This window comes from Populus alba, chromosome 13 (assembly GCF_005239225.2).
Source record: "Populus alba chromosome 13, ASM523922v2, whole genome shotgun sequence".
Lineage (NCBI taxonomy): Eukaryota > Viridiplantae > Streptophyta > Magnoliopsida > Malpighiales > Salicaceae > Populus > Populus alba.
Window position 1 is genome coordinate 12,344,475 of NC_133296.1, and position 54,729 is coordinate 12,399,203.

The 54,729-nt window shown below is 30.8% G+C and overlaps 6 protein-coding genes across 8 annotated transcripts; 2 read left to right on the forward strand and 4 right to left on the reverse strand.

Moving 5' to 3' along the window:
- The first annotated feature begins 4,541 nt into the window (after window positions 1-4,541).
- On the forward strand, window positions 4,542-5,777 carry LOC118035552 (E3 ubiquitin ligase PQT3-like). The gene has a single exon (XM_035041151.1). The coding sequence runs from the start codon at window positions 4,542-4,544 to the stop codon at window positions 5,775-5,777; it is 1,236 nt and encodes a 411-aa protein (XP_034897042.1).
- A 6,021-nt stretch (window positions 5,778-11,798) lies between these two features.
- LOC118035536 (uncharacterized) lies at window positions 11,799-13,155 on the reverse strand. The gene is made up of 4 exons (XM_035041131.2): window positions 12,986-13,155; window positions 12,747-12,838; window positions 12,404-12,525; window positions 11,799-12,041 (listed from the first exon to the last, which is right to left on the reverse strand). The coding sequence occupies exons 1-4, from the start codon at window positions 13,065-13,067 to the stop codon at window positions 11,963-11,965; spliced, it is 375 nt and encodes a 124-aa protein (XP_034897022.2). The 5' UTR covers window positions 13,068-13,155; the 3' UTR covers window positions 11,799-11,962.
- A 6,775-nt stretch (window positions 13,156-19,930) lies between these two features.
- On the reverse strand, window positions 19,931-25,650 carry LOC118035535 (calcium-dependent protein kinase 11). Of its 3 annotated transcripts, XM_073404096.1 has the most exons (8): window positions 24,795-25,650; window positions 23,600-23,743; window positions 23,325-23,477; window positions 23,077-23,192; window positions 21,357-21,524; window positions 20,991-21,215; window positions 20,601-20,693; window positions 20,169-20,307 (listed from the first exon to the last, which is right to left on the reverse strand). In XM_073404096.1, the coding sequence occupies exons 1-7, from the start codon at window positions 25,405-25,407 to the stop codon at window positions 20,625-20,627; spliced, it is 1,488 nt and encodes a 495-aa protein (XP_073260197.1). In that variant the 5' UTR covers window positions 25,408-25,650; the 3' UTR covers window positions 20,169-20,307; window positions 20,601-20,624. The 3 variants fall into 3 exon arrangements, with proteins under 3 accessions (XP_034897020.1, XP_034897021.1, XP_073260197.1); XM_035041129.2 differs by lacking the exon at window positions 20,601-20,693 and having other exon boundaries at window positions 19,931-20,307; window positions 24,795-25,633; XM_035041130.2 differs by lacking the exon at window positions 20,601-20,693 and having other exon boundaries at window positions 20,149-20,324; window positions 24,795-25,647.
- A 9,272-nt stretch (window positions 25,651-34,922) lies between these two features.
- LOC118035533 (subtilisin-like protease SBT3.6) lies at window positions 34,923-36,429 on the reverse strand. The gene is made up of 3 exons (XM_035041127.2): window positions 36,180-36,429; window positions 35,990-36,087; window positions 34,923-35,162 (listed from the first exon to the last, which is right to left on the reverse strand). The coding sequence occupies exons 1-3, from the start codon at window positions 36,383-36,385 to the stop codon at window positions 35,083-35,085; spliced, it is 384 nt and encodes a 127-aa protein (XP_034897018.1). The 5' UTR covers window positions 36,386-36,429; the 3' UTR covers window positions 34,923-35,082.
- A 1,386-nt stretch (window positions 36,430-37,815) lies between these two features.
- Window positions 37,816-41,430, forward strand: LOC118035532 (large ribosomal subunit protein bL21c). Its single transcript, XM_035041126.2, has 5 exons — window positions 37,816-38,239; window positions 38,602-38,682; window positions 39,991-40,092; window positions 40,211-40,285; window positions 41,212-41,430. Exons 1-5 carry the CDS (start codon window positions 37,886-37,888, stop codon window positions 41,281-41,283), a joined length of 684 nt encoding a protein of 227 aa, XP_034897017.1. The 5' UTR covers window positions 37,816-37,885; the 3' UTR covers window positions 41,284-41,430.
- A 4,743-nt stretch (window positions 41,431-46,173) lies between these two features.
- Window positions 46,174-49,152, reverse strand: LOC118035531 (uncharacterized membrane protein At4g09580). The gene is made up of 4 exons (XM_035041125.2): window positions 48,507-49,152; window positions 47,415-47,685; window positions 47,134-47,304; window positions 46,174-46,729 (listed from the first exon to the last, which is right to left on the reverse strand). Exons 1-4 carry the CDS (start codon window positions 48,785-48,787, stop codon window positions 46,598-46,600), a joined length of 855 nt encoding a protein of 284 aa, XP_034897016.1. The 5' UTR covers window positions 48,788-49,152; the 3' UTR covers window positions 46,174-46,597.
- Between the last annotated feature and the right edge of the window lie 5,577 nt (window positions 49,153-54,729).

A 54,729-nucleotide genomic window follows, 5' to 3' on the forward strand; every position in this document is an offset into this window, starting at 1 on the left:
GTCTATATTGATAGGGTCATATTTCATATCCACTTCAATCCTAGCTCCACTAAAGTTAAAGGATGAAGATGCACTTTCAGAAACAGACGAGCTCTCCTTTCTAGACCCTACTAAAGACTTTTATTTCCATTTAGTTGTTAACCCTACACAAAAACAAAGTCAAAATGAATATTTAGATGCATAAAAACAAAGATGAGAAGCTTTATACTTTACAATAGGGTCTAATATTGCCCTTTACCCATCTCATTGATTTTATACTCGGTTGAGGCCTAGGACAATATGACACGTGTCCTTTCCTCATCCAAGCTCAAATGGGTTTTGTTGTTCATGTTAGTATAGGTAATTTTTAGTAGTGGGCACAACCTCAAACCTCTATCAACCCATCTTTTAGGTTGACCATCCCGGTGTACCTGATTATCAAACATCTTCCCTCCACTTCTTAACTTGGGAAAACTTGCCTTGCAAAGTCCCCTTGGATCTATTGGGTCTATTAGAAAAGGTGAAGAACCAGCACGCATCATTATCGTTATTAACGCCACTAATCAAACTGTAGCAAGTCTTGAAGATATTCATAGTAGGCTCTAGGCCAACAAGCTTAAGAAAATTTTCAAAGATAGGTGAAATGATTCATCCGTTGGGATACAACTAGCTCGGACCCAACCTATATTAATGGAAAGCTTCCCTCACAAACATTTAAAGAAAGGATGAGTACCCTTACTCATAAATACACATGGGGACAGATATTTCAAAGCACCCCTAAGAAGTAGTCAAAGACACTTGATTAATCCTTTAAGCTCAAACAAACAATTTAGTCATGTATTCTCCTAGCTGCCAACTATTCATATAGGCCACCTATTTTATAGTTAAGGTGTTAAGCTTAGTGTCCTCGGTGGCTTGAGGCAACCTGTCTCTCCCCTAAGGTTCCCTAAAGGCAAGGGGAGGGACTTCTTTAGGGTTGGGAACTATCTTCCCTCATTTTAAAAGTGGATGCTCTTACTTATTTAAGGTTGGGAACTATCTTCCCTCATTTAAAAAGTGGATGCTCTTCCATGTCCTTTACTATTTCCTCTAGTTTCTAGTTGGAAATTAAATTCACTAAAAAAAAAAAGTAGCATCTTTACTCATAGGGTCAGACCTAACCTTTCTAGAGTCAATGTTTTCTGACCAAATGACCAAAAGGAAGAAGAACGTAGTTTAAGGGTAGGGATTACCTAAAATCGAGTAGTAGAGTTTCTTCTTATAACTGGGAACAAGTCTCGCTCAAAGCTTCTTCAAAAATTCATTGTTAGCAAAGAAGTTTTCAAAGTGAAAGAAAAGAATGGATGTGAGTGACTATGCTTCATAAAAGAAGTAATTTTTCATCATTACTATTGGATGAACAACCCTTAATTTCACCACAAATCTAAAAAAAACTAATCAATTATTGTATTGAATGCACACAACCATTTTTCTTTTCCTAAGAGAATCTCTTTTAATTAGGACGAGCCACTTAGCTATAAGAATCCTAATAATTATGTTTAGGATAATCTATCTCGTGGTGAAGGTAAAGAGTCTATCATTAAAAATTGGCAACCCTTTAAATTTTTATGTATTAAATACACAAAGAATGGATCAATATTTTTAGCACCTTACAAAAAATGAATTTTGAACTTACCTCTTTATTTAGAAGGTCCAAAGGCATGGTGTTAACCCATTGATAAGTAGGTGAGGCTTGCTTCTAAGACAACATCATTAAGCTTAGCACCTTGTCGAGCCTAACTAGGTATGAGTTTGCCAAGTTACAAGACCCAGCATCTTTGGGCATAATTGCATGTTTAGCCCAATAGAGCATGGGTTTAGCAAGTTGCCAGACACCCTTGGGTTCGGTTGTGTGCTGAGCCCAAGGGGACAAGGGTCTGGCAAGCTGCCAAACCTACAGCTCATAGGCATGGCACCATACTGAGTCCGAATGAGTTTGGCTTTAGTAAGTTGTTGGACCCAAGACTCTTAGGTATGGATACATGCCGAGCTTAATGGGGAATAGGTCTCGTGAGGTGCCAAACCTACCGCCCTTAGGTGTGGTATTATACCGAGTTTAGAGAAACATTGTAGCAATCCACAATGTTTTAAAGAAAAAAAAAACTAAAAGCTAAATTCTCAACCAGCTCAATATTAAAAAAAAATCGATAAAGATAATTTTGGAAAAAAAATCAAAATAAAAAAAATGAAAAAAAATAAACCATATAAGGAAGCACTGTAGCAATCTCCAGTGTTTTGTAAGGAAACTACAGTTGTAATTCTTAACTAGCTCAATATAAAAAAAAAATCAGCAAAGGCAATTTTAGAAAAAATCATAACAAAAAAAAAAACATGTAGGGAAACATTGTAGTAGAAATTCTCAACCAGCTAAACACTGTAGTAAAAACATCGTAGTAAAAATTCTTTCCACAATGTTTCAAAGCAAAAAAAACTACAAAGCTAAATTCTTAACCAGCTCAATATTAAAAAAATAAAATTGACAAAGATAATTTTGAAAAAAATCATAAAAAAAAAAACCAAAGAAAAAAACCATTTAGAAAAACACTATAACAACCTATAGTGTTTTGTAAGGAAAATTACAGTTGTAATTCTCTACCAACTTAATATCAAAAAAATAAAATTGACAAAGATAATTTTGAAAGAAATCATTAAAAAACACCATGTGGAGAAATACTGTAGCAATTCCCGGTGTTTTAAAGAAAAAAACTACAAGCTAAATTCTCAACTAACTCAATATTAAAAAGAAAATCGAAAAAATAATTTTGAAAACAAATATTAAGAAGACAAAAAAATCATAAAAAAAAAAGCAAAAAAAATATCATAAAAAAAAAAATGAAAAAAAAGAAATAATTTTGGGAAAAAAAATCATTAAAAAACCATGTGGAGAAACACTAAAGCAATCCACATTGTTTTAAAAAACAAAACTACAAACCTAAATTCTCAACCAGCTCATTATTAAAAAAATAAAATCGACAAAAAGCAATTTAAAAAAAATCATAGAAAAAAGACAAAAAAAAATAAGAGAGACAATTTTAGAAAAAAAAAATCATTAAAAAAACCATGTAGGGAAACATTATAGCAATCCATAATATTTTAAAGAAAAAAACTACAAAACTAAATTCTCAACTGGCTCAATATTACAAAAAGTAAAATCGACAAAGATAATTTTTAAAAAATAAAATACAAAAAAATCATAAAAAAAAAAAAAAACATGTAGAAAAATACATAACAATCTATGGTGGTGTTTTGTGAGGTGCTTTCCCACATGTTTTAAGACTCATATTCTTAAACACTTTCAGATTTTGAAATATCATCACATTTCATGCTCGGAATAACTTTCCTTGGTGAATCTTATATGGCGCTGGGACGAGGTTAGGAGGATAGACAGTTGCATCAAGCTTAGAAGGTAGTTGAATTAGCATGTGCCGTATACGGATCGATGCCAAAATACTTAGAAGACAACAGGTTTATTTCCTCAATGGTTAAATATGCATCCTCGACAAAATGCAATGATGAAAACTGAGAAGACAACATCGTGTATATATGAGCAACAGAAAAGAAGTGAAATCCAGCTCCGACGACAAGTTTTTTGCTTTTGAGTGGTTTTCTTCTACGTAACTCTTCTGGGCCAAGGCATGGGCACTGACTGGAGATGTTTGTGTTGAGTTTCGCTTCATGAAGGGTAATGAGTTCTGATATCAAATCTATCGGAGACAAAATCTTCTGCTATGTCGAGAATATCAGCAGAGGTCGTGAAGGAGGTCCAGAGGATAAAGAAGAAAACTGGGGCAGCCTAATCAGAGCTGCAGTTCATGTTCCTTGGTGAATTGTAGCAGAGCCAGAGTGGTAAGGCCAGTAGATGGAAGAACACGCGGTGGGCCTCCTCCTCACTCATGGGAGCTCCGATGATGGCTGGGCACGTCAAAAAGAGGAAAAGAGGAGGAATTCTGTTGAATATATTCAGCTTGACAGAGGCGATGAGCTTCTGGTATTGCAGCTGATAAGCATGGGGTCAATGCCTTGGGAGATGCTAATTGTAATGTATTAGAGGGTAATTTTGTCGAAGATGATTTTTTTATTTATTTCTTAAAAAATAAATTTTATTTTAAAACAATTTATACTAGTCTTGGTTTTCTTTATTTCTTCATATTTATGTCTTAGTTTTCAATTTTTTCCATTTCTTATATTTTATGAATTTTCTTAATATATACAGCATGTACTAGAGAAAATCCTGAAGTTAAGTAAAGAAACTAACAGGGTATGAAGAATAAGGGTTGGATTAATAATCTATTTAGATAAGGATTCGTTTGCATAAACAATAAAAGTATAAGGACCCCAAACTCAATAACCTTGTCCGTGTCAAATAAGGATAGAAATCCGGAAAGAATAGGGAATAATCAACCGACCTAAAACTCCTATATAAAGAATAAAATCTCTCCCAGTCTGAGAAATTTAGAGATCAAATATTGAAAGAAAGAGAGAGGGTTGGTTCTTTGATAGATAGTTTTTGTTTTTTCTTAACCATGGGTGTTATTGACGAGGAAGAGAATAGAAAGATACTAGAGTTGGTCAACACACCAGCCTTAGACTGGCTATGGCAAGGTTGTTATTTTGGTGGCAGCTATGTCAAGGGAGGAAAGTATGGAAGAACACGCGGTGGCCTTCCGAACAAAACACCCCCGGAAGGTTACTTGTGTCACAGATGTCATGTTGGGGGTCACTTCATCCAACATTGCCCTACTAATGGAGATCCCAACTATGATGTCAAACGAGTGAAAGCGGCTACTGGGATTCCAAAATCAATGTTGAAAGCTGACCCTGAAGGTCGGTATGTCTTACGCAATGGTGAGGTTGCGGTCATGAAGCCAAACGAAGATATTTTTGAGAAAGAGATGGAGGGGATACCTGCTAGAAGATCATCATGGTCTGTTAATGATGTCCCACCTGATCTTTTGTGTCCTCTCTGTAAGAAAACCATGAAAGATGCTGTCTTGACGAGCAAGTGCTGTTTTAAAAGTTTCTGTGATAGGTGCATTAGGGATCACCTGATCAATTCGAGGTTGAAGTGTGAATGTGGAGCCACTGATATGCTTACTGATTACCTCATTCCTAACATGACTGTTAGGCGTGCTATTAATAGGATCTTGGAGGGTGATACTTTTAGCAGTAGCGGCAGTGGTGATGGAAGTGGTTCCAGAAGCACTTATTTTCAAGTTCAAGATTTGGTTTCATTTGTTCACTGGCCATCACAAACGTCCAAGGTTTCATCTACTACATTGTCTGCTACATCATCATGTTCGTCATCTAAAGAACAGCAGAAGCCAACAGACAGAGTAAATCCCCTGCCCCCGATGGCTAAAAGAGCAAGAATTGCAGAATCTGCTGATGAATCTAAAGCCACAACTGCGCCAATCAATGTTAAGGAGATAGCATCAAAAGGGAATCTTCATGGGATCGATGAGGAAGTTGATCAGAGGAAACTTGTTAGTAGTGAAAACAGAAAGAAGAGGAAGAGGAATGCGTCTGATCAAAACTTTAAAGCTTGTGAGAACTACATGATGATGCCTACTGGCTCTGGTGCGTACAACCCAAACTGGACTGGCATGTGGGGAGGTATGGAAGGATCATATCCAGAACCATATTATAATGATCCAATGGGTAGTTATGGATATAGCCACTTAGGCATGCCATATGGTAATACTATGCCTCAAGACTTTTGGTACACGATGAACAGTGAGCAGGCAGGGGAAGAAGCATAATGATGCAGGATTTCCTCACTGATTTTCTACTCTAGACAATTCTGATTTTTGGATTTTTGGTTTAATATTTTTAGGCTATGATGTAAACACTACTTACATTGATAAATGCACATAGATTTTTGTGGTGTTTATCTATTGTTTTGGTCCTGTATTTTGTGACTTCCGTATTTTAACGAAATTTTTCTTAATTTCAAGCTCTTCCAGTGATTTCATCGGTTTATTTGCTTTCCCTTCTCTTTTTTGGCTGATTATGTTCTTCTAGCTCTTGCTTTTGAACAGAGGAAACATTTTTTTCCCTACATTTGCTTTGTTTATCTGGTTTGATATGCATCTGTTTGGTGAATAATGTTGGAATATACAGCATACTATAGATACGATGGAGTTAAAGTCTGTAGCTGCTAATTAGTAGTTCAAGTTAGTTAAGTTAGGTATAGCAGTTAAAGATTAATTAGAATAGTAAAGGCCAGTTGCAACTGATCGAAAGCCAAGTCTGTATATATATATATATATATATTCGCATCATCTTGAAGAATGACAAGCAAAACGCATATTTCTTCTCTCAGGCTTTACTTTTCTCTTCTCTGCACATATCATTTTTGTGCAGTTTTCACAAATAACATGCAGGATGTTCCTCAGCTAATTCATTACTTTCCCATTTTTATTCTTGAAGGTCATATAATGAAAGCTTTCCAGATTTATGATCGCAATCATATTTATGTGTGTTTACTCTAGCATATTTATAGTAATCTCTCCTAATAAGTAACAAATAAAAAAGGTAAAAACTGAAATCTGCTATATCAACGCAGCTACTGAGTATAGACTCTGACAATTTCTATTGCATCTAAAAGTATTACATACACAACAATGTTACGAACTCATGGACAGATAGTTAATTACTTCGGCATCTACACAGCATTTGCTTTCGGTAAGTAGCTGCTTCTGTCAGTCACTGTGTTCTGTGGACTGTGGTTGAACCATAATAATAGATGAGAAGCTTCTGTCGATCTTCAAAGTACGTGAATCAGATCAGGAAACCTCATTATCGAACTTAAGAGTAACAGGATCCTTCTAACACAGAAAAGGATAGCATCAGTTATATAATTCTAAGTTACTTCAAGGTTATCCAAGATCTTAGACATGCCAAATTATGTAGCAAAAGTATTTTTTGTTGAACTGTTTAAGAGTAAATCATCGTTGTCCAAGTTTTTCAGGATTTATATCCTTCTGTGATGCTCGTGTAGGAGGTTGAGCACCTACTTTGTGCCCCATTTTCAAACATTTCGAGTTCCTAACTGCACAAACTATTCCTTTCACTTACTTCCTTCGAATTGCTTTTCATTGCTCTGCTCCCCCAACTCCTCATCATCATCATCATCTATCTGCCCATCCTGCTATTTCTGTGATTCATACAATGAAGTTTGAAGCTCAAAAGACTCTAATTATGCTTCACAAAAGTAGTGTTTTTTCTTTGATTCATCAGAACACATAGCTAGTTCAAATCCTGCTATTTCCAGAAGACACGAATAATCCAAATACGCTGGCAGCCAACGGCCCATACCATTGTCTAATCTTAGATAACTATGGCACCTAACACCTACAAGATTTTGAATCTGAGAGAGCTGCCTTATGTTGCCTAGTGGCTCTTTTGAATACAATCCATGCTGGCTGCCAAGTGGGCATCGACTGAAGGATACAGTTTCCCATTATGATGCTGGTGCAATGGGTGGTAATCGATGTGGCCACTCTGACCTTCTCCATATATATATATATACACATATAGGAGGGGTTATAGTTTTGAAACCTGACCCAACCCGTCGAGTTCAGCCGGGACACGGCTGATTCAGGGCTAGAATCGGCCAGATTAAAGAAAAAATAAGGAATGGAAAAACTCGGCGTGACCCGACTGAGCCGGTGGGTTGACCCGGCGATTCTGCTAATCCAACAAAACCCGACTGCAAACCTCTTGACTTTTATTTTATTTTACTAAAATGATGTTATTTTAAATTTTTTAAAACAAAACTAACCCGGTCAACCTGGTGACAAGGTTAAAACTTGAAATCTGAATCTTGAACCGAGCCGGCCATAGGACCGGATCTTCAAACTATGGGAGGGGTGCTACAACTCAAAACTCTTTTATTTCATGTTGAAAGGCGAGAAAAGATGAGAAGGAGAAGAAGCTGGGACTGCAGGACTGCTTTGCTAATTTTGGACAGTAAATAATTCTGATATTTTCTTCTTTTCTTGTTTTTGTTAAATTTTTATGACTTTCACACCATGTTTTGAACCAACTCTCTATTAGAATTGAACTCAATTGATTGATAAATCAGAATCAAATATTCAGAACAAAATATTTCAGCCAAATTCAATTCATTTTGTTTCATGCATTACTCTCATCCCTATCATCTTCTTGCCTTTCTCCTTCAAAAATATACCATAAAAATAATGAGGGTGAAAATTAAAATAAGAGATAAATTAGAGGGCAACAAAAAGTTTTCGATTAGAGAGTTAAATTGAAAAGAAAAATAAATTTAATAAAACAAAAAAAAATAATGAGGATGAAATTAAAAAAATTAATCCATTATAAACTTTGATTGAAAGATGAAGTTGTAAACCTATAAAATTTTAACAAAATGGCCAAGGGAAAAAAATAAAAATCAAAATAATAAGAATTGATTTGAAAAAAACAATATAAGACAAATTATAATTTAAAGACTAAATCGAAAACAACAAAACTTTTATAAAAAGGCCAAGAACAAAAATTTAAAATAAAAAAAATAAGGATGAAACTGAAAAACCAAAAATAAAGAGGACCAATATGCACATTTTAGGTTAGGAGAGAGAAAAGAAAAGAAAAGAAAACAATCATCAGCTACAAACTACTCATCCTGCGCCATCATGCGCCCTACCGCAAGGAAAAGGACATCAACATGCTTCCAATGTCATAGCAAAAGGCGGGATTTGATTGTTGAAAACTACCACACATGCCGCTCAAAGGTGCAAGCTGCGTCCACTTTTTGGCGCATACTTGTCATGCGCCAACAAATTTTCTTTTTCTTAATATTTTATATTACTCAAAGATAGAAATTCCCATGAAACCATCCAAAAATAACAAAAACAAAAACTAGCTACAATGGCAAAAATGCCCCTACATGTTAGTTTTATAATTATTTGATATTGAGAGCATTCAAATCTTTTTATTATTCATTTAAAAAGAAAAGGATCACAACCGATAAAAATGTTTTTGTTCTAAAATGTTATTTTGGTAATTCTACTATTCAAATAAAATGCAAAAAAACTTTTGTGCCTCCAATGAGTTTTTAAAAGACGTGTTGCTATAAAAAATAGCATAATACCTCATTGCTGGCCTTTAGTTTTGTGTAACAAAAAAGAAAAAATATGAGAAAAACAATATAAATTCATCCAAAATGTTTTCCCATGCCTGGCACATTTTGTTAAGGGCTTCATGACTGGACTTTTTTTTTTTCTTTTATAGTGGGGCATGTCTTATGCCTCAATTTGTTTTTTTAAAAAAAAAAAAATAGATTCTAATGACATGTCGTTGTTGCCTAATTTTTAGCCATTACGGTCCCTAGAAAAACAAGGCTAATAGTTTTCCATCCCAAAAACTGAACTTTCAACCCATTGTTTTCTAAAAATACCTACCAAACATTATAGAAAACTTTATAAATCCATTCATGACTTCAAAAAACTAAAAAAATATTCAAAAACCTGAAATCAACCTGAAATCAAATTTCTTACCAAGATTAGATCTGTTTTTTTTTTTTTTTTGAATTTCAAGATAAAGAAAACCCTAATGTGAGCTCCCCTTATCAAAATAAACAATTTGATACTAATTTAAATTGTTTTGATGGCCACAATCAGTGTTAACGAAGATTTTTTTTTTCTAGTATTGAATTTCAACGACTTTTTCTCACCTTTATAATATAGGAACTATAATAAATATTTTACCTAAACTTTTTAAATTCAATCATTCCCTACATGTTTTTTAGTTTGTTCCCATCTTTTAATTATATCCTCTCCTTTAATTTGGCTTATATGAAAGGACCACAAAAAAAAAAAGGTCACTGGCATGAAAGAAAAGAGACGAAAAGAGGACGATACAAGTGATACAGCAAAGCGTTCCACTGGATATCCAGATAATGACCTGACAGAAAGGCGCATTTGTTGTGCAGTTCTGGGATTTGCTTTAATTACCTACCTATGATTGCTTGTGTTTGCTCTAATTAGTGTCTCAAGATATATTTTTTGGTTGAAGGAATGCTGCTATTTCTAGAACAATTTTGAAATAAATTTAAACATTACCTAATATCCTTAAGCAACTTTTGTATCCGGAATCGGCTAGCTCTTGCTTTTTGTTGCTGGATTTTGAGTGTTTTTAGTATTATAATAGTTCGTTTTAATTTGTTTGAGAGTGTAGTTGCAATTATTTTTTAAAATATTTTTTGTGCTAAAGTATATCAAAATGATTTTTTTTTTATTTTTAAAAAATTATTTTTGAGATCAGCGCATCAAAATGATCTAAAACATAAAAAGATTAATTTTTAGCAAAAAAACAAAATTTAAATTTTTGTGGAACGTGGTTTACACCGCGTTAACATTCCTAGATTAAGTTTAAAAAAATTATTTTTAGCTAAAAAATATAATCCAGCATTCCCATATTGATGGAACATTGATTTTTCAAAAAAATAAATAAATCTTCCTAAGAATTAACCTAATGCTTATAATATGAAAATGGCTATTAGTTACTTTTCTTTTCCCTTGAAGCTATTAATTACTTGATTTGTCCTCAATTAAACCTGTCGAATTAGAAACAAATTATGATGAAGAATTTAATTTTTTTTGGTCTGTCGAATTATCTTTAAAAAAAAAAATCGAGATATAAAAGAAGTGTAAGCAATTATATACATTGAAGCATAACTCTATTATCATTTAATGATAAAATAAAAACATTACTCATTTTTATTCAGGAACTTTTAAATTATTTAAAAATATGAAACTTATAAAAAAGGAAAATATAATTTATTAAAGTCTTCAAGGTTAACAAATTAAGAGGAGTAATAAATATCATTTAGAACACCATCATAAAATTAAAAAAGTATCAATGAAATATTCTGTCAGCGAGTAAACACTAATCCATTAGCAATTTATATCATCGTTTCCCTAAGAAAACACATTGTGGAACAAAGTTTTGTTGAAGATTTAATTTCAGCATTTTTGTTAGTAATTGGTAATGCCAATGGAAATGCAGAGGCATTAGAGCCAACAAAACTAAATACTTCAACTAGTTTTCATTGGCAATTCAATTGATAAATAAACTATTAATTAATATAATATTTTATTGTTTATTCTGTCAGTAAAAACTAGATATTACCGACATAATTGGTGAGAAATGTTTTTGAAAGATATATATATATATATATTACTTCATTTATTTATTTTGGAAATAATTATATGGATAAGAAGTAAAACTTTTAATATTTAATAATGAAATAAAAATATTATTCTAATTTACATAACTACAAAATGTGCCACTGAAAGCGCAGACCAGAGGACAGCCCAAGCGAAGAATTTTTCTCCTTCAAATGCTTTGCCATGCACATAATGCTGATAGCTACGCATTTATTTCCGTGATAAACAAGTACGCTAAGTAATTCATATTTTATTTGGTATTGTTACTGCTATTGTTTTTTATTAAAAATATTTTTAAGATTAACATGTAGAATAATATAAAAAATATTTTTAAAATACAAAAACAAATACCCTGTTATTTATAGAAATTCCGCATCAGGAATCTTACCTCGCATTATGAAACTCGTGCTATGTTCTTTAATTTGTTTTTATCTTCAATTATCTTTCGGCAACAACAGTAGCAACACCCTTCTCTGTCTTTACTGGGTTCCAAATTGTGCAGTAAAGACAATACTTAATTTGCTTGCTTAAATATTCAATCTTGTTCTTCGATGCAATTGTCAAGGAAAGATGTGGCGGTCGGTAGCTAACTTGAACTCATTTCTTGAACAACTGCAAACAATATTATTGCAGCTTTCTTGATTACCACATGATAACGTTTTACATGTAATGAAAGCAGGAAAACCATATCAAATGATGTCCAAACAACTTATTAATTACAAAGTAATTCCCTGTTGAAATGGACTCATGCTTGTTCATTCTGGTTTCTTCACAACAAGGACATGGCACTTGGCATTATTCAGGCAATAGTTGCTCAGTCTCCCCAGAAAATCCCTGTATCAAAACAAAATCTGATTTCAGTGCTTCTGGTGGAGCTTGTTGCAAGAGTTTTTAGGGTTGACAACCATGCCAGCATGTTCAAGTTCTTGAACTAACTCATTTTGAATAAGATTCATACAAGTTATGCGACTTTTGCGAGTTGTCAGAAAAAAAAGCTGGTTGTTTGCGTGGTTGCTGCTTCAACGTTTGAAGCAACCACAGCAAATATTATGTTTGGTTATGTAAAAAATGCAATTTAGTTTTGGTAGGACCCATAATAATTCATGTTCATGTGTACAGTGCAACTTTTTTCATACAACAACCATAAAGTTATTGTAATACCAAACACATTCAAAGTTGCAAAGAAATTTCCTAACCTTTTGAGAGTTCCATTAATGGATGTGTTACCAATCACGAGGAGATTGATATTGTTCTTCTGAACAGCATTGCATATGAGTTCATAAGGCTCCCCGGCTTCTAAAATTGTTTCTGCTTTCACCTATATATGGAGTCAAAAATAACATGAACACATATATCCTTCACTACTGTTGACTGTAAGATTGCTGGAGATAAACAAATACACAGAAAGCTTGAATTCAGCTTTACTTGATTTATTGCTTAATGAAATACTGAAATATGAACAACTAAACTAATATTTTCCAAAAATGAAACGCTAAGCTAATATTTTGGCTCATAAAGATAGTGATGCAGTGAGCATACCCCTCGACGAGCACAGATACTCACAGCTTTCTCCAAGATACCTAGTAAGATCTTCTTGTTTTTTTCTTGAATGGCACAGATCAAATCTAGGGCTTCCATGGAATAAATTGTGCACAAAACATTACATGTATCAAAAGAGAAGATATATTAATGTAGTAAAATCACCGCAAAGTTCAGAAACAGGAAAGTAAACCAGAAGAAGAAGAAGAAGAAGAAGAAAGAAGAGCAAGAAAACTAACTGGGAGAGACTGGACAACAGCCGGCAGCGGTGCCAAATTGTGTCCCATAAAGAAATTTAATTGTGCACAAAACACCACACATACCAAAAGAGAATATATATTAGTATAATAAAATCACCATAAAATTCAAAAACAGGAAAGTAAACCAGAGGTGGAAGAAAGAAGAGCAAGAAAACTAACTGGGAGAGACCGGACACCAGAGGGTAGCGGTGCCAAATTGTGCCCCGTAAAGAAATTTACAGTTAGGAGCAGGAAGCGCAGCGAGGATGACAAGCGGCGACTCAGTGATAAATTCTTTGAGATTATCAACTACCCACATGAAGGAATGAGAACTGTGCTCGCTCTCATCTATGATCACCATCACCCTCTTCTTAGACCCTTCTATTTGTTTCTCCATTTTTCACTCCTGATTTTCTTACCAGGCAAGACTTTCTTGCTGAAATATTGCAACTAGACTGCTACTATTTATAGGAAAAAAACACTTCAAAATCTTTCAAGGTGTGCTTGTTTAGTTGTAATTTTTGTGATTGTGGTTTAAAAAATATCGTTAGATATTTGGTAATGCATCAAACTATATTTTATACCATGAGATTCATTAAAAAATTAAATTTAAAATGCAGTTTTTGTAAAGCAGTTTTTACCTGTTTTTTTAACTGAGTTTTGTAAAATTTTATTTGTTTTTGTGTTTCAAAAATATTTTTTTTAAAATTTGAAAAAAAATTTATTTTTTTCTTTACTTTAAAATTTTTTTTTATATTTTAATATCATTTTGATGTATTAATATTTTTTAAAATATATATATGTATTTCTAAGTGAAAAACACTTTTAAAAAGCAATCACAACCAAATATTTTATACATATTTTTTTCTGCACATAAATTTCAACCATAATTTTTACTAAACATAAATTTAAATACAACTAATAATACTTTTTTTAAACCACAAGTCCACAACCATACCTAAAACATAAACATACTTTTAAATTTAACACTTTAACTAATTCTCACCCATTCCTCCCCAATTCGTTGATTATCAATGCTTTCTTTAATATTTTAATGAAAGGGGCATAAATTTCAATTTAATGATGTATGTGAGGTATTGTTTGTTTTTGTGTTTTAAAAATATTTTTAAAAAAATATATAAAAAATTTTATTTTTTTTTCAAATTAATATTTTTTATATATATTTTAAAATTATTTTGATATAATAATAATAATAAATAATTTAAAAAATAAATAAATAAAATGTTATTTTAATATAATTCTAACTAAAAAACTTTAAAAAACAATCTTCACCCTACCTACTTAAGCCGCTTTTCATTTTTTTTCAACTTTACATAATTTTATATTCAATCTGAATTATGTTTATGACCCTAAAAGTGTTAGCATGACTTGACAGCCATGATCATCTTCTAACGTCAAACTGAGTATCAATCGAGATGATGCTCTCTCACAAAAACACTAGCTAAAATGCTCTGTGTACAGAAAAGTTGTGCACCGCGCAATTCTTTGCGTTTACAACTAACAAAATCTCATATCAATCTCACAAAAACAGTAGCTAATTTTCTATGCATGTCTTATTTCGGTTTTTTTATTATTGTTTCTGACTAAGAGTTAAACACTCACTATCATGATATTGCATAGCACCAACAAATATTAGATCGATATTTAAATATTTATTTTGTCAGAAAAATATTTATGGATAGAAAATTATTGTCAAAAAAACATGTTCCAGGTGATTTATATGTTGTGGATTATTTTGTTAGAAATATTATCACTAATAGATTTACAAACAGAAATAGCATGCCAAACAAAAAACATTTACTAGCATCCATTCAGCCAATAAATCCATAGATGATTATGGTAATTACTGATAGAATTAATTGTTGGTAATTCCATCATTGATGATATACATATTATTTGATATAATTAATTAAATTATCGAAGAATTATATCTAACAGTGGCAAGTTTTATAATTTTTTTTCTACTCTCTAAAATTTCTTAATAGACTTAGTCCATTAGTAATTTTGTCTATAGTTGTTAGTAGTAAAGTCCAGTAATTTTTTTATGACTGTCTAGAACTTTTCAAGGGACTTGATATGTCGGTAATTTTGTCAATATTGTATTAGTATTTTTAAAAAATAAACAATACAAAAAAAATAACTAAAATAAAATAAAATAAACCAAATTTATTTGTTAATTTTAAAAAATATTATCAAAAACAATTTATCTAATGAATAAAAACTAGAGGAGGAGGAGGAGCAAACAAATCTTTGTTAGAACCATGAAGGCAACGAGGTTGACCACATGTATCATTAAGGCCATCCCCGCATCTTTATTGAAATTAGATGTTATATGTTTCCTTCAAAAAAATTCAGCAAGTTTTAAAAAATAATAATAACTTAGAAAAAAATTGTTGAAATCAAACTTACCATGAAATTTTGAGTTCGGCTATTCACAAGTTATTACTCCATTTTCTGATGATCCTCATTTTGCATATGAGTTTCAATAAAAAGCTTCATCGGTCTTGAGTCATGTCCAAGTACCATATCCTACAAAAGAAAGCTACTATTAGTTAAGTATTTTCATATAATACAACAATTTAAAAAAAAAATTATCTTATAAAACAGAATATTACAATTTGTTTTGCATGTGAAATGAACGGAATGCATTTGTCAATGCATGTGGTAATGTAACCTTTAGTCCAATTATTTGTACCAAACTACGACCTTCACACAAAATTCTCAGACATCACATGTTGGATATAATCATCCTAGGTAGCCTTTGATTGCAGTGCAAAAAAACATCATTTATTAGTTGTAGCTTGTCAAGGGTGTGTTTTGTTAGTTGTAGCTTTTGTGATTGCAGTGCAAAAAAACATCATTTATTTGATAATATATTAAATTATATTTTATATTATAGGATTTATTAAAAAATTGAATTTGAAACATAATTTGTATGAAGTAGTTTTTATATAATTTTTTAACTGAGTTTTGTAAAATTTCGTTTGTTTTTACGTTTCAAAAATATTTTTTTTAATTTGAAAAATTTTTATTTTTTTTCTTTACTTTAAATTAATTTTATTTTATTTTTTTGTATTTTTATATCATTTTGATGTATTAATAATTTTTTAAAAATAAAAAAAATATTTTAATGCATTTTCAAGTAAAAAACACTTTTGAAAAACAACTACAACCAAATATTTTATAAATGTTTTTTTCTGCATATAAATTTCAACCATAATTTTTACTAAACACATTTTTAAATCCAACTAACAATACTTTTTAAAAACTTATTTTTTTTAAATCACAATCATAAAAATTACCTAAAAATTAAACACATTTTTATATTTAACACGTAAACTAATTCTCACGTATTCCTCGCCAATATGTTGATTATCAATATTTTCTTTAATATTTTAATGAAAGGGGCACAAATTTCTATTTAATAATGTTTACGAGGTATTGTTTATTTTTGTTATTTTAAAAATATTTTAAAAACATGAATAAAAAATTATTTTAATATAATTCTAAATAAAAAACTTTAAAAAATAATCATCACCATATATACTTGCTTAAGCCGCCTTCTCATTTTTTCAACTTTATATAATTTTATATTCAATCTGAATTATGTTTATGACCCTAAAAGTGTTAGCATGACTTGACAGCCATGATCATCTTCTAACGTCAAACTGAGTGTCAATCGAGCTGATGCATAACGAGACAGAACACGTTACCTAGTGGTGCTTTATCACAAAAACACTAGCTAAATGCTCTGTGTACAAAAAAGTTGTGCACCGCGCAATTCTTTGCGTTTCCAACTAACAAAATCTCAGATCAATCTCACAAAAACAGTAGCTAATTTTCTATGCAAGTCTTATTTCGGTTTTTTTTATTATTGTTTCTGACTAAGAGTTAAACACTCACTATCATGATATTGCATAGCACCAACAAATATTAGTTCGTGTTTAAATATTTATTTTGTCAGAAAAATATTTATGGCTAGAGAATTATTGTCAAAAAAACATGTTGCCGGTGATTTATATGTTGTGGATCATTTTATATGAAATATTATCACTAATAGGTCTACAAATAGAAATAATATGCCAAATAAAAAAAAAACATTTATTAGCATCCATTATATCAATAAATCCTTAGATGATTATGGTAATTACCGATAGAATTAATCATTGGTAATTTCATTAGTGATGATATACATATTACTGATATAATTAATTAAATTATCGAAGAATTATATCTAACAGTGGCAAGTTCTATAATTTTTTTTCTACTCTCTAAAATTTCTTAATGGACTTAGTCCATTAGTAATTCCGTCTGTAGTTGTTAGTAGTAAAGTCGAGTAATTTTTTTCTGAATGTTTAGAACTTTTCAAGGGACTTGGTATGTTGGTAATTTTGTCAATATTATATTAGTATTTTAAAAAAATAAACAATACAAAAAACTAAAATAAAAATAACTCAAATAAAATAAAATAAAAACCAAATTTATTTGTTAATTTTAAAATATATTATCAAAAACAATTTATCTAATGAATAAAAACTAGAGGATGAGGAGGAGCAGGCAAATCTTTGTCAAAACCATAAGGGCAACAAGGTTAATCACATATACCATTAAGGGTTGCTAATAAATGCTCAAGGACATTCATTTTATCCCTCATGTCATCCATCCTAAACCTAAGTTGGGTTATCTTAATATTAAACCGGGTCGTCTTAACTTGAACTTGTTCTCATACAATCGTTTAAATGGCTAGAGATTGTTAGCCTAATCTCGATAACGAGGGACCAATGATCAATACACTATAACCCTTATGTATTTCTTTAGTTGTAGTGTTGGAAATTATATAAACTCAATTTTTATCAGCTCTACCAAATGATCCAGCCTCCAACCATAAATCTGAATCAAGTTTTGGATAGGTCGAAAGGTCGTCCCCACATTTTTTTTTGAAATTAGATGTTATATGTTTCCTTTAAAAAAAATCATCAAGTTTTAAAAAATAATAATAACTTGGAAAAAAATTGTTGAAATCAAACTTATTATGAAATTTTGAGCTCGACTATTCATAAGTTATTGCCCCATTTTTTGACGGTCCTCATTTTGCATATGGGTTTCAATAAAAAGCTTCATCAATCTTGAGTCATGTCCAAGTACATATTCTAAAAAAAAAAAAAAAAAAGCTACTATTAATTAAGTACTTTCTTATAATACAACAATTTAAAAAAATTATCTTATAAAACAGAATATTACAATTTGATTTGCATGTGAAATGAACGGAATGCATTTGTCAATGTATGTGGTAATGTAACCTTTAGTCTGATTCTTTGCACCAAACTACAACTTTCACACAAAATTCTCAGACATCTAGTGCTGGATATAATCATTCCAGGTAGCCTCTAAGACGTGCAAAGGTCTGAAATCCCGATCCACATGACCACGTCTTCCTGGCTTGAAAAACCTCTTTCTTTTACATATTTCTTTGATTCTTTTTCCACCTCATACTAGAAATCACACAAGTTGGTTCATAGAAAAACATTATCAGTCAAGATTATAAAAAAATAAAATTTGAACACTTTAAAAAAATATCATATTTTGGATTTAATCTTACTTAATGGCATTATAAGTGTATCACGCTCTCCTAGCACCAGCATTGTCAACCTCCTAGAAAAAAAATTTCTTATGCATCAATTTCATAAAAGTATATTAAAATTAAAAACCTAATTGCATTAAATAATAAAAAAAATATTTATATATTACTAATTTTGAACTTTCTGAATCAAGAATCAATCATAAGCTTTCATTCAGTATTTTAAAAAACCTGACTCCATTGAAACAAAGGCACTTCTATTATGATTTTATCGTTGATGTTATCCTGTGAACAGTTTTCACATTTGTAAACCTGAAAATCCATTTATTCATTGAAATTAATTATTCAAAAATTACCTATTGTTTTTTTATATATAGTGAATGTGTCCTCTATTCAGGAAACAAGATGCCTTTTTCATGTCATCATGTGCATGGATTAAAGTTTTGGATAGACTAGACAAAGATTTATCTATTTCTTTTCTGTAGTTTGGTATTTTTGTTTTCTCATATTTGGAATTGATTGTGCATGGATAGAATTCATGTGTTACACTATGCAAAACTAGACTAGTAAATGAATAGAGAATGATCACATGTTTAAGTAAAGTAATTTGCTCATCATTGTGGCTACCCTTAACTTTTGATTTGTTATTTAACAGACTTTAAAAAAAAAATAGTATGTGACGTGTCATTGCTTCTGATGACCTCCAATCACTAGAAAATCAAGCTAGTTTATTTCAAACCAAAAAAAGTTTATTGTCAACTATATTTCAACCCGAAAAAAACTATATATAAACAAACACGCTAAATAAATTCTAAAATATATTTATAGCCTTTAACAACCTAAAAATTAGTTTCAAAACCCACAATTAATCCAAAAACAATTCTTTTCAATTCAAATCTATCTTTTCAAACAAGTTTAAGAGATGAAAAAAACACTTCCTATAAAATTTCTCCATTAACAAAAACTTATTGACACCAAAACCACATATTTTTGCGGTCTGGATCAGTCTTAACCAGATTTTTTTTTTCTAACATCAGAATTCAACCACTTTTTCCTTCTTTTCACAAATCAAAAAACAAGGAAAAATATATCTGGGATCAAAATTGAATCTCATGGATTGTTATGGATTATTGATTTGAGAAATTCTTTTTTCCATGATTGCCAGATCTTTCATTAATTTCGGTAACCTGCTTTTGAGCAGAGAAACTACCATCATTGTCTAGCAACATTTACGTTAAACTCGCAGACTTCACTTCCTTTTCTCTATCAACTATCAAGTCCAGCATGCATCTCTCTGACAGACAATACGCAAGCATGTTCATCAATGTATTCATTAGAGCATTCCGTTTTCATAATCAAAATTTATTATCAAATTAGCAAGCAATTTTGCACACATTTTCTGCAGTATGCAAAAGAAGCATTACAACTACAACGATGACGCATAATTGTGGTCACTCTGTTTCTGTGGTCACTCTTTAATTTAGCATCTTTGCTATGATCCATCAACATGGTCACTCTGTTTCTGCAGTTGCTTTTTCTACCGTTGCACAATGTCTTGCCTTCAATTAGCATCTGAGGTTGCATCTTTCATCCCCAAGTCATCAACCCCAAAGGCATCGGCTAAATTGAAGTTCAGATTGTTTCTCATGGTTCTTGTCCTCCCAACTCCTCCGTCACCCTTTCTCATCATTGCAGCAAACTCCCCATAATCTATCCGCCCATCCTGCAAGAAGCACCATACTAAACATCATCGAAATTTCAAAAATAGTCCGTTATTTTATTCATCATGAGACACGGAGAAGAAAACTCATGCAATTTCAAGCAGATGTTGAGTGATCCAGACTACATCTATATGGGCATGTAGCACCCGCACCGTCAATAGAAACCACCTTATGGTTGGGAAGAACAACAGATTTAAGCCTGAATTCATTATCTCCTGGCCATGATCCCAATGCAGTGAAGCAGAAGGGAAAAACCAAGACCAACCCTAGAAAAGAAAATGCAAGAATTTCTTACCACTTATCTAGATTTTCTTTTCCATCAACAATCTGTGGATTCTTCTAGAACAATCATCATGATCCAGAAAATCAATTTCCACCTTGCTACCAACTGCTTAAATCTCATATTTGCAAACAAAGGGCTGCTTCAATCAAACTTCAGGCCCACAAGCAATACATTAATTATACTGGGTGGCTAATATAACCACCATTAAACTTTTATCTGAAGGTAAAAGGTCAGATAGGTTCTCAACCCATTATAAGGCTGATATATGCTGATATGGAACTAATAACGAAGTAATTGTGGTGACAATAATGGCACTGGCGATGAAGATTATATATACCAATTAGGATTATATAGGCAAGTGAAACTATTAGATGTAGACCAAATATAAACATATAGACTTACATTGTCTAGATCAATTTCTTTGATTGTCTCATCCAGATGAACATCACCAAGACCAAAATCTTTGCAAGCCTGTTGAAGCTCATCAATGGTGATGTAACCACTACCATCTTTGTCAAAATAGGCGAAAGCTGCAACCAAATTGTCCTCTCTATCCATCTTATTTAAGTGCAAAGTAGCAGCAAGAAATTCACCATAGTCTATCGTTCCACTATTGTCTATATCAGTCTGTAAAAGTTTTCCAAGCATGATTAGCAATACAAATCAACAGTTATCCAGACAATTATGTTATTAATATAAAAAATAATGGCCTGATTGTTAGGCTAGATAAAATAAATTATTATTCTACAGTTCCGAATAAGTGTTTACCGCATCCATTAGAGCCTTGATTTCAGCTTCTGTCATCTGAGAACCTACTCTCTTCAAACCATGTTTAAGTTCTTCAAATGTTATTGTCCCACTATTGTCTGTGTCAATCATTTTAAACAACTCTTTCAAACCACCAATTTCTTCTTCAGAAAGTCTTTCTGCTATGACCTAAAAAAAAATGCTCAATGCCATGAATGAAAGCACACTTTATATAGTTATCAGAAAACAGCTGTCCTATCAAAGAAAGACAACAAAGTAAAGGAAATAGTTCTGACCACCAAATTTCATAAAAGCTTTCATGAAACATATCTAGAAAAAACAGAGAACATCATATCCAATTTTTTATCATAGCATGCAAGTTCCTTCATTTTGTAAATCCAACAAAATATCTAAACAGGGCATGAAAGCTACCACTGTTGCAAACTCGTTTTGTGAACAAATGTTACATGCCCTTTAACAAAACAAGACTTTGCTGCGTATTATGATAATGCTTATTTAAATTATGCTTTGATCAGTGGTTACACCATCAATGTTGAAGCAAATAGTTTCTCTCCCCCCTCCATCCATCCCATGCAGGTCACAAAAGGGCTATTAATAGCAGAATTGTTCTGAGAAAAGAAATTGAAGTAGCAGTGAGATAATCCCTTAAAATGTTTATAAATAATAAGCTTAAGAGAATTGGGTGACTTTAGGGTGTAGAAGCTAATTGTTTAAGGATCTGAGTTGTACTGTAAACCAATGCTGTTGAGTGTTGACAGGATGTCAATTAGTGAGACCATCAATAAACTGCCCAAGCTACCTTCCACTTAATATGCCAAACAATCAGGCTTCACCATTATTAATATTAGTGAATCAAATCAAGATAAGAATTTGTGTTTGTAACATGCTTAAAGCTTTAAGCATGGTATACTATGGAGAAATTAAGTGTGGTGCCTAAAGTGCCGCGCATCCAGTTCTCCAATAGGTAGTGCCACATGGGCATGGAGACATAGGTGAACAGTGCCTATCGTACAGTATCTAGGTTATGTCCTCAGTAATGCTTGCTTTATGTGTCAAGTTTCTCCAAGAATGTGCAGGATGCCTAAGAAGCCAATTGTCTATAAAGATGAAACACATCAGAATATCCTCTTCAGAAGATTTATTACATCACAACACGAACATTGATTGTTAATCATCTCTCTCCTGATCTCACTTCTGTGCTTATAATATGGATACCACAATTTTTCACGTTTCAAAGTTTAAATGAATCCTAAACTAGATGCCTCAAATAGTGAAAAAAGTGCATATGTGTTGAACATTATCAAACCGGTTAAGTACAGCAAGAACATAATGAAGAAAAAAATGAAACTCTTCTTCTACATGACATACTAAAATTCAGTGAAACCCATTCAAAGGATGACAGATATGTAAGAAACATACCTATATATTAAATACAATAGTGTCTAAAAACTGGTAAAAAAATCTTCAACACTATAGTATTTTACTCTTAGAAACAAGCAAGCAACTATCTGTCAGAATTGATTCAGTGCATCCAACTATTATAGCTTAATTTTAGTTGTTTTGCCTCTTTTTCCCATGGACATTACTTAAACCAGCTACTTTCACTTTCTAAAGATTAACTGAATCGTTAAGTTGCTATCAAATTCCTGTGGCAAAATTTATTATACATACAAAACTCTACATGCAAAATGATAACAGGAAAAGCAAGGATAAGACATACACGCAAAGCCATCTTTTTAAGTTTATTCATTGCCGAGAATTGCTTCAGACGTGACAATACTGCAGAATCAAGAGGTTTGTCTGGAGCAACCCTGTCATCTACAATCCATGGGTTACCTGATAGTACAAACAACAACTGTTATGTCTTGAACAAGATTAACAGCTTTAGCAAGGGTAGGACATATCTGCACTCCTACTACATGGAAGTCCAAAACTAATGTCCCAGTGCAAAAGAATGAAACCACTTACACAAGACTTCATGAGCAGTAATCCTTTGCCTTGGATCCCTCTCAAGCATCTTTCTGACCAAATCTTTTGCGCTTTCTGAGATATTTGGCCACGGATCAGATTCTAAATCTAGTTTTCCTTGTAAAATCTGTCTGAAGATTCCTGATTCTGTTTCTGCAAGTATTAGGAAAAAGTAAATATCCTTCATATAAAAAGAAGACAGGAAAAAATGTATCTACTTTGTTGCAAGTCTAAAACTGCAAAGAACAAGAGAAAATATGAACTAGGATCGCTACCTGCCCAAAAAGGTGGAACCCCGCTTAATAAGATGTAAAGGATAACACCCGCACTCCAGACATCTGCTTGAGGTCCATAATACTTTAGCAAAACCTCTGGTGCAACATAATATGGACTCCCAACTACATCATAAAAATACTGTCCTGTAGGGAAAAGGAATAGTAAAGAAATTAACCAACCATACATCTTTGACAAAGCACTATTCAGAAACTAAGGGAACACTTAAGCATATGCATAGTTCCAGTCACCTCAAGTTAGAAAGAGCAGAAGAAAACAATGCACATAAGTTTCTTTAAGAGCTTATAAACCCCATCCATATACTCAAATAATAGCGTTATATTTGATGTACAAGACTTTTATGAGGGAGCATCCTCATTCTCACTAATTCTATAGCAACTCCCTTATATTTCCATTAGTCTTTGCTGACAGATTATTGTTACAGTGAAAAATAGGGATGCAGGTAAAAGAGAAAAAAGCAAGATTGAGAAAGCAAAATAAAGGAAATAAATAATAGAAGCCCGAGGCAGAAAATATAACACCCTAAAGTAGCTCATCTGTATCCATTTAGAAAGTTGATAGAACAGCAAGAACCTATCCAGGAGTCCAAAGTCCAAACGGAAAGTGAACAAATACAGAATTCCTGAAATGATGCTCTGGTCCAAAAATAAGGTGAATGTTTTTAGTCGGGCAGATCACAGACTGAACCAAATGTTTGTACAAGAAAGAAGAAATGATGGCAAAATACAAATAGCAATTCCAAGAAACAAGAAACAACATTCTTCTAAACAAATAGATGAAAATCACATAACACGGATGAATTAGAAAAACAAGGAGCAGGAAAAATGAAATTTCAAGAGCAGATAAATAAATAGAAGATAAGCTTCCATAAAACACACTCAGTTCGAATGATCTAATCCAAGAAAGAACAGGAATGAAACCTGAAAACTTAGAAATTAATTTAAAACCAGCCTTTCTTCTAATAAATCGCAATCACAGGAAATTCACAATCAAATAATGAAATTTATAAATATTTATTCCAAGATTCCAAGACAACAAAGAATGCAAGATTACCAATCACACAGTAGGGGTTCAAAATCAACTAAAACAAGAACCAAAAGAAACCCCATCTCACAAAATGAGGGATCAAAACCACCATTTAGAAAGAAGAAACACAAGAAGTAAAGAAAAACCAACCTGGCTTGTAAAAGACAGAGAGGCCGAAATCTGTAGTCTTGAGCTTGGCATCATCACCAGGTTTATCAAACAAGAAGTTCTCAGGCTTAAGATCTCTATGCATAACCCCCAAAGAATGACAATACTCAACCACCCCAATTATATTTTTGATCAAGTTAGCAGCCTCTTTCTCACTATACTGACCCCTTTCCACGATCCTATCAAAAAGCTCACCACCTTCACATAACTCCATGACCAAATGTACAAACATTGGATCCTCGTAAGTATCCTTAATTTGCACCACATTTGGTTGCCCTGATAAATGGTGCATGATCTGGATCTCTCTATAAACATCCTCATAGTCTTCTTTACATAAAAGCTTCCTCTTTGGAATTGATTTGCAGGCATAAAGATTGTTGCTTGCTTTATGGGTACATAGATATGTGGTTCCAAATTGACCCTGCCCTAGTTTCTTGCTTAACAAATAATGGTCTCTAAGTCTTGGGGTTTGGTGTGGTAAGACTGACGTTGTGGGCTTTCTTATTGTTGGTCTTGCTCTTGGTGCTGGTGCTGGTGCTGGTTCTGCTGTTGACGGTGGTGGTGGTGATGGTGGTCTGGTGGTTTCTTCATTCATTTTTGTGGAAAAGACTGAAGCTTTTTTGGGTTTTTGGATCCAAAGAAACTATTTTTGATTTCTTTGCGTGTTTTCTTGAAGAAAGAAAGAGAGAAAGAAGGTAAGGGGCTGGTTGCCTTCTTGTTTGATTTTGATATGATGGGAGCTGGAATGGCATTCCAATTCAGGATTTATATATCTATAAATATATAATTTAATTTTGTTTTTTCGGGCGTGGGATTAGGATTATGTGGGGCTCCATTTATTGGATTGGTGGACTCCAAATAGTTTCTGCCTGTGCTTTACAGGCCATCGTACCAGGCTATCACCATCCATGGAGAGGGAGATAAGCGAGGACCCTACCCTTCAATTATTTTTCTTTCTTTCAATCTTAGGGGATTCTCTTAAGAGATGATAAAAATAATGGGAAGCAATTTATATTTTATTTTGAAATCAATTTAAACATCATGTCATGATTGGGAACTTCATAATTAACACACAAAAAAACTGTTTTCTTATTAATTTACACATCAAACAAGACTAAATTCACCCTTTTTTTCAAGAATTCATCTGTTTCTTGATGGGCTAATACTTTTTGAGAATTTATTTTTTCTAGATACTGGTTTTGAAGTGTGAATTCAAAGAAATTAAATAAAAAAACATATTCTTTAAACTATTATTTTATCTGGGAATGAAAAAAAAATGGGACCATTGACTGAGAAGAGGTTTAGTGGGTATGGACTCGGTGGTGCTTGATCTTGGAGTTGACCGAGCTTGATGGATCTTAGAGGAAGACTTTGGCAAGGTCTTCCTTTACAAGGCTTTCCTAGGGGAAAATCAACTCTCTAACGAGCACCGACTAGGCAAGTACTACGTAAATTTGGGGTAATACCATATTAATCACCTACTTGATTGGGGATTGTTGTATAAGTTAAGAATGACATGTAATCTTTTGAAAATAAATTTATGAACCAGATAAATAAGATCAATATTGAAAATAATATGGAGCTTGATAAAAATAATAATAACTTAAGATCAGACAGTTAGGTAATGTTCAAATTTGTTCCTATAAGATTATTTTTTTTCCTGGTTATCAAACCATTAAATCTTTCAAAACTAAGCACAAAAGTTGTTGTTTTAAATTCAGCTAAGCAAAGCAAAGCAAATTAATTCATAAAATTTAAGATTTAAAATCTGATTCAAACTAAGCATTTAGACTGGACAAGACTTCGACTCAGCAAAGATTTTATTTGCAGAAAAAATGTAATGGAACAATTGCAAACAACTGTCTTCCACTCCGACAGACATTGCCAGCTCTCCTTGCACTATTATTTGTCTCAGGCAGGGATACTTGTCTGCTCCATGATGAAAAACATCTATTTTGATTTTTGACATGATCCTCAGATAGAATTCGTCTTCACAGCGTTCGTTCTGAACGTGGCACGCATCTAATTAAGTTTTTTTTTTTTTTTTTTTTCCTAATCTTCAAAGTAAAGCTTTTGAGAGGTGCTGACTGGCTTTGGCTTGGAAAGAGGGCTAGAAGATGGTTGAGGTTGAACTAGACACTAATTTAGTATTTGATATTATATTGATGATTATTTTTTATTTTATAATATATTAAAATAATATTTTTTTATTTTTTAAAATTTATGATTGAGGTTGAAGTAGACTCTAAATTAGTGTGTGACATTATGTTAGTGATTATTTTTTTTTATTTTGAAATACATCAAAATAATATATGTTTTTATTTTTTAAATTTATTTTTTATATCAGTATATTTAAACAATAAAAAATTTAATTTTAATTAAAAAAAAACACGTTGTGGCTACGTAAACAAACACACCCTAAATTAACTGAGATATTATTATGCAACACTCTTAGATTGTGTTTAATTAGTGTTATGTAATAAAAAATGTTTGGTAGAAAAATTCATTTCTAGAATTTGATTTTTCAAAATATCAACAAGTATTCTTTTTATCCTAATTATTTTTATTTTTTTTATTCTAATACAGTAAAGGTGTGTTTGGTATTATAGTAACTTTTGTAGTTATAATTTAAAAAAAAATTGTTTTATAAAAAACATTTTTAGTTGAGGTTGGTTCGGTATTTATATATGTTTAGTTAAAATTGTGATTGAAATTAAGGTTAAATAAAAAATAATTTAATCTATTTAGTTAAAAATACTTTTTAAATTGAGGTTATAAAATAACTAAATATATATATATATATTAAACATATTTATTAAATAAATAAAATAAAAATGAAAGATAAGGACTTCCAAACACGAATTTTATTTTTATAGCAAAGAATTCTTAAAAAAGAAAAAACCTATTTTAGTGCTCTTGAATTTTTAAAAAAAATTAAGAAATGAAAAAATAATTTCCATTCCCAATTAATAAACATGTTTTTTTATTTTATATTTCATAGAATTTTAAAAAAAAATGAAAAAAAGAGGAAAATTTTCTATTACCAATGTCAGCAACACCTTACTTTACACTATTTATTTTTGTTTTTGGTGAATTAATTCATTTTACCGGTAAAAAAGTTCAACCTGTGATTAAACTTGTAAAAAACAGTAAAAAACTGTTTTTTTTTTTATATATATATAATCGAGATCCTGCCTCAGATAAATGATGGGCCTCGATGTTTTTTTTTAAGTAAGAAACTGATACTTTAAAAAAAAAATCTTAAATTATTAGTTAGAGTGATAATCTAAATAAAATAAATAAAAAATTAGTGTTGTAGATAATGATGATTAATCTCTTGTGGTCAAGAATATTCATCATCTATTCCAGCAACAATAAAAGGACACTGGAGTACCTAGCAATATAGCTTTAGCCTATATAGGTGAAGTTCACCGAGAAGCTAATTGATGTGTGGATTTGCTTGCTTTATATATCAGATATAGGAGTTTTGCTTTAATATTAGTAGAATAGAAAAAGGGTTGCATTATTGATGAATTAAATTAATATCCTATATACTTTTTAGGTAGTTATGGATTCATGCTATTCTGCATATCGGATCCAATTTAATATAAAAAATATATATTTAGAACTTACTAATGTGTTTTCTAGTTTAAAAACTTCTCATCATGATCTCAAAATATATATATATATATATATATATATATATAGAATAACATTTATTAAAAACATATATTGAAACAATGATATATTAAATGATATATTTGTTAGAAAAAAATATTGAAATTACTATATATTGAATTGATATAGGATCAACTTATGTTAATCTGTCAAATTCATGATTCCGGATCATGAGATCGTGTTAACCTAATAAAAATAAATTACAAAACTTAACTTTCAATCAACATAATATTAAAGATGAAATTTTAAAAAATCAATTTAAAAAAATTAAAACACATAAGTCATCTTAAATTAACTTTTCAAACTTATTATATAGATCATAAAACTAATATAACCCATAAAAAATAAATTGAAAAAAAATTATGAAATTTAATTTTCAATCAACCCAATATTAAAGAATGAATTTGTAAAATAAAAATAAATTAAAAAATTAAATTATTGAATAATAAAATTAAAAAATAAAGCAAAGCATATATATATATATATATATATATATATATATGTTGAATTTGTCCTTATGGGATAATTCTTTCATCTGTCATTATATTTTTTTATTGACCAATTTGATCCTCGAGTCAAAGATGTTTATCCAAACTAACAAAAATATCATGTGGCTTGTATATAACATATAATTAATTTAATGTTAAAAGATAAAATAAAAAATTTATCAAAGTAAATTCAACAAATAACATCAAATAAAAAGAAACTAGATAACTTGATTATTTTTAAAACTAATAAAAAATTATATAGAAAGCAAATAAATCAAATAATAGAGCTTAATCTCTAGTTGAATAAATATAGAATGATGAAGTTGAAAAAAAAAACATGAGCTTAAAATGAAGGGAAAAATCAAACAAACCTGGACAAACCTCATAAACCTTGGCTTAATCTCCAAAACTCACAACTCGTGAAATTTTAGACCCATTTTCAATTAAGAAACTCAATTACAAATCAATTTAATGTTAAAGAATTAAATCAAAAAAATATTAATTTTAAAAAATTTATCAAAGTAAAAAAATAACAATAAAAAGAATAAGAATCAAATTTGATAGGAAAAAAACTTTGATAGGAATGAAATTGCAAGAAAAATCAATTTAAAAAATTATCTCCAATGAAAAAAAAATAGCAATAAAAAGAATGATGATCAAATTGAAAAATAAAAAAAATGATAGAGGGTGAAATTAAAAAAAAATCAATTTTAAAAATTATTCATAATAAAACAAATAATAAAAAAAAAAACAAGAACCAATCTAAAGAAATAACAAATTAAAAGGCTGGGTTGAGATTTTAAAAGGGCGGTGCAAAAATTAAGGAGAGAGGAAAAACATATCGTTGATGCCAAACTGGAGATTCATTGGCCATGTACGCTACCTCATCATGAAAGGGACATTGAGAGGATTCAAATACTTCCACTGAAAGCGATGTTCGATCACTGAACAACCTTACACATGCCATAAAGTTTTTTTAATATTTAATATTTATTTAAATATAAAAATACCCTTGAGTGAACTTGGTATTGGTTAAAAAAAAGAATAAAATTATGAAAAAGCCTCTAGAAAATAGTTTTGTATATTTTTTCTTTAAGATAATTAAATAATTTTACTATGCTAAAAAATAAAAAGACTTTAAAGCCCTTGATGTAAGGTTTTTTTTTTTATATTTCAAGGGTAACAAAGTCATTTTACTTTGCAAAAAATGTAAAAATATTAATCTATCCTTACACAATTTGAAAATGAAAATTAAATTATGGTGAAAAGACTATTTTGCTTCTAATTCATGGTTAAAAGGTTTTATGATTGAAGAGCAAATCTATCATTATATTATTTTATGAGTAAATATACATCAACTTCCTTTGAAGATTTAGTTTTTTAATAATTCTATTTTAAAGTTGTTTTCAATATATATCCAATAACTTTAAAGTATTTGAGTGAGAAAAAGTATTTGAGTGAGAAATGTCTTGTTTTAAAAATAAATTCAAAATACATGTAGTATATTATGGTATAAGTACCTTATTAAAGATCTAACTAAAAACTGAAAGTAAAAAAATAAAACATGGAAAAATCATAGAAAACATAAAAACATTAGAAACAAAGAAAAAATCTTTTTAAAAAAAATTAACTTGTAAATCCTAAAAAAGAAAAAAGTTGTGTACATAAAACTTCATTTATGTCATGAAAATGAATAAGTTTTACAACTTAATGTCTTACATAACATGAATTTTTTAAAATTTTAATTTAATTTCTATTTTGATGGGTTATTTCAATTTCTTTTTGGAATCTTCCAAGCTCTTATGTTTCTAGGTATTTCAATTTTTCTAGTTTTTTTTTTAATTTATCTTTTATTTTCTATTTTTTTCAAGCTTTTGTTAAAGTTTTCTATTGGTGTTTTTTAGAATTGATTTAATGGTTTACTTTTTGTTGCCAGGGTATATGGATCTTGCAATATCAACAAAAAGTTTTGGTGCTCGATTTGTTAGAATAAAATTGAATTTTGTTGATTTAGATCAATTAAGGCTTAAGTATCAGATTTCACAACAAGACCAAAATAATAAGTAAAGGAACCTGTAGCGTTTTGACGGCATGTACAAGTTACTCTAGTGGTGAAACACCACGTTCTGCGATGGCGTTAGAAGTAACACGACATGAGCTTCCATCTAGGGCGACAGATGCAAAGATCGATAGTTTGTTGCCAACAACACTTTCTTTTTCCTTTCCTCTTTTTTGTCTTATATCCTTGAAATTCATAGTTGCACTCTTATTTTGTTGTCATTTTAGATTTGGTTTTTATTTTTTTTTATTGATAATTTTTCTTCTTGGTTCTTTTGTAGAATGTACTCTCTTTTTTTTTTTTTCTTTTCAATTTCACTCTTCAATTCAAAATTTTAAGTTGGTTTTTTTAAAAAAATAATAATAAATTTGATCCTTATTCTTTTGATTGTTATTTTTTATTTATTTTGGGTCATTATGTAAAATTGAATTTTGTTTTTCTATTTCATTATTCAATCCAAAACTATAGATTGTCCTCTCAAGTTTTTTTTTTTTTTTTTAAAAATTTGATCATCGTTATTTTGATTGTAGTTTTTTTTATCAAGTTCTTTTGTAGAATTTTGTCATTTAATATTGGAATGATTGATAATTGAGCTTTGCTATTTTTCTCGATGGGATGATCCCAGTCTTAAGACCCAGGTCATATTTTTAAAAAATTAACTCAAGTTGACATTGTTCTTTTTTTTAAGTTTGATTTTTTTCACTAATTTTATTTTTTAATTTCATCATTCGACATTGTTTTTTTCTTTAGGAATTAAGCTTTGTGATTTTATTCGGTTTTCTTTCTATGAGGTTATCATAATCTCAAGGTTTGAGTTGCAGGTTTGATAGATTAACCTAATTTGACTCAAGCTTTATTTTGAGGTTTTTTTTTAAAACTTAATTTTTATTGTTTCATCCATCAACATAGGATTGGTTTGAGAATTGCACTTCACAACTTTTTCCATTTTTCCTTCTATTTGGATGTCTCATTTGCATGATCCATGTAGCAGGGTTTAATGGGTTTGCATGTGTGTTTTTTTAATTGTTTTTTTTTATTTCACCTTTTTTTATTGAGTTTATTGGGAATTAAGCTTTGTATTTTTTTTTTATTTCTATTAAATTATCCTAGCCTCATGATTAGAGTCATAAGTTTGGTATACTAACTCATGTTGATTTAGGTCTAGTTTTTTTTTTTCTTTCAATTTCATCATTCCATATTAGATTAGCTAGGAATTGAGTTTTGATATTTTTTGTTTTTTTGACATATTATTATGATCAATTCTTTTTGTTTAATTCTGTCAATTTATTATAGTTGCAAGTTTTTTAGTATATAATTAAATAATACTAGATTATTTGACCTAGTCTAGTCCATGATTCAAGATGAAATTTTTTCTTACTTTTTTAAACATGCTTGTAGTGCTTGAATTTATTTTTTTCACACTAAAAAAATTTGGTATGATGATTTAGTATTCACTAAGCATCTGATTGAGAATGTGGTATAAATTACATTTTAAAGTACTTTTCACTACAAAAAATACATCATAATAATATTTTTTTATTGTTTAAAATTTATTTTTAACATTAAAAAATCAAAAATATAAAAATAATAAATTTTAAACAATTTATTTTTTTTAATTTTAAATAAATAATATTTTATCCGCACTACTAGATGCTGAGATTTAAAATCCAAATGGTCATGACAGAAGGAAAGAAACGGAATAAAAAGCCTTCTATTTATCCCACATCGGAAGATGTGAGTTTATGGTTTAGGAACTTGAGTATAAATAAAGCTCTAAGAGTATAGAATGGATTAACCCGTCTTGTCAGGGGTGAAAGGCGACTTGTCTATGATCGTTTAGAGATGGCGAGTCGTGCCGACACCTTGTACATCGAACACACCTTCAAGGCGAGTGAGTTCAGCCCTACTTTAGGTTGAACTTGCCCGCCAATTTTTGGAAGCCTGCCCTACGGGAGAGGCTGCCAGTAATTCTAAATATTAGACTATGTTGAGATATCTAAAAAGGGAGTACGCGAAATCCCAATTTACCGGATATCCTTGTTTTTGAAAAAATTAAAGGTGCATCAATCACGTCTTATGTGGGGTTGTGTCAGATAATGGGTTTTGTTTAAAGTTGAGTCTTTATTGGCGGTGTGATTTAAAGAACCTGTGCGCTTCAGTTCATTGAAGCAGGAAGAGAGAAATGAGATAATTGCTACTTGGTATATTGGGTTGTTGTGAACATTGATGTTTTAGTTTAATGAGTAATTATTGGTTGAAATATGTAGTCTTGTGATATCAGCGTGTTTTCTTCGAATTTTATCTTAATTTCATATTTAGTGCTTGCTCAGTGGAGGGATTAGTTGTAGGGTATTATTTTTTTCCAATTAAGTGTGTTAATTTATAGGATTTTTTAGTGTTTTGAGGTATATTTTAAGTTAATTGTTTATCAAAGTTAGTTAAGAGAAGGAGTTGCTTAGTCTTGTTGTTGTAAATACTGCTGCGTTTACTGGAAATAGTTATATGTACTTTTCCTGGCCTTTTGTTTAAGATCAAGTGTAATGAGTTATTTTTTACTTAAAATTGTATGTGTAGGGAAAAGATGCAGCAGCTGTAGGCGCATATGATATGCCTTCATGTGAAACTTTGATTTATTTAACCGTCTTACGCTTTTTAGGTTTGGTTAATGTGTTTAAATGAGGGATTTTTTGTGTAGGGAACTTCCTGTCTTTGAACTCTGCTCTAATTTTTCGCTTATCATTTACAGAAAGTTTATACTAGATCGGATACTTGTAATGCCTGCCTTTTGCGTATGCATACGAGTGTTAATTTCTGAATAAAGAGATTCTGTGATATTGGTGCAATATAGTTGTCATCATGTGTGAAAGGCTCTATTGGGATTCTTATGAAAGGTCTTATTTGGTTGAAGAAAAGTATACTTCTGGATCCTATTGAGATGCTCTCTGCCTCTGAATGCTTGCTTTTTTTGCAGCTGCATGTATGGCATAGGATTTAGCAGAATCATGCAAGCATTTCATTAGTGCTGTCATCAATGGATCCGATCTGGTGCTACATTTTCAGCTGCCTCTGTTGATGATCTTCACTCTGAGGTGATGAAATTTGCTCGAGTCAAGGATCAATGATGTTCATGCTTTACCATCCACTGTTAAACTCCGGACTCTCAAATGGTTCTCAACCAGGTCACAGCGCCTGTATGGTTAAATGACTCGAGGGATCAGGTTGAGCAGACCAGAGTCGTATTAGCTGTGTTCTAATTCTGAGTTAGTAAAGCCACTTGAATTTGGCTGAGACTTCTCTTTCCCCGTGGGAATCTTGTACATCACATCTTGTCTTCTAATTGATCCAGGATTAAGAGAGGAATCAGAGAGATGTATTTTCTGAAGGAAGCATCTCTTCATATTTGCAACACAACATGGGGCAATTTTGTTCTACTTAAATCTTTGTCATGGGAAGACGACATCATTTACTCAATGGCCCTGCAAGATCATTATTTTGACATGATCATCAAATAGAATTGGTCCTCGGAGCTGTCCTTTGGCATAATTATTTTTCCTGCTTGTACGAAAAAACCCTAAAGTTGTACTTGTGTTAAGATCACGTCTTGACCTTTTCAAGTCAAGTTCATCAATGGACATAATATGCCACCTTAAATCATGGTTGCCCAGGCACATTTTAACATTCACATGTCGAGATTTATGCTTTAGCTGACAATAAGTGGAGAAAACATATAGAACCTAAGGGCCATTTTTGACCAACTTCCTCTCCAGATACTAAAATGAATTGAATCTCAAACTTGTGAATAAATATAAAATGCCAGATAGTAAACTGCTTCATGCAAATCATATTCATAACGTATAAAAGGAATGTAAAACAGAAAAAAAACTATTGATATTTAGATCCAGAACTTTATATATATGCTAAATGTTTGCGGTACAAACACAGTGCACAGGAGTACAGGACACAGGATAAACTTGTTTATACACATGGAAAGACTTGGGAATGGCTTCGATAGCTATTTATTTGTCAGATACATAGTTCCAAATACTTAATGCAGCCTCCCAATCCCAGGTCCTGTATGCAGCTGAACTGTCTTGCTGGGGACAACCTGAAGAACACCTGGTAGTTCTGCAATGAAAAGCAAGCACATGATTATGAGATTAAAGATTTGTCAATACATTGCTAATGGCAGAAAAGTACATGTGAAAATATACCCAATGCACAATTCTAAATGGTAATTAAAAAGTCAAAAACATTCAACAGTTTCGGAAGCATACAGACACCGTCTTAAACATGAACCAAAACCACCACCTACAATAACAGCCATCATGGACCTCATATTTCACGCCTCCGTCCGTTCAGCAAGAGAGGCATCATATACATTTGAAATTGGTTGTTTTGCAAACAAAGAATTACAAACAGTTAACAGGATTTACTCAAGTATTAGATTCTGATATTGAAAAGTAATATTATGAAAAGAACACATGCTGATTTATCAAAATTCCAGGTATAATTCAAAGCATATAGCATACCACAGCAGCTAATGAAAAGCAGACTTCATGAAATCCATAATCCATCAATAAGTTCATGCAAAATTCTTATTTAGAGAGCCTAAATAATAAAATCATCAACTTGAAGATAAACAAATAAAGGCTCCCATGTCAAGGATCTAATTCTACCTTAAAAAGAAAGAAACTTCAATCAGTTCTTCCCTTTTAACCTAAGGATTAAGGAACACGATAGTCAAAACAAGACGATCAATCTATGAAGAAGACAAAAGAAGATTAACAAACTTCAAGATTTTCAGAAGTGAAAATTTAAAAAAGCCTTCACACTCTTCTAATCTCAAAACATACAAGCTCAATTCCCATTCTAACAACAATATTCTAAATTAAAAAAAAAACCCATTAACCTATGAAAGCATTTCAATCAGAAATTAAGAAAAAGATGCATACTTGAGATTTGTTCAACTTGTTCTGGTGACAGCTTGGCAGAGAATCCACTTGCAGCTGTCTTGTAACTATAAATCAATGCCTCCTTTGCAGCATCCTCGCTATACAATACAAAAAACACACCAAATCTGAAAACCCAGTTCATAAATAATCATACGGATCTGAATTACAACGACAAACCCTACAGTACTACCTGCCAAGAACAGAGGTGAGGGTTCGGATATGGTAAGCCTCAGGCTCCTCATCCTGAGGTTTCTCAGTGTAGACAATCTGAACCGATTTTGATGAATCAGCCGTTGATGGAACAGACTCGGCCATTTTGATAACAAAGATGACAACGACCAACAACAAAATCAACGATGGTGATGAAAAGAAGGAGAATTTGGTTCTTCTGTGCATATTGGATTTTGAGCTCAGATTTTCTCTTTCTTATATACACAAAGTTAAATGGCTTTAAATCAGATTTTACTTCAACGATATCGTACTACGCTTAGCCACCAAGTTACCTTTGTCGTTTTATGTTTGGGATCTTCGCCGTTTGAGGGACACCCGTGTCTTCTCACGCGCTACGTGGCTTCTTCTTCTTCTTCTTCTTTTTGTTTTTTGTTTTTTTTTTTTTTTTTTTACAATTTTTCATTATTCACTGATTTTTTTTATATATCTAAATGGGTATCGATTTTGGTCCTCTTTGGCGTGTTTGACCCGCGTTTAATTAGAGGATTTAAAAATTTTGTTCTGTTTTTTTTTTTTTTAATTTTAAAATTATTTTTTAAAAAATTTATTTTGATGTATTAATATTAAAAATAAATTAAAAAACTAAAAAATATATTATTTAAATATATTTTTTTAAAAATAATTGTTATTATTACTATTTCAGATTTTTTTTCTGGATTATGGGTTGATGAGTTAAATGAGTTAATTGGAATATTTTTATTTTTTATTTTTTAAAAAAACCTTTGTAATGTTGTATTTATTTTTTTTAAAAATGAAGTTTTTTTCATTGATTCGATTTAGGATTTGTTTAATTGCCACAAATATGTACTTTCGATGAGACAATCTAAAATATACAGAGGAAGAACTTAATTGATGAGTATTTGAAACTTTAGATACTTGATTGGGGAAATTTCTAATTTAGGAACCTAATTGATAATGGATAATTTCGAGATTAATTTGAAGTTTTCCATTTTCTCTTTAAGCTTGAATAGCTCTTTCCAAAAAATAACCTGATTATAATGTACTATTGGATCACTAAATTACTTCGACCATTTAGATTCATTTATACTTTTTTATAAATAAATAATACAAATATTTAAAAAAATTAGTTTATTTTTATGTTTATATAAAATAAACAATTAATTACATTTTAAATTCTACAAGACATATAAAAACAGAAAATCATGAAATAAAATTAGGCTAAATTTTATGTCACATCTAAGATTTCATAACCATTATTATGTTGATTTCTAAAGTATTTAATGTTCATCTTAAAAAAAATTAACCTATATTATCTCCTTAATCACTAAAACTCAAATTTCAAGATAAACAATTTTGGTGTGAATAGCTTGATTTTACGAGAGGCAAATTTAATCTATGTATGTGAAAAATTGTTTGAAAATAGTAAAATAAAAAATAAAAATAATTTTTTTTTTTGTAATTAAAAAAAGAGTGATTAATCTGGGCTGGGTTAATTCCTGTGAGAGGGAGGAAATTTACAAATTCATAAACTTAAAATAAATGAATAAATAAATAGAAAACATCGAAAATGAGAGAAAAATCAAGGGTATATTAATATTTGAAATGTAAACGGATAGGATAAGTCGGTTCAAGCGCCCAGCTTCAAAGCTAAATAAGAAACAACACAAAAGGAGAGAGCTTTTCGCTGCTCTCATTTCCAAAACAATGGCTACTTCTTCTTCCACAACACTTGTAGCTCTCTGTTCTTCTTTAACCACTCAATGCAAAATCTCCAATGCACAAAACCCACCTCTCTCTAAATCCCTTTGCCTCTCCAAACCCAATTCTGGGTCTTTCTCAAAGACCACTCAGAATTTATCCTCCTCTTCTCTTATTTTCTCTAAAAGACCCACATTTTTTTCCAATCCCCCCAAGTTATCTGAATCTGAAGCTCTTGTTGTCGAAGCAGAGCCTGAAGTACCTGTTTCAGAGGCTAACCCTGAGCCTGCTGCCACGCAGGTGGTTGAGGTTGCTAAGGAAGAGCCACCCAAGCGTGAGGAGATTTTTGCTGTTGTTATGGTGAGTATTGAATGACAGTGGAAATTCTAATTTTTGGGCCTTTAAAGATGTATTTTTGATTGACGTGAGTGTTTTTTGATTGATTTTCTGACTACCCAGATGGTTTTTAGTTATAGTTTTTGTTTCAAGTGTGAGTTTATGATTAGCTAAATGGTTTTAAGCCATTTATGCCTCGGCAGACTAAGATTTTGCTAATCAATGACTCTGATTGTTTTCTTTTTTCCAATGGTGAATGTAATGCGGAGTAATTTAGAGGTTTTGAGAAGATTTGTTGTTGTTCTTTTATGGTTTTCCTCTTAGTGACTTTTGCATAATTTGTCTGCCTTCTGCTCTGGGGCTTGTGTTTCAATTTTTTTTTTCAGGTAGGATCTCGCCAGTACATTGTTATCCCAGGGCGATGGCTCTATGTGCAGAGGCTAAAAGGTGCTAATGTCAATGATAAGGTATAGGTTGCTATCATTTCCTTTTGTATCTTTATTAGTTAACATATTTTCCAAGCTAGTTGCAACTTTCACGTGGTTAGCATGTGTTGTTAGCTTATGTGGTAAGAATTGTTCTCTTGTCTACTCTTAACTTCGATTTGGGATTGCCATAGGACCTTTTTTCTCTCTTCAATGGTGAATGTGAAGCTCCAATCTCATAATGTCATCCTCAAGTGCATGCTTGATTGCTGATCAAACAATGATGAAAAGACAGCTCACTGCCAGTGATTGTAGTTACTTGAAAATTGAAATTCTGTACATTTGCCAATATTTTGTACAGTGGGCGTATTCTCTCATGCAAAAAAGTTTTTTTTACCCCACTTTTAAGAGGCGAAAATGCCTTTGGATATTCGAAAAGCATTGATTTTAAATGCATTTTTCCAAATCATTTTTATTGTGATTTCAATAAGCCATGTGAAAATCCAGAAGGATGCTGCATTTCCTACGATAATATTTTTAAATCACTGCAGAACCGGATACTGCAATATCATTTGAGCCATGTAGGACAAGGCCATGACTGGATTTTATGGATATCCGATCATGCCATGAACAAAAAGGCAACGCCTTTTTTAAACCAAAGGCATTGCCTATGACACTGAAAAAAGAGAGTTTTTCATAAAAAATACACCTTTAGAGAAACCATCCTGCTTGCAGGTCAGATCAATTAGCTGGTTGTTTATTTTTCCAATCTTTCACGTGGAGGAAATGATTTGCTTCCATGATGTGCAAGAACTTTTCATTACCCTTACATCCTGAAAATTCAACTGGGGAGAAGTCTGGATAGTTTTTTAACGTGTTCTAGATCCTAAAACTAAAACTGTCATGACTAATTATGTCCAATTCTTACACAAATTACAGAACTTGAGAGATTTTCCCTGAGTAAGTTGTTGAATGTAATGTATTCTGGCTTAACATGACCTCTCTGGTGTTGACATCGAGTTTTCATCTCTATTTATTAATTTTTTCTTTTTAGAAACTATTTCATTCTATTTCTTTTTTACCTCCAAAAAAGAAAAGAAGAAGAAATCTCGGTGCTGCTACTATTTCTTGTTATTTTCTTTGTTATAAATAAAAAAGCTGATAATCAACCAAGGATTCTATTTATGGATTACACTGGCTTGCATCTCTGGCTCAATGTTAGAAAAGATCTAATTGATTATTCCTTATTTTTCTATTAGAGAAACATTATCTATCTGGTTTTGGCTGTAGTTTCTTTCACAGTTTGCATTTTGCCTTGATTTAAAAGTTCAGTCTTTGATTCTTCTGCAGGTAAATCTGAATAAGGTGTTACTTGTGGGAACAAGAACAAGTGCCTATATTGGAAAACCAGTGGTGACTAATGCTACTGTTCATGCTGTAGTTGAAGAGCAGGTAGGTTTCATAGCTGTCTGATTATATGTATCTTTTCTTTCAGATGGCCTTTTACTTTTATTTTTGTTCTCCGACTCTCTTTGGGCCCTTAATTTTTTCACTTGTATTATTATTTCAGGGATTAGATGCTAAAAAGATTGTCTTCAAATATAAGAAGAAGAAAAACTACAGGAGAAATATCGGTCACCGACAGGTAAATCTGTTTTGTTTTTCACCTCAAGCATTACAGGCACATTAACCATCAAAAGTTTTATTATGTGAATGCATGAATCACTCTTCACCTTTAAAAGTCAGAACTCATTTGAAGTGTGAGTTGAGTAAGCTGTGGCTATCCTTTTCCCTAATTAATAATGCTAGAGATTCCAACACTTTAACTAGCACTCGTTTACTATTTAACACCACAAGTATCAACGGGTAATGCTAGAGATACCAACATATAGGAGAGTTTATTAAGATCAAGATGTCGTATTTAGCTTACTTGGTGCCTACTTGTCTTAGTTATGGGTTTTGCAGTTGTGGTGTGAAAAAAGAAAAAAGCTCCCATAGAGAAGAAAGTTTTGTTGGAGAACTCTTTGGCTGTCTTGTTCAAAGAAAGAACGTTTCGGAAGTATTTGGTGAAAACTGATATTAGAAGTTTTGTTGCCAATAAAATGACACAAAAGAACATGTATCATTTGCATAATAAAAGATGAGAAGAAAAATTTTCATTGATATACAACAAATAAAGGGAGGCATCTTAGTAATTCCTGGTGGTTTTGCAATGGTTAAGTAAACCTGGTGGTTCTCTCTTTCTTCCATAGTTCCATGTACAAAAGCATGTTGTGTGCGCTTCTTCAAAAGCAGTGTTTTGACCATGGTTTGAGGTGGATCGCATAAGGAGCTTCTTGTATACAAATGGGTAAATATAGAAGGTGCGGTAGCAGCCCCAGCTGCATTGGGGTTACTTAATGTGGCACTTACCACTTAAGCTGCCACATTAGTTACCGAGTATGTTGGTCAAACCTTAATAAATGAAATTTAATGAAAGAAGACTTCCGTTGTTCTTTTGTCTACTTTGATTGATAGAAAGGACTTTCTGCTGCCTGATGTTTTTGAAACTGCTTTTACTCAATTATGCAGCCAAATACTCGGATAAGGATAACAGGTATCACTGGCTATCAAGACTACCCTGTATCTACTCTTGATTCATAGGATTTTCTGGAGAGGTTTGGTTGAATGCTCTCGATGCACTGTGAAGTTTCTTTTTTACTTTTGATGTTGTTTTAATTCCCCTTCCAGGGCAACGTTTAGATTGAATAGTGACTTCTGATGTTGAATAATGAAAATTAATTTTGCACATGTGAATTATTTGTAGAACGCAAAAGTGTAGTGGGTGACATAATTGTTAAGGTTAATCCTTAACAATAGTGAGAAATAGAAGAAATAGTGGAGAGAAAGAGATTCTGCAATATTCTGCAAAATGCTCATCAGTTTTAACTTGCACTATAAATGTGGCTGTGCTATGCTGTGAGTTAATTTTTTTATATAAAAAATATTAAAAATAATTAAAATTTAAGAATATTAGATTTTTTTACAAAGTTATACCTAAAAGCATTAGGTTTGTCTGTCACTCCTGATAAAAGTTATATTTATAATATTAATAATAATATTAAACTTGCATGACCCAAGTTTAAGTGAGTTTGATTGCAACATCAAACCCGAAGCTTTTAATATGAGTCTGGTTGCAAGATTTTGTTATAAAAATATAATAATTAAAAAAGAAAAAAATTTAATATTACAAAATAAAACTAAAAAAAAAAGATTAATTGAAAAAAAAAAAAAACAATAAAGCAAAGCATTATTCCGATGAATGGTGCTTTGTAAGGAAGGGTACAGTAAAATCCTCTCATGAGATCACAATAATTTAATGGCCAGTAAACAAAATAAATCATAAAGTTAAATTTTTAATCAAATCGATATTAAAAGATGAAACTAAAAGAAAAAAAACTACTTAAAAAAAAGAAAAAAAATCTTAATCAATTGGTTTAACCCGTCAAACCTGGGATTCGTGTCATAAAATTAAAAGAAAAAAAATTAATGTCTTTTAGTTATAGTTAATTACAATATTTAAAGATGAAATTGAAAGAAAAAAAATATGAATCAACTGGGTTAACCCACCAAATCAGGTTAACCCGTGAAACCTGAGATTCGTGTCATGAGAGTGAGATAACTAAATAGAAAAAAATTAACATTAATAAACAAAAATGAACAAAAACAAAGGAAAAAAAACCTACAGGAAGAAAAAAAAAACTAATGAAGAAAAACAAAATTTAATTAACTGGGTTAACCCGTCAAACCAGGTTAATCCGTCAAACTTGGGATTCGTGTCATGAAAATTTGATAACTAAACATAAAAAAACTTAATATTAACAAACGAAATTTAAAAATAATAATTAAAAAAAAAAGCAAAAAAAGAACAAAAAAAATATTAATTAAAAAAAAACAAAGAAAGAAAAGCCTACATGAAGGAAAAACCAATGAAGAAAAAGAAAAAGAAAATCTGAATTAACTGGATTAAACCTTCAAACTAGGTTAACCCATCAAATTTGGGATTCATGTCATGAAAGTTTGATAACTGAATAGGAAAAAAAAATTTACGGGTTAACCCGTCAAACCTGGAATCTGTGTCATGAAAATTTGATAACTAAATAGAAAAAAATTAACATTAACAAACTAAATTAAACAAAAAATGAATTAAAAATAATCCGAGTTAATGCGTCAAACTCAGAACCCATGTAATGAAAGTTTGATAATTAAATAGAAAAAATTTAACATTAACAAAAAAAAATAAACAAAAAAAATATTAATTAAAAAAAAAGAAAACAAAACAGGTTAAAAACAAAAAAAAAAATAGCTCAAAAAATAAAGCAAAAAATAAAAAGACTGCTAAGCATTTCAATATGGACTGCACTTGAAAAAATTAATTAAAAAGAAAAATTAAAAGAAAAAAATCTAGGTTAACCCATTAACCCCAAAACCTGTATCATAAAAATTTGATAATTAAATAGAAAAAAATTTAACATTAACAAAAAAAAAATTCATTTAAAAAAAACAAAGAAAAAAAATTACAAAAAAATAAAAAGCTAAAAAAAAAAAAAAAAAAGACTAGCATTTTACTATGGATTTACACAGTAAAACTTGGAGCTGTTATAGCTATTGTTATAATTATAATTATAATTCCAAGGTATTGATACAAAAGAATTTATACGGACTTTTTGCCTTTCATTCCTAGCTTAACTCGCCATCATTAACTACCAACTCACTACTAAGAATCACATGTGAATTAATTCATCTACCTGCAAAATGTGCTGCAGCTAAGTCTTTTATTCTGCTCCAACTCCTACTCCTGTTGCTTAAAAACTTCCAAGCTGGTCCTTCATGCTGTAACTTCTTCAGTAGCTACCACAACATTACTGCCTACCTTTTTCTTTAATAGTGAAACATGAAAAATGAATTGATGCTTTTTTTTTTGGTAATTGCAATCTATATTCTATTGCTCTAACTATTTGAATGATCAGATAGAACCATAAAATCATGGATTGAGTTTGAAATCCCTCAAAGCCAACGTTTTTTTTTTTTTTTTTTGATAAGGCAATCACCCACGACAAATTCCCTCTAGTTCTTGAACCATCACTATGCAATAGATAGTCATTGATACCATTTTCTTGAATTGTGCATTTCCATGCACCTAAGACAGGTTTCTAGACACTAATTCACCCTTTCTGTTTGCCATCAGTTTGAAGATGGTAAGCACAACTTATAAGCAACTTAACCCCTAGCTTGTTGAATAACTCCTTCCGGGAAAAAATAAAAAATAAAATTATAAGAACATAACCTTCAATCTCTTGTATGAATTTTGAATACCAACATACCCTTCAATACAAGAATGATGAGCTTTTATTACTAATTTTGTTCTTAGATTTTTCTCAGAGCTGCCAATCACCATTTTATTTTTAAATATCACCGGTCGTCCTTAATAAGAATAATTTGGCTAGCTGTCTGGATTGATCATCTGATGTTTTGTTTGAGAGGATCATCTTTGTAAGCTTCTTTAATATCTTCCAAGGTATTGATACAGAAGAATTTATACTCTTAGCCTTCCATTTCTAACTAGGTTACCGTTATTAACAGCCAACTACTAACTAACTTTACGAACTACTAAAAATCACGTGCGAATTAATCTTAAGGGGTAGATTAATTGATTAAATTTTGGGTTTGTTCTCCGATAATTATAAGTTTGAGTTCTCTTAAAACTACTAAAATTTTATATAATTGTTAATTTCAAAATCTGTAAGATTAGTCAAAATACGCGTAAACCGACCTGAACATCCATGTTAATTAAAAAATAAAAAGAATCACGTGTAAATTAATTCATCCACATGGAAAATTAAGTCTTTTATTCTGCTATAACTCCTGATGCTTAAAAAACTGCCAAGCTGAACTTTCGTGTATACATGCTTGATAGCAAACTGCCTATTGTTGTTTATTTTCATGTGATTTAATGGGTAAAGACTTTCATAATTTTCATTTTCTACTCGAATTATGCAAGTCTTTTAGGTAGAACCCTATTTTCCTCTTACTTCTTTGTTATCTCTTTGCAGCTTATTTCTTTATTATTGATCAATTGTTTGGGTTATAGTAATGATGATGGTTGAAAGTATTTTTTTATTTTAAAATATTTTAAAATAATTTTTAAATTAACATGCCATATAAAAAAATATATAAAAAATTTATTTTAAAATATACAAATAAATTTTAAATTTTTAAGAATATGGTACAAACACTCATGTTACTGGTCAAATTGGTGTTTTCATTGTAACTATAGTTTTGAAACTCGGCCCAGCCTGGCGGGTCAACCTGGAACCCTGCTGACTCGAGGCTGGAACCGGGCCGAGTTGAAAAAAAAATAAAAAAAAGAAAAACCCGATGTGACCCGGCGGGTTGACCGACGACCCAGTTGACCCAACAAAACCCGGTCAAAACGCGGCTGCAAACCTATTAATTTTTATTTTTGTTTTGTTTTTTTTTTACTACAATAATGTTGTTTTATTTTTTTATTAAATTAACCCAATCAACCCGATAACCTGATCAAAACTTAAAGTCCGTACCTTGGACACCAATCTTAAAAAACTATAATTGCAACTGATGCGAAAGTTGTAAAATGGCCAGCTCTTACGAATTTTTGGGCCAAGTGGCTGATTTAAACTGTGCTTGCTTTCGGTTGTCTTAGCTCTTACCGTTACATGGAGATGAGACAAGGGCATGGCCTCTATAGATTTGACGAGCCTTGATTGGAATTTAAATGAAAGAATACTTCTTTTGTTCTTGCGTCTACTTTAATAGAAAGAACCTTCTACAGTCTAATGTTTGTTTGTTTTTTTAAAAAAAACGTTTCCTTTTGTTTCTTTTCTTCTCGTTCTCTCTGCAATTTCTTTTCTTTATTCATTCTCTCGGTAATGGTGAATGTGAAGCTCCATTCTCCCATTATGACCCTCGACTTCTCTAATGTGTGCAGGATTGCTAATGAAACAATATGAAACACTGCTTACTGCCAGTAGTGGAGTGAAATTGAAGTTTTGTTCATTTTTCCAATATTACAGATGGCAGGAACATTATCACATGACGTTCTCCCTTTTTTTTTTTTTTCCAGATCATTGCTTTCAGAGATCCCTGTATTCTGGTCGAATCAAAGGAGATTTTTTTTTTTTTTTAAAAAAAGTTTTCAATCCTTCGCGAATCACGAGGCGTCAAAATGCTTTTCTTAACGTGACAAGTCTCCCATCATATTTACAACCTGAAAATTACCATCGGGAGGAGAGGTCTCTATTGCATTTCAGTTTTCAGAAACCTGAGCCAGGTGACTGGAACAAGGACTTTGCAAAGTCCTTCAGCCTGTTCCTGACTTGCTGCATCCCTCAGGTAAAACTGGCTGAATTATGTCCGGTTCTTACACGAGTTGTTGCATTCATAACATTTGCCATTCAACATTGCTCGCATGTATTTCATGGCCAGTGCTTGTGTTTCTGCTCAGTTTTCTGCTGATTAATGAATAGGCAAAACCAGAAAGCCAATAATCTGTCAATGCTACCTTAGTTAGTTGTTACAATCAACAGCAATACAACCTAGCATTAATCTTTCAAAGATCACGAAGGATTACAACACCTTCCTATAACATTGCCGGCTACCAACTGTATACATAATCCATATTGGGAGATCATTGAATCAACATTACATGAAAAAAAAAAAAAAAAAATTATAAAGAAGATGCATGTACTTTTGTATCTTTATCTGTGTCATAGGGGAGAATTAATCAATCCATGTGTATCACATGCGAAGCAGGTGTCCTGCTGTGTTTTGTGGCAAAAAAAAGGGTGCTGCCCATCGGCATTTTTCAGATCCTCTAAGCAAACAGTCAAGAGATCTTTATTAAGCCACCTTTGGTGGGAGAGCCTCACCAATACAACCTTCACTCATATATCCGCTTTCTCTTTAAAAGGGTAGGAAGTATGGAAATGGATCCAATAAGGAAGAGCACAGACAAAGTTTTGAAATCATATAGATCCTTAACTGACTTGAGATCCCCAAGAGCAAGGCCAGCCTGATGTTGGGAAAGAGAAGCAACATGATTAGCAAGATGACGCTAATTATCCAAATAACAATTTTATCAGCATCATTTTCACGAACGTTGCTAGTAGGCCCTATACAAAATACTTTTTTCCATCACCATGTGATCACTATTTCTCCAAATTTCTACAATGTGAACTAATAATGATATGTAGCAAAAGGTTCCTTGCAAATTACCAAACGGTGCAATATTGATGAATATATGTCACAGTTCAAATATAATATTCCAGAAATGATCTGAAAACAAGCAAAACACAAATGTTTGGAAGGGCAAGCAATCACTAAAGCAAGAACATGAATAAGCCACGAACTTCAGAAAGAAACCACAAAATAAGCCACCTTAGTTTGATTAACCAGGGAATAAGTAGAAAAACTTACCTTGACAGTGATATAGGAAGCAGGAATAAGACCCAGTAAAGTAGCCAAAAAGAAAATATGAAATGGTATGTCCACTATTGGAGATGCCAAATTGATAAAAAGATTGGGCAACGTTGGAGTTACTCTCAAGAAGAGCATGTAATTCAGCAGTTTTTCCTTTCGCTTAGCAATCTGAATTCCAAAAGAGTTAAGGTATTACAGAAATGTGGAATATAATGAAAAACAAACATATGAAGATTGTAGTAAGATTGTTAATTCCCAACACATTATAAAAATAGTACCTCTGCCTGAAAAAATCTCATTTTTTCAGGCCACAACCAATTAACTAGAGGCCTGCCAATCAACTTAGACAAGAAAAAGCAGGAAGACGCTCCAGCTGTGGCATTGAAGACAACTAAAAAGAGTCCCCTAACAATGCCAAAAAGAGCTCCAGCTAGTAATGACATGAAAATTGTTCCAGGAATCATAAACGTCTGCATGAAGATATAAGTAGAGCAGTAGCCCAGAATGAACTGTGCTGGATATTCACTCACATATGTTGCAAGATTGTCTCTGAAGCAAATAAAGAGCAATGTATTTAGTGAATATATTACACAGTCAGAATAAGGATATATAGAAAGTAATTGACAGGAATGCTTAGCCACTAAACAGTTCATTTTGGTTTTTAACACAACTTAGCACGAGGAACTGACTTCCAAACATGCATGGCAAACAATTAGAAGATCAAAACCAACACATACACAGATTGTACATTACAAATCTAAGCAATTTATATAGACTAATAACGCTGAAATTGATAATCTAACTCACCGCTCCATTTCTGAGACAATGTCAAATAATCTACAAAAACACTTAATCTGCCATAAAATTTTCATCAATCTCTTGAACAAAGAATGTTCATCCCATTCCAATGATCACAACCGTAATCTAGCATGAAAGAACTTAAATTCCATTTCTGAGTTTCACCACAAACAAACATCAAAACCCTTTCACTTTTAGGTTTTCAAGCTTGATAGCAATTACACATGAAGAAGCAAATTAAATCTATCAACGCAACATCTCCTTACACTTAGAAACAATGTCCAGAATTCAACAACCCCCGTACCTCAATAAATTACCCAAAAAAAAAGGTATTTTAATTAGGAAAACTGCTTCCATCAATATTTAGCTGACTTTTTAGCATCAAGTCCTTATGATTCACAAACGCCAATCAATAGAACCCGAAAACATCCTAAGCCATTTCAAATAATCTATCCATACACACTACCCAATAACTCAAAAACCAAACAAATTAAAACCCATCAAAATTTGAGCATTAAAAAAAGAACCCAAAAAATTGAAATTAAAAAAAGTAGAAAAAGAGGGCGGCATACTTGAGCAAGCGAAGATCTGAAATAGAACGAGGCAACTTGAGCTTGCCATAATCAGCAGCAGGCATTGTCAAGTAGATACAAAACAAACCAGTTGAAAAGACTAAAAAGACCCCAAGAGCAGCAGCTAATTCCCATCTTGTCAATGGAAATCTCTCAAATTTAGACCTTTTAGCAGAGGGTGAATCGTCCTCTTTAGCTTTCTCTTCATCTCTCATCGTTAACACCTTCCCTCTCTCGTTTCCTGCTGCTATTTCAACTACTAGATTCCTTGCTGATGCCATAAATCTAAATTACCAAAAAAGAAAAAAAATTGAAAATTTGTGGGTTTCTTGGTGGAATAATTTTGACGTTTATTAGCTTGTGATGTTATCGTTTTGAATTGAACCCATTTTGATCTGGGGCAAAAAAATCATGGGGTTTGAAGAAAGATTTGAGCTGGGTTAGAATTTCAAAGAAATTTTAGATTTTGAATTCTGGGTTTTAATTCTGGAATCATTAAAAAAAATAGCCCTAGAGAGACAAACAGGGATACAGGGAATGAAATTGAGATTGCAATGGCAATGCGTTTCTTTTCGGTGTTTTCAAGAGAGAATAGAAAAGGACTCAGTAGGAATGGAAGGAAAGATTGAATTTTATGTTATATTTAAATAGTAATTAATTTGGTATTAAAAAGGTTTGTGAGAGTAGGTGAATAATGGTGGCGTTAGTTTCTTGGAATTACAAATCATAAATCATACGTTGTGTGCTTTTTTTTTTTAATGGTGTTTTTGAAAATACATTTATTTTAAATATAATTTTATTTGATATTTTTTCAATTATTTGTAAAAAAATTATTTTATTATAATTTTAAATAAAAAATACTTTAAAAAATAATTTCTCACGCTATTAAATAGAATCTTAGAAAACAGGTCAAGGTAAACGATGCATTTTGTCAATAAACTCTTGCTTTTCTTTTTTATTTTATATGATTTTTTTTTTATATAGATTTTTATATGGAATTTCTTCTTTTAAACTTATGCTTTTGTTGCCTTTTTATTTAGTTTAAGTATCATGTGTTGTTGACTAAAAAATAACGTGAAATTATAGAAAATAAACCGAAAAAATTCTTCTTCTTTTTTTCCCAAGTTTTATCCAATGAATAACTAACTGATTGATAGTAATCACTAATGTAGTTAAATGAAAAAACATAGTTCCTCACGTAAAGGATAAAATCAATAATAAAAATTTGTATACATGAGTAAAAACCATGAAGACTCACTTTTTTTTGTACATTAGTATAAACTATAAATAAAAAAACAAAACATGTCATTTAGCTTAAAAAAAGTTCGTTTACAAATATATTTTTGTTAGGTCAGTTTTTTTTTTTGTTAGCATGAATTGCTCATTCTATATATTATATACAAAGGGAGGATTATCACCACATTTTGTGGATGCTAAAAACTTATGATTTCATTATAAATGATATCAATTGATTCGAATGTAGATATGCTATTTTATTAAAAAATAGTATGGATTCGATCTTTAAATCTCAAATTGAATGAATATTGTTATTATTTTAGAGGAAAACTAGATCGGTGGCCCAAGTGACGTTGCAGGCGGAACCAAATTTTTTTAACAAAAACAAGTTTAGGAGATGATTATTTTTTAAAGAAGTAGGATAAATTTAATAATCAAGTTAAATCTTGATTAACTTGATAATATGATAAGAAACGAGGCAGGAACAAAAAAAATCAAAATTTTAAAAATATTACCCCGAACAAAGCTGGGTTAACACACAAAATTCATGACCTAGATATAAGATATATCTAGATTAAATGTCGTTTTAGGTCATGAGATTGGAATAATTTGATAAAAAAAAAATTTGATAAAAAATACAAATGAAACATGAAAAATTAAGAGACAAGTGTAAATTAAAATATTTAATAATGTAACATGGGTTATTAACCCAGTTGTGTTTAATGAATTTATTTATTAAAATTAATTTGTAATAGAAATCAACACATTTAAAATTTATTGAAAAAAAAAAACTATGTAAGGTTGTACAAGATCAAAATATTATAAACAAATAAACATTTTAATTTATAAAAATAAATTTAATCTATATGAAACATGTATAAAAAATTATAGATAAATCATACTAACCTCATCAAAAATCAATCACACCAATTATAATTAAAAATAATCATTATTCAAGAAAGGCTAAATCAACAAAAAACAATCACAAATAAGGGATATTAATTAAAAAAAACTTAATAATTATTAAAAAAAAGGCATAAAAAATGAATTGATTGAAAAAAAAAAATCAAGAAAGGAAAAGCCTAAGCGCGTGGGCCTTCAAGTCTAGGGTCATATGCCTTGACTTGTTATTTTTTTTTTTATTATTGTTTAAAGAGGTTCATTTTTTATTTTTTTTATTTGAAAAAAAATAGTTAGACGACACATCGCTCGTTGTGGCAAATGACATGTCGTCTACCAACCCAAATTCCAACCATCCCTATGGTGGCCAGAAAATCAAGGCTATGAGTATTTTTTATACAAAAAAACTTGTTTTTTCAACTCATTCCAACCACACATCACCCTACAAACACCCTTAAAACACCAAAAAACCAACCTATAAACCTTATAAACCCAAAACATGTCCAAACCATAAAATTAAACTGGAAAAAATATTATCATCCTTGATCTAGATCTGGTTTTTTAGGTTATATCAAGGCTTAAAATAATCACCATAAGACCATTCTCATATAATGGAACTTGTTAACACTAATTTTAACCTATTTTGTAGTTGGAAAAGGTGTTAATGACAAGTTTTCTCTCTCTACACTGATTATAAAGAACTGGAAAATAAGAAAAACAAAGTTTAGTACCAAAATGAAATTTGTGTAAATTAAAGGGACCAATTACCGAACTGATAAATAGATGAGGGACTAAAATGAAATTTTCAAAAAAAATTTTAAGTTGCCTCTTATTTTACCTGCATTTATCACTTGAGTCTTCTTTATTTCAATTCAACCCTTCCACCTAAAAAAACACAATTAAGTGCTAATTTAGGCTTAAAAGGGCTAAATCATGCAAAATAAAAGTTACAGTACCAAATTGAAAATTACAAAAAAAATCAATGGTCTAATTCATAGTAATATGTGAGATGGTGAACAGCGATTGATCTATAGTTAAAAAAAAAAGCCATTTTAGTATATACTAGATTGGTGGCTTGTGTAATGCTGTAGACCGGATATTTTTTTAAAAAAATATTTAGGAGACGATTATATTTTTTATAAAAAGTAAAAAAAAAAAAATTATAATTGAGTGAAATCTTGATTAACTTGATAATATGATAAAAAAAGAGGCAACAGAAACAAAAAAAAAATAAAATTTAAAAATAATGCCTTAGGCAAGGCTAGGATAACATGCAAAACTTGTGACCTAGACATGAGATATGTCCAGATTACATGTCTATCGTGTGTTCTAGATTATGCGATCATGATAATTCAATAGAAAAGAAAATTGATAAAAAATAAAAATGAAACATGAAAAATTGAGAGACAAATATAAATCAAGATATTTAATAGCTTCAACATGTGTTATTTATCCAGTTGTGTTTATAATTTTGTTTATTAAAATTAATTTGTAAAAGAAATCAACACATATAAAATTTAACAAACAAAATAAAGTTAAAAAAAATATTATGTAAGGCTTTACATGATCAAAATATTATAAAAAAATAAATATTTTTTATTTTTTTAAATAAATTTAATACACACACACATGAATCAAATAACCTCATAAAAAAATTAAACATACTTAATATAATTACAAAAAACAATTGCTATTTAAAAATAGGCTAAATAAGACAAACAAAATCACTAAGGATATTACTTAAAAAATATACTTAAGAATTATTTTATAAAACACATATAAAAAAATGAATTAATTAAAAATTAACTAAGAATGTGATAACAAATAAAAATTAACTAAGAATGTGAGAACCCCACATAAAGCAAAATAAAAAAATCAAAGCAAAATCCCCAACAAATCAAATATTAAAAGAAAAAATTGAAAAAAATTAAATTAAGAAATGGACAAAAAAACCTACTTGAGTACACCCAAGTAAGCATGCCAAATACTCGATTTGGTCGTGAGATCAAAATAACACTGTAAAAAGTAAATTGGATAAAACAACGAAGCTTAAATTTCAAACAAACCAATGTTGAAGGGTGAAATTAAAAAAAAAATCCAACCTAAAAATAAATAAAAAAAAAAGAGAGATATGAGTTAATTGAGGTTAACCTGCCAAGCAGTAACTCAGGACACGAGATCAAAATAACCCTATGAAAAGAAAAGTGAAAAAAAAAACACGAAACCCAAGCCCTAACCAACTCAATATTAAATGATGAAATCAAAATACAATAATGATAAAAAAAAGATTGAAATCAACTCAAGCTACTTTTTAAAATTTGTGTGACCTGAGCCATGAGGTCAAGCCTAACCCTATAAAAAGAAAACAAAAAGAAATCACGAAGCAAAATCCCTAATGAATAAAATGCTAAAGGATCAAATTAAAAAAGTAATTCAATAAAAAAGGATCAAATACAAAACAAATAATAATTAAAAAAAAAAACGAGAACCAAATTTATCATAAAAATAAAATAAAGCCAAATATAGAGGGATAAACTAAAAAAAAAAATCAATAAAGAATAGGATAAAAAAAACAAATAAAAATGAAGAGACTAATGACCAAATTTGATATAAAAATTAAATGAAACTAAATGCTAAGAGATGAAATTGAGAAAAAAATTAATCAAAAAAGAATTCAAAATAAAATAAATAACAATTAAATGAATGAATAACAAATTAAAAAAAAAAATAACAGGACATATTTCAAATTTTGTAGGCCAACATGATTTCCAAGGAGAGGAGAGAGAAAAAAAGGATGGGAAAAAAAGCCCAGTGGAGCTCAACCACCATGGCTCCACCGACACGAGTCAAACCATTGGGCAGATCTCGATGGCAAGGTTGTCAAAAATGCTTTTTGACAAGATATAAAAAATACAATATAAATTCAGATCGTAAAATCATAAGTAATTTTTTTAATTAATTATATATTGACAATTCCAACCAATAAATTAAATTACATTAAAATCTAATAAATAAGTCAACAATATTAAAATCAATGAGTGATCTAAATAAAATAAGATAGATAGATAGTATGAATCAATAAATTAATGATATGAAGAAATAAAAAAGTCTAAAAAAAAAAACTTTTCAATGTAGGAGAATCATTGAATGGTAGGAAGTACCCCTGATAAAAACTTGGTTGTTCCCTTCAAAATAAGTCTTATTGGATTCTTTTTGGATTGTAAGCTAATGAGCCTAAACTAATAATTAACTAACATAAATTCAATAATGAAATAAACCTTTAAACAATGTCTGATGTACTAGAAAAAAATTCAAATTAAAAATAATTATTCAAAATTAAATAAATAAATAAATAAAATAGAATGATAAAAAAAATCTTCATTTTAAAATTCCTCTATGTAGCCCGAATCTTCAATTTGCGTATATTCTTGGTAGATTTGAGTCTTGATTTTAAACATGTTGTTTTATCTCTTTGGATAAATTATTAGGCATATGATATATGGTTGGAAAGCTTCAGATATGTAGTTTTCAACCAAACTTTAATCACTGTAAAATTCCACCAGTAGCTCTAGATATGTCCCAAACAATATATAAAGGTCTAGTTTGACATATTTAACAAGATTTGTTTACTAACTTTAAACATCTGAAATATTATGTTCCCGAACTCAAAATTTATGCTTTATCTAATGTACTGTTTGAAAGATATGGTTAATCTTGCATAATTGGTCAGTAGACATTTTAAGATCAAATTTGAAATTGACTTGGTTCATATTATAAATTTAGTAAACTTATAAAATCGGACCGAGTTTACTGATTTTGCATGAGTTAAGTCCAATTTTATTGTTTTTAGTCCGATTTTGCACGTCATATTCATGTTTACTCGTAAAATTATATAATTTTACGAGTTACCTCGCGATTTTAAAAACAATGCTCGGTGGGAAGTGTTTCCAACGCCGCTGATAAAGCCATAGTTTGAATGCTGGATGACACCTTATGCGCCTCCAAAAATCCATGGCCGCCCTCCATATACATTGCACGCACCAAACTATTTTTCCTGCTCGTTTACCCTAGTCCCCACAATTGTTTT

Bases quoted from the DNA above. Each gene is read 5' to 3' on its own strand.
- LOC118035552 (XM_035041151.1), top strand. From the start codon at position 4,542: ATGGGTGTTATTGACGAGGAAGAGAATAGAAAGATACTAGAGTTGGTC.
- LOC118035536 (XM_035041131.2), bottom strand. From the start codon at position 13,067: ATGTGTGGTGTTTTGTGCACAATTAAATTTCTTTATGGGACACAATTT. The intron at 12,839-12,985 runs GTTAGTTTTCTT...ATTCCATGGAAG, and splicing joins CTGTTGTCCAGTCTCTCCCA to CCCTAGATTTGATCTGTGCC. The intron at 12,526-12,746 runs GTATGCTCACTG...CTCCATATATAG, and splicing joins GTATCTGTGCTCGTCGAGGG to GTGAAAGCAGAAACAATTTT.
- LOC118035535 (XM_035041129.2), bottom strand. From the start codon at position 25,407: ATGAATGAAGAAACCACCAGACCACCATCACCACCACCACCGTCAACA. The intron at 23,193-23,324 runs GTAAGTGGTTTC...TTGTACTATCAG, and splicing joins TACTGCTCATGAAGTCTTGT to GTAACCCATGGATTGTAGAT. The intron at 21,525-23,076 runs GTATGTCTTATC...ATTTTTTTTTAG, and splicing joins TTAAAAAGATGGCTTTGCGT to GTCATAGCAGAAAGACTTTC.
- LOC118035533 (XM_035041127.2), bottom strand. From the start codon at position 36,385: ATGCACAGAAGAACCAAATTCTCCTTCTTTTCATCACCATCGTTGATT. The intron at 36,088-36,179 runs GTAGTACTGTAG...TGTATTGTATAG, and splicing joins CTCACCTCTGTTCTTGGCAG to CGAGGATGCTGCAAAGGAGG. The intron at 35,163-35,989 runs GTATGCATCTTT...TTTTCATTGCAG, and splicing joins ACAAGTTGAACAAATCTCAA to AACTACCAGGTGTTCTTCAG.
- LOC118035532 (XM_035041126.2), top strand. From the start codon at position 37,886: ATGGCTACTTCTTCTTCCACAACACTTGTAGCTCTCTGTTCTTCTTTA. The intron at 38,240-38,601 runs GTGAGTATTGAA...TTTTTTTTTCAG, and splicing joins AGATTTTTGCTGTTGTTATG to GTAGGATCTCGCCAGTACAT. The intron at 40,093-40,210 runs GTAGGTTTCATA...TTATTATTTCAG, and splicing joins ATGCTGTAGTTGAAGAGCAG to GGATTAGATGCTAAAAAGAT.
- LOC118035531 (XM_035041125.2), bottom strand. From the start codon at position 48,787: ATGGCATCAGCAAGGAATCTAGTAGTTGAAATAGCAGCAGGAAACGAG. The intron at 47,305-47,414 runs GTACTATTTTTA...TTTGGAATTCAG, and splicing joins TGAGATTTTTTCAGGCAGAG to ATTGCTAAGCGAAAGGAAAA. The intron at 46,730-47,133 runs GTAAGTTTTTCT...TCCCAACATCAG, and splicing joins CTTCCTATATCACTGTCAAG to GCTGGCCTTGCTCTTGGGGA.